Genomic DNA, 60991 nt, shown 5'->3' with positions numbered 1-60991 from the left:
TTTCCAGCTGTGAGCTGTAATGTCCTGGGGCTTGTAAGATTGTCAGGATATGGGAGCATTCTGAATGTGGCACTGTCTCACAGCCATCTTGATCATTGTGAGTGGCAGCCCTTAGAACAGGTCACTGTTCCAGTCTTTTCTTCTGCTCCTTAGAGCCTCCTGTGTCCACGGTTGCCATACCATTGGTCATCTCTTTTGGCATCGTGTCGATCCTTGCTGTTGTTCTTCTTGCTGAGAGCTTTTTTAATCATCCTTGTGTCACACTGTAGCATCATGTGTTGTTTGTGTTTGTGTTTGGAACTGCTCTGTCCTGTGGAGTAGAGTGGGGGGTAGGTGGAGTGGGGTATGGGCACCAGGGGACCCGTGAGCAGGATGAGTACCAGCAACTGAGATGAGCATTGATTCCAGCACAGAACTGGGTGCTACTGGAGTTGCTGTATCAGTGATGAAACTGTAAGCATTTTTTGGTGTGTTTTACAGGTGGTGTGCAGCATTCAAACTGCTGGTCCAATGTGACAGAGACCCTTGTGGAAAGAGGTCACAGTGGAACGGTTTCAGATGGAAACTCCCCCGGCAATGTGACGCTTTTGGACCCTGTGTGGGCACGTGCCTTTCTGTTTTGTTTTGTCCCTTCTCCCCCTGGGAAGGTTGGTCATTGCTTGGCTTTTCAGGGGTGGTATAAAGGGTGGCTGTGTTACAGGGTTGTTCTCTGTCCTTCTTTCTAGGAAGTGAAGCCAGATAGCAGCAGTCAAGGTCAAGTGAGCAAGGTGAGCAGTGACTGGTGGACAGAACCGGTTGTTATTGCTTGGGTGCCAAAATCTGGTGCAGCTCTAAGCATCCATTTGTGTGTTCCAGGTGTTCCACTTGTATTTTGCCTACCAGGGCTGAGCCCCCTTGCTGACCAGCTGACAGAGCTGGTTTGGCCCCCTCAAGCTGCTCTTGTGAGCCCTCTGGAAGTATTACAGGAATCTGTGATGAAGCTTTTGCCTTTTCCATTTGGAGGTGCTGTCTGGGTAGCCTTCAGCAATGGTTGAGGATTTGCAGCAAGTTGGGGAGGTGGGGAGGAGGAGCGAGGTCCCACTCAGGTTTCAGCAATGCCACGGAACCTTGTCTCCTCTTAACTCAGGTGCACCCTGCGACGACGGCGTCGGCCTCTGAGCGTGGCCGGAGCAGGCGGGCCGAGGACCCGGGCATTCTTAGGAGATGGTGAGTAGTGGAACTGTTGGGTTTTGGCTGATGTGCTGTTCAGCTCATGCACTGATGTTTGGTTTTCTTTACTGTAGCCAGCGAAGAGAGAACAGCTCACTGAGGGCAGGAACTTCCCAGGTGGAGAGGCGGCCGTCTTTGGCACCCGACGTGGATTCACATCCCCAGACATCCGAGGGATAAGTCGAGGGCTACACCCCACAGAGGGGATGAAAGCAGGGTGCTGGGTTGGGACTCATCAGGAGGGGTTTTTGAATAAGCTTTGGAGTCGGGGATGTCTGAGAAAGAGCCCCTTAGGCCACGTGAAGGGGAAGTCTCACTTTTGATCACAACGCTGAGGTGTGCAGGGCAGAGCAGTCCCGGTGTGTGTCGTGTCACTTGTCTATTGTGTGTTCTGTGTCTTTTGGGCATCCTGTGTTGCAGGTCTTTTGTCTTACCCCTTTGAGGGGATATTCCAAAATGCCAGGCATCATCCTTAGCATCTCCAACTCCGCATTCCTCGGCCCGGTGCCGATACCATCGAACCTTTGACTCGGGAGCTCGGCCACCCATCGGAATCGCATCTCTCTTTAGAAGCGTTGAGTCGGACGTCTTTTATGGTCTTGTTCTGAGCTGTATCAGCAGCTGTGCACCACAGGGATCCATTATAGCAGATTAGGACTTGTAAGGATGTGGAGATAGATAGAGGATGCTGATGGTACAGTTCTCAGGCATCCATCTTTGTGGTTTTGCCAGGTGGCTCCTGGAATGAGTCCTTCTGTTGGCATCTTCTTCTGCCAGGGTTCTTCGAGCCTCATTGGCTCACTGTCGGTCTTGCCTGGGTCATCTCATTCTGCCTTCTCTCGGTCCCTGTGGTCATTCTTCTTGCTGAGAGTTTTCTCTTCTTGTTGCATCCCCTCATTTGTCATCTCCTGCATAACAGGCCTCTGTGTGTGCTTGGCCTGGAGCTGCTCTGCCCTGCTGCATAGTCTGGGGTGTGGGTGTAATGGGACTAAGACTGTACTGTTCATTTCTCGATTGATGGTATTCCTAGATTGATGCAGGATGGCTGGAGCTGTTAAGTTACCATGCAGCACCTTGACTTGTGTAATAACTTTCTTTCAGAGGCAGATGGATTAAATCCTTGGCAGAATGCCCCATACCAGGTGAGGGGGTTCCCATGGGAAGGTCAGTTGCTGTTTGTCTTTGCAGGGGCAGTGTCAATGGTGACTATGTTACAGCCTTGTTCCATGTCTTTTTTTTTTTTTTTTTTTTTTAGGGAGTAATGCTGGATATTGGCAGTCAAGGTTGATGAAGCGAGGTGAGCTGTGACCAGTGGACAGAATGAGTTGTTATGGCCTCAGTCTCAATTTTTGGTGCAGCTCTAAGCATCCATTGTTGTGTGTGTTTTAGGTGGTCCACTTGCAGGATGTCCTGGCCCTGGATGCTGGAGGGTGCAAGCCTAAGGTATAGGTGTGGTGTACTTCAGTCGGAGCAGGGAGGCTGTGGTTTCACAGTCTCTCAGCATGTTTCGTGTGGTTTTGCTTTGCTTCTCTGCAGGTGCTGCTGCCGCCCTGGGCGTGCCAAGGGATAGAGGCGAGCAGGTGAGTTGGCATTTAGGTGGGGTGGCTGATAGGCCAGCGGTCTATGGCAGCGTGCTGAGCGTGTCCCTTTTCATTGTGCAGGTTTGTCCTGGCCACCTCCAGAGTCAGATCAGGATTTGAGGTGAGCCGGGGCAGTGGTGTGGAGTAGCCCAGGGATGCTCTTCTTGAGGGCAGCAGTCACGTTTTCTGTTTTGTTGTCTTAGGTCCCGTGAGCAGGTGTGGAGCTGAAGTTTGGAGAGAGCAGGTAAGCGCTGAGCCTCGGCAGTTTTGAGGGAGGGGGCCTTGCAGAAGGGGTCTCTTTTGGCGTGTGTTGTCAGAGGCTGAATTTTCTCCTTGTTCTCCATCTTTCACAGCTGCCAAAGCGGACCGTGGGGAACGTGTTGACATCTGTGGTGCTGATGCATTTTTTCTGTCAAGGATGGATTTTGCCTGCTTGTCTTCAGAGAGCTAAGTGTTGGGAGCTGTGGCTGGGAGAAGGGAAAAACCTTTGGAGTTCCAGGAGGCAATTGGAAGTTAGCTTAGAGGAGAGGGCTGTTGTGGGAGGGCCCCTTGGAAGCAAAGGGAGAGGGTTTCTCCTCAGCATCACCTGAGCCTTTGCTGGGCAGGGCAGTTCCAACCCATCTCTGTGTTGTCGTGAGCTTTGTGTCATTGGCCTTTGAGTCTCGCCGTCATCGTGGATCTTTTTGCCCGAGGAGCTCGCCTTCGGGTCTGGCACGATCGCCACGGTCTCCATTTTACCTCCTCGCTGCCGTAGCCGCCCGTGGGCATCTTGGCCACTTGCTGGTTGGTCACGTTTTGCAAAGTCACTTCAGCCTTTGGTGGCAGAGTCCTTCCCTAGGGATCCCTTTGTATCACCTGGCAGTCATTGCCTCCTTCTCTAGGCCTGCTGAGCTTCTCAAGCATCCTCTTAGCAGCTTTGGCACTGCCTTCTTGGAAGGAGTTACATTTCACTGTTGGGTGCTGCTGCCATCGAGCCTTCTTTCCTTCGGCATCACCAGCTTCTGGCTCATCTTGCTCTAGGAATCTTGTGCCCATTGCTGGGCACGTTCAGCTCGTGTCTGTGTTGTGTCATTTGTGTCTGTGTTCTGTAGTTTGTGTCCATCCTCTCCTGTGTCACAGGGCTTTGTTACGTCTCGGTCCTTTCTCGGCCTCGTTCTGGGCCGTAGCGGCAGCGGGGATCTCTGCTCGCGTCCTTTCCCGGATCGGGCTCATTCCGGCATCTTTACAGTTTTGCTTTTGGAGAGCAGAAGGAGTACACAAGATGTTCTCATCCATCTTCCTTCTCACTTTTGGTAGTATCTTCTTTTCCTGGGCCATGGGCTTCTCAATGAAGTGTATTAGGCCCTCCTCACTGTGGTAGTTCCATAGGTTCCATTGCCTCAAAGCATATCAGGCTCAAGAATTTATCTTCTGGAGAGTTATCTCAAGTCCTCGTGTCATCTTTGCTTCTCTTTGGTGTGCTTACACTTGGAGCTGCCCTGCCCTGGCACGTAGAGTCGTGGCTGGGTTGAACAGTTGTAAAACTTTGTGGTTCATCTCTTGTCTGTGGGGTTTTGTGTAGAAAACTTATGGGCCTGGTGTGTGGGGATAACTCCGAGCTGTCAGCTCCTTGTAGACTGCCTCATGTTGTCTTGCAGGTCCCCAAGGCCGATTCCCATCCCTGCAGTCACCGATGCTACCGCTTTTCCCAGAATCTGCCCTTCCACGTCATGGAGCAGCAGTTGGAAGATGTGTTGAAGTGTCTTTGTCAGTGGAGTGTTGTGAGTAAGGGCTGCAGTCAGTGTGTGAGCTGAAGAAGGGGTGTCTGTCTGTGAGAGTGTGTGTCTGTCTGTGTGTGCGTGTGTCAGTCTGTGAGAGCGTGTGTGTTGACTGGTTCTAATCTTGTGTGTGTGATTTTTGCCTTTCAGGTTTTTCAAGTAATTCTTAACTTTATAATAACACACCCACCTGTGAGCTTTTTTTTTTTTTTCCCCCCATCTGAGTTTTGTTTTTCCTTGGTCCCATCCTGTCTGCAGGGCAATGTTCATCACCAAGGCTTGGGTGCAGCCAAACAAAGAGCCTCCCTAACAGGGTGGAGAGTACACAGTGGAGGTTAGGAATACAGGGCAAAGGTGCACCAGCCCTTACACCACCCCTAACAGCACCATTTTCCCCCTAGCGTCAGCACAGTGCAGTGACCCTGGTGATGCCTTTTCCTGGTCTTAAAATCAAGAGTCAGCCACGGTTAGAAGGGGAAAAGGGATTTTACCTTGCTATTTATTGTAAGGATCCTTAGGTGCACACGTCCAGGTCATATGCATCGAGATGCACCCCTCCCAGTCTGTCTTTTTTCCCCCCAACATCGGGTATAACATTATAGGTTTTACTCATTAGCAGATCTATCAAAGATTCCCCAATGAGAGGCTCAAGTGAGCCCCCCCTCCCCACGGAACCTTCCCCTGGATGGTTCTATCTTGGTTTACAGAATGTGTTCTGGAGAGGACCTTGGGGTCTGGGGCACACTGATCCCTGGCTACCAAGCTTCTAAAATGTTGAGTCTCTCAGCTTGACAAACAAGTCCAAGAATGTAGGCAAAAAGCACTAGGAATACAGAAGTTGTAAAAAGGTATAACAGGGGTATAAAAGAAAAGGCAAAAATCTTCATGGCATCAATTCCCCCCTTTTAGAGACTAACAAAACTCTATCTTGTCTAGTCTCTACTCTATTCTTTACCCACAGAACCGGTTTACACAACCAGCTGCTCCACAGGAAATTACACAGATAATAACTACACTTACAGCTATTATGAATATTTCTTTTTACCCAGGCCCTGTTTGATAACCATGAGGTGAGGGTATCAAAAATATGATCAAATTTTAAGGTGTGATTTCTAGAAGCTACTTCATGTAGAATTTGAGTTCCCTTCCAAATCTCATCCCAATCTTTCTTAATTCTTCCACTTTGGTCCGCATAAGAACACCAAGAGGTATTGACAATAGCACCTACACCTCCTTGTGCAGCAAGTATGAAATTGAGAGCTATCCTGTTTTGCATCACTGCACAGGACAGACTGTCAGCTTCCTCCTGTAAGGCTGAAATTGCAGCTGCAGTGTGCTGCTCAATACATTCAATGGCAGCTGAGATGTTTACAATTGCTCTCTCCAGTTCAACTACTCCATAAGTGGGTACAAGGGCTCTGATTATGCTATGAAAAAGTGTGGGACGTTCAATGAGGGGTTTAAGAGATCTTTTTCTCTTCTCATTTGGTTTTTCAAGATGGTCAAATATTGTTATATTTGGGACCACAGCCCCATTAGCCCAAGCCTGGTCTTTGTTCACGGGCATAACTTTCCAGGCCTTATCACCCCATATCCAATACAACCCTGTCCCAGTGGCTGAGCCAGTCTCCACCCTGTCACTTTCATCTTTGCTGCAATTTTTGGGTCTATTAGTTCCCTGAAATGGGTCTAATGACAATATGAAGGAAGAACAGCTTTTCCTGTGGCATTTACAATTGCACAAGGAACCTTATAGTTTGCACGCTCCACCAGGCCCCTCACGGTCATGGGGGGCAGAAGGGTGCTATTAATTGGTTCCCACGTTTCAGTGCAGTTCTCTTCTATTAAAATGCCAATCAGTGGCCAGTGACCCCTCCCATCTAGGGGTGGTAACTGAGTACAGATCCAGCAATTGCTCTTACTAAGAATTTTGGACACATTTTGGACCACAGTCTTATGCAAATCATGGGGTGAACCTTGACCAATGGTTACCAGTTGGGCAAACAGCAAACATGTAAAAACCAGTTTAAACTGCGTCTTTCTGATTTGGATCAGTCTCTGTCTTCTTGGTGATTTTGGGAGCAGAAGCTCTCTTCACCCTGGAGTAGTGAATCCAGGGGCCCTTGCCAGCAACCTTGACCGCAGTAGAAGTGCTCAGCAGAACTTGGAAAGGTCCCTTCCACTTGGCTTGCAAGGGGTCGCTGTCCCAGCACTTGATGTAGACCCAGGCTCCAGGCTGGAATGGATGAGCAGCTGTGTCCAATCCTATTGGTTTGGAGAGCACCACGAATCTCTGGAGCTTCTGCAAAGTGGAACTCAGAGCCATTAAATATTTCTGCAAATCGTTTTTACCTCTCATACGAACTTCCCCAGGGATCTGTGGAACCTGGTATGGCCTGCCATATAATGTTTCATAGGGACTGATGTTGTCCCTTTGCCTTGGCTGTATGCAGACTCTCAGCAAGGCTACAGGCAGGCCTTGAACCCTTGTCATGGATGTCTCTTGACAAATCCTGCACATCTGGGTGTTGAGGGTCCCGTTCCTGCGTTCAACTTTGCCACTTGCCTGGGGCCTGTATGGTGTGTGCAGGTCCCAGGTAAGTCCCAAACTCCTGCTAACTTCCCCAACCACTGTTGCAACACAATGTGGTCCCCTATCTGATGACATTCCCAAAGGAACCCCAAATCTTGGTATTATATGGTCGAGCAAAGCTTTCACTCCTTTTGCTGTGTTGGTGCGACAGGGGAAAGCCTCAGGCCATCCACTGAAGGTGTCAACCAGTACCAGTCTATACCTGCATCCCTCTTTGTGTGGCATCTCAGCAAAATCTATTTGCCAATAATCTCCTGGGAGATCTCCTGTCTTTATCACTCCTAACACAACTCTCTTGCTTGTGTCAGGGTTGTTTTTACAGCAGGTTTCATACTTGTTTGTTACAGATTGTACAATATCAATCCTTCCTCTCCCTGTTACTACTTTCCTCAAATGTTTTAAAAGATTTTCTGTTTCCCAGTGGGTACTTTCATGCTCTCGTTGGGCTATTTCCCGAAGGATCAGGGGTGGAAATACGACTTGTCCTACTGGGGTAACAGCCCACCCACCTTCTTTGATTTCAGCCTTAAGGAACTTAATTAATTTGTGATCCCTCTGATTGTATTTTGGGCTAAATGATGACAAATCTATCTCTTTCTGTGGTACCACTGCAAACCCTCAGTGCAGCACAGCTCAGTAACCCTGGTGCTGGGATAACCCTGGAACCCTCAGAGGAGGCCAAGCCCCACACCAAAAAGGTGGGGATGACATCTGCAGGCTGGAGAGTGACAGGTATGGGTTGGGGGCTGGGGCGTGTAGAGCAGGAGTGAGGGGTTCCAGGCAGCAAGAGCAGTGAGGGGTATAAAGAGAGGGGGTTAAAGGTTAGGGGATAAAGGGACAAAAGTCAGGGCAAAGGTTGGGGAGTCAGGGGGTCAAAGGTCAAAGTGATCAAGGTCAAAGCACAGAGGTCACATGTAGAAGGTTGGGGCAAAGGTCATAGGGCTCAGGGGCTCAAAGGTCATGTGGTCAGGTGTCATGGGTCAAAATCAAGGGTCAAAGGCCAAAGGTTGGGGGTTAAAGGTCAGGGCTCAAGGTGTAAAGGCGGATAGTCAAGAGTCAGGGATCAAAGGTCAGGGATGAAAGGTCGGCTAGTCAAGGAATGGGTCAAGGGGTCAAAGGTCAAGGCTCGGGCTCAGGATTAGAGGTTCCAGCATGATTTTCCGTGGTGGTTCCCAGTGTGGGGACACGGGGTGTGGGGTCAGTGGCGCCGGGGGCGGGCAGGAGCCCCGTGGGCAGTGGCCGGCAGCGGCGGGGACGCCTCCGTACGGTCGCGCCCCTCCAGTGCCAGCAGAAGCCCCCCTGCGCCGTGCGGTGCCCGGCCCCACTCCTTGCCCTCCCCGCCGCTGCCTTCCCGCACTCCCACCGCACCCCCTGCTCCCCTCCAGCCCAGGGAAATGCAGGAAAACACAAAATCATCGAGGTGGAACAGTCACCGGAGCTGCCCGAGCCATCCCCCCGCCTGAAGGCGGCAGCTGCCCAGAGCCAGGGGCACCCAGCAGGATGCAGCTCCTCTTTCCCAGGAGCTGGAGGCAGGGTTTCCCAGGCAGGGGGAGCAGGGAGAATTTCAGCTCCCAGCAGCTCTCTGTGAGTGCTGGATGGACTCTGGGCTGAGCCAGCTGGGAGGTGTGGGTGGTGTTCATGACCCCAGGAGCTGCTCACATCCACCTTCAACTCCTGGAATGGTCTGTGCTGGCAAGAACCTTACAGACCATCCTGTTCAGCCCCTTGCCATGGTCAGGGACACCTTCCTGGGGTGTCTGTGCCAGAGTGGTGGAATGGGCAGGACTTTCTCCCCGAGCCCAGTCCCAGGCAAGATTGGGGTTCCCATGGGAAGAAGCCTGAGAGCTGCATTTCCGGAGCTGGGAGGCTCCATGCCTGGGAGTGTTTCCAGTACTGCTCTTTGGCTTTTGCCATAACTGGGCATGATGTTTCTCCCCAGAGCAAGGTGGTTTTCCCTGGATTGTTGGGGTTACACTGTTACAATCCGGTTTAGAGCCAGGAAAGCAAAGCAAGCTGAGTCTCTGAGCATAAAACTGGAAGGAACCTGGAAGGTTCAAAATATCCCCAGAAATGAGATTAAAACCAAACGAGGTCAGATGTTGTTGCTAAAAGCTGGATGTATTTTATTTGATAGTAAAAGAGGCAAAGAAAAGGGAAGAGAAAAGAAAGAGAGAAAGAAAAGTGTGCGTGGGGGGTGGGGGAGCAGGGAGAGGTGACGGGGGTAGGTGGAAGCCCATCACCCATCTGAGGGTGCCAGCGACGTCTCGTTGCTCCCCTCCATCCGCTCTGCTGCTGGTGAGGGTCCCCCGTGGGCGCCGTGGCCATCCCGCTCCATGCTGCCCCAGCCGAAGGGTGCAGAATTCCGTGGGTTAATGCACACTTTGGGCCAGCTGGGAACGCCCACGTGCCTCTCTTGCAGGGGCCGGCTTGACGCTGTCCCTTGCAACACTGAGGGTCTGTGGCATCATCTCTGGTGCTCTGCTGCAGGCTCTGGGGGCCCCTGTGCTGGGCCATGTCACCCCTTCTGTTGTGGATGAGCTTCCTCCCCCCGGTGAGCACCCCTCAGCCGGGCTCTGCACAGTGCAGGATGGGCGGTCACTGCACCTCTGACCAGAGGCTTTTCCAAGGTACCCAGAGCCTCTCCTCCCTCCACCCCTTGGTGCCAGGGTCTGTGTGAGCCTGGCACCTGATCGCCCTGGGGCTGTGGTCCCCACCTTGGAGGTGTTAAGCCCATGCTCAGTGAATGTCCCCAGCCCTGAGTTGTTACTTTATCTTATCTTCATCAGCGAGCGGTGTCAGGCCTCAGGGCCCCATTCAGGGTGTTGCAGTCTTCTCTTCAGCTTCTGTAATTCAGTTTTAAAAGTCCTTTAAGAAAATGTTTAAGAGAGAAAATATAATGTTTCAGTCTCTGACATACACACTGGCTGTTTGACAGCTCTTTGTCCTGAATGGAGGAGCGAGGAACGGGGGATGCTCCCGACTCTCACAGGGATGTGGAACAGCCCAGTTCCAGTGAGGAATGTGACGCCCCGCTCGTGGCGTGTGCCCTGAGATGGTCTTTGCTGTTGTTTTGTCCTTAGAGCCTGTTGGAGTGCTGGCCTGGATTTGGGAGGAGCCAAGTAGGCTGGAGCTGGGAGGTTTTTCCTGTCAGAAATCCATGCTGGGGATGTTTTCCCTGGCTGTCCCAAGGGGAAGGAACAGCTCTGGAGTTTTTGCAGCCACAGGCTGGGGATGCATCCCCTGAAAACCAGTTCAGGATCATTCATCTGACTCTGCCCCTGACCTGTGGCTTTCAGGGAGCCTTCTGGTTTCTTCCGGATATTCCTAGGAGAGGATATTCCAGCACCTGCTTTTTAAGCCAGGAATTCCAAGCCCAGTAAGTTGGTCACACTCTATGGGAGCTGCCCCAATGGTGGGATGCAGAGGCCTCACCCCGCGCTGCTGTTTGGGACATTCCCGACTGGAACGGGAGCCAGCTGGGCATTTTGGAGCACTGAGGCCACAAGGGCAGCCTTGAGTGGCATTCCCAGGCAATGCTGAGACATCCCATGCCTGTGGCACGAGGCAACACATGCCTGATGTGGAGCAGAGAGAGGAAGGGAGAAATTCTGAGTTGATGGGAGGAATGGAATTGGGCTTTCCAGAATGGAATTGGTACAGGTGCTGATGGTATCATGGAATCATGGGGTGGCTTGGAAGGGACACAAAGACCCTCTGGGCTCTGTTATCCCATCCCATGGCAAAGAACACTTCCAAAACTGCCTCCTCACCCTCATGGAATGGCAATGGGTGTTGGGAGCTCTGGCTGGAGCACCTGGAGACCAGGTAAGAATAGCAGTGGCATTGTTTTGGCTGCTGCTGGATGTGGTTTTCTCTTTTCAAGATGTTCCTCTGATTGATGTTTTCACAGTAGTTTTCTAGGCCTCATTTGAGGATAATTCCAAGAATTTGGAAGTAGTTAGAAAAGAGTGAGGAAAAAAGGTGACCCTGATCCATTTCTAGTAATTCTGAACTTCTCTTGCAACACCGTTCTGGGGGAAAGCTGGTGAAAGGATAAAGATGCAGAGGAGCAAGTGTTGTAAACCCCCCTGCCTCCCTGACAGAGCAAACCTTTCTGCAATCCCAGTAAATCTCTTGGAAAATCTGTGGGATCATAAGGTTTCCCAGGAAAGGAAAAGTAAGGACAGAGATGAGGAAAGAGGCTTCCAATTAATAATGATTTGATGGAGGTAGGAATGATTCTTGTATGTTTGATGCACCCTTTTTTATTCCTGGGATAATTTTAAATGATTTCTTTAAAAAATAATTTAGATTTGGGAATTCAAATTAGAGAGGAAACAATGCAAAATAAATGCAGGGAGAGATCACAGAATCATCCTGGAATGGCAGAATAGTTTGGGTGGGAAGGGACCTTAAGGATCACCTCATTCCATCCACAGGGTGCTCCAAGCTGTGACCAGCCTGGCCTTGAACACTTCCAGGGATGGGGCAGCCACGATTTCCCTGGGTTTACGGGCACAAGAGGAAATTTCCAGCAGGACTGAGGGGTTTCCCTTGCTCTGCCTGGCCCTAGCAGGGCTTTGGGAGGCAGAGGCTGTGGGAGCAGGAGCTTTGTCCACTGCCTTGGGGGAGTCTCTGATGTCCCAAAACCCAGCAGAGCAAGTGGTTGTGGTTTAACATCCCGTTCAAAGGAGATGCCAGGCCAGGAACGGGAATGGGCTGCAGAGCAGGGATGGTGCCCAGCAGAGGGGTGAGTGTCCAGGGGGTCCCAGCAGTCCATCCCTGCTGCCCAGGGTTGGGATGAGCAGGCTGGTGAGTGTCCCTGTGCTTGCTCTGCAGGATGAGGAAGCCAGGCCTGCTGAGGAGGAAGATGAGGAGGTGTGGGAGGATGGAGACAGCGGCCACCAAAGGCTGGGGAAGGCACAGATCCAGGTAGGAGACGTTGCCTTGCGAGGAGAGGGACTTGTCTGTCCCGTTGGAATTTGGGGCGTGAGGCCAGCGGAACAAAGGCTTTGATTCCATTTTCTTGCTCGGGTTTTCACGTGCCTTAAGAGAGCTTTGTGAAAATGTCATTATCCCTGATTGAGTCTCTGAAAAACAGGGATTGAAGCTTTCAGAAGGGGCCCAACCCTGCCTGCAGGTATCCAAGTGCAGCCCCCACTCCCTGTTTTTGTGTACAGCTGGGATGAGACCTCAGCTGCTGTTACTTGCCAGCTCACAAGTTGTGTAGCTCAGAGCCTCAGCCATGAAGGGCCAGGCTGTGTTTAAAACAGCCCAAGGTACCAGAGCTGGAGTAATTTCCTAGCAGGTAACTTGACTTGGAAGCTGCATTCTAAAATTTGTCCACGTTTATTTTATGTCCCACATGGAGACACCTAAAGAAGCAGAGGTGGGGTGTTCCTAAGAAAAGAACATCCAACTTCTTTGGTGGTAGAGGGCTTAAAATTAAAGTCTGAGTGGAGGTGCCTTTAGGACACTTCCATTCCAGTATCTGAATGGAATTTAAATGAAGTAGCCAAATCCTGACAAGCTTGTATGAACTCCAAAGCCTCTGCAAGTGGTTTACAGCCAGGGAGGGAAATAAGAGTCTGGAGTCTCTCCCCAAAACCTGGCTGCTGGTTTGTTTGGCCAGGCATAGGAATAATTGTGTATTCCCTGGGGCTCTCCTTATGGGGAGAGGTTTACTTATGGGCCCTGGGTTTATTCAGTGCATCTTCAAAGTGATGGAAACTGATTGCATTGAAATGCCAGGGGTGCCAAATGTTTTCCCCAGGCAGAGCTCGGAGCCAGCCCAGTGGGAAGGGGTTTAGTGGCCATTTTCCCGCTCCCTCGGGGCAGCAGCACTGGAGCACTCGCAGCCACCCGTGCCCGAGGTGCCGAGTACTGGCAGGAGGCAAAGCCAGGGACTGGGCAGGAGGAGCTTGCAGTGCTCCTGGAATTGCAGAGCTGGAGCTGTGGGTTAGAACTGCCAGGAGCTGCTGCCTCACTCAAACCTTGTTTAAAGCTCAGCATCCCTCCTGCTCCCTTGGAATGATTGTTGCTTCTGTTGTTGCTCTTTCCCGATCCATTATGATTATTATTGTAAATTCCCACTCCATTTCTTCCATAGCCCTTTGCTTCCCAGAGGTGGTGCTTTAGGCAAGCCCCTCCAGCCTGGGAAGGGGCTTTTGGCTCCAGACTCATTCCCAGTCCCCATGAGCAGCTGGAGCTGTGCTGTCCCCAGCAGGTGCCTTTCCTTCCTTCCCTGCTGCACTTTGGCTTTTTGAGGGCTCTCTAGGGGGCTGAGGGAGAAGTTCTTTGTCATTCCAGGGCAGCATAAGCCCTGATCCCACTAAAAGCAGCAGGAATCATTTCATCCTTGTTTTTGGATACACCTTTGGTGTTTTCTCTCTTTTGCTGACACTGTGTGGTGAAGCAGCAGCTCCCTGGAATAATTTTGATTTGTAAAACAATGAATTCCCTGCTGGAATCCCAGTCCCAGCCCCCCAGATCCATGTGCAGTTTAAGGCCTTACACCCTGACCAGGACAAGTTCCTGTCCTTAGACATGGAAACCAGGGGAAAACTCAGACTGGATTGGAGGCAGCATCCAGAATGGGGAGAGTGAGGCAGCGTGCTTGGCCCAGGCTGGGGCTGGTACAGGGGGTGTTCCCCATTGGATGACACCCGTGTGGAGCAGATCCTTCTCTTCCTTTGTCCAAAGTCCAATGGCAAAGGAGTGAAGAACCCACAAGTGGGGCCTGGAAGGAAAATGGTTCTGTTAAAATTAGGCAAAGAATGCACTAAGAAAAAATGGACATCCTTTTTATGTATGAAAGAAAGTAGGGGAAAAATGTTGAAAAAGAACTCTTTTATTTGGTGCCATCTCTCATTTGTTACGGAAAAAACCCTCTAGTGAGCAATCAGAACAGGAGTGGGAAAGCCAGGAGCCTTTGACTTCCACAGTGGACTTAATTTCCATGCTTAATTTCAACAATTTCTTCTCTCTCTCAGGACAGGAAAACCCACTTAACTCGTCCCATCTTTGCCAAAAGCTTTGGTGTTTGAGCAGTCAAACCCAATGGGCTCTGGCCCCACCAGCCTGTACTGGAGGGCCCCTGGTCCTGCCCATGGTGTGGGATGAATCCCCAATTGTCCCCAGAGGGGGCTGCCCTGGTCCCTGCAGTGCCCAGCACCTGAGACACAGAGAGAGCCCTGTCCAAAGGGGCTCCTTGTCAGGAATGTGGCAGCAGCCCCAGGAGCAGGCTGGAGGTGAGAACTGGGGCTGTGTTTGAGACTGACCAGCTCAGCTCAGTGTTTACCTGTGGGGGGAGTTTGGCCCCCCACGCTGAGTTGAAGCTGGATCAGGGTGACAGATGCTGCATTTTGGGCACCCTGAGAGTTTCTCTCCCCCCTGGAGTTTTCCTGCAGGGATGGGGCAGGGCAGGGAGCAGAATTAACCCTGCACCTCCCGTGGGCACTGCTGGCCTTTGTCTCTCTGCTGTGCCATCAGCCTGTGGGAATTTGCTGCTGCCGCTGCCACCCCACCTGGGGGCTGCGTGCTCCTGGCAGCCCTTCCCAGCCCCACACCCGAGCTCCAGCGCTGCCTCCAGGCTGTGTTGGGAGAGTTTGCTGGGAATGTGCCTCATCCCTGGGAGTATCCTTTCCTTCCAGAGTGGCTGGATGGAGCTTCTGGGCTTGTCAGCTTCAGAGTTTGCTTGCAAAAGTCACTGCAGGGAAGAATGACAAGGAGGTTTGTCAGAGTGCTGCTGTCAGACCCCACCTGCCACTCTGGGCTTTGGCTTGGAGGTTGTTGTGTATTGGCCCTGCAGGGAATGAATGTCCCCTTCCCACCTCAGCCCAGCAGATCCCAAGGGCTCTTCCTGGAGTACTTACTCTTTGCTTCCCTTTGGGATAACTTAATCTGCACCCTTCCATGAGCAATTCCTTGGCTTCTCCTGGAGAAAACCCCAGGGCAGAGGCAGTGTGCAAAGGAGCCCCGAGCTGTGCTTGGAGCAGAGAGTGCTGAGAGCTGCGTGTGCCTCTGCTGCCCCAGGCTGGCAATATCCCCATGGCACAGACTGGGCAAATGGCATTAGAGGGAGCACAGTCCCTTCCTGGAAGAGGTTTTCTCCTGTGCAGATCAGGCACAGGGCAGGAAGGGAACTTTGGAGATCAGCTGCTTTCCCCCAGAAAGCATCACTCACACCAGCATGGATGACATGACCTGTGCCCACTGCTCACCATGCACCCGGCCAGAATCAAGAGCAAAGGTTGGTTTGGGTGTGAGCACTTGAAATAACTTTGAAAGAGAAGCAATCACCTTTTGCTGCTTCTTTCTTTCTTGCAGATGCTGGGATTGCCTCCGTGTAGCGGGTTGGGTTTGAAACCGGGCAGAAACACCAATTTAGTGTAGTGGTTTGGCCCAAAATACTCATTACTGTTTATCTTCTCTGAGATAAGAATTAGGAGAAATGCAAAGCAGGCACCAAACTTGAAAGAATATAAAGAAGTTTATTAACTTTCCTAAAAGAGGAAAAAAAATTACACCACACCTTCAGAACTCTCCTCCTCCCCCCACCTTCCTCCCTTCTCCCACTGACAATGTAAAAAGACATCCCTTGAGATGTTCAGTCTGTTTGCCACTTCCATAATAACCTTGTTCAGTCCATTTAGAAAGAGAAGTCTCTTTTTGCTCATGCTATGGAAACATTATCACAACGAGACAGCTGCCCACTTCCAAATATTGTTCAGTCCATTTAGGAAGAGGAGTCTCTCTGCTCACATGTGAGTCCCTTCCCCCGACTTGCAGCTTTTCCCACAACTGCTTTTGAGGGTCCACTCTTGAAGGTTTTTGGGGTACAATTTTAAGGTTGAGCTGTTCAGAAACAAAAGTTCTCTTCACCCATCTCTGTGAGCATTTCATCTCTAAGAACAGAGACCCTTCTCCTTTCCTGGGAGCAAAGGGTCTTCCTCATCTTCATCGTTAGGACCATCTCTGGGAGCATGTCTAGGAACTGAGGTTTTCTCCTTTCCCATTTGGAGCCAAAGTCCTCATGTGGTTCATCTCTCCCTGTCCAAACTTCTCATGAAATTACAGCTGCGTCAGCATCTGCCTATCTCAGTGCAGGTGCTTTTGCTCACGAGTTGAACACTCCACCCCCCATATCTTCATGAAATTACAGCAGGATACTCTGCTATATCACAGCTTCACAACAGACTTTCAGCTTTAAGCATCTCCTCTCTTCCCTCTGGTTTTCAGCTCTTCACAGCAATACAAGGGCTAATTTCACCTCAGCCTTGCAGCTTTGCAGCTGGAATGTTGAGTGTTTCTTATCGAAGTGGAGAGGGGGGAGAGCCAAGCTGCTCTGGCTGCCCACGGCAAAGCAGTGGTGGGGGGGGAGGTTCCACGGATGGAACAGGGCCATCGCCTCCAGGATGGCTGAGGCCCACTGGCCCCACAAAAGGCCATATCCACCTGTCCCAGCACCAGAAACGAGAGAGAGAGAGCTGGGGGGAGCTTGTCTGTTCTTAAGTGTGGATCACAGGGGTGGTCGCAACTTTAAGTGGCTTAAAGAATTGTCCATATTCAAACTGGCCACCTGATAGGTTCTGTCAGGTCCCAGAGGAAGCTGCAAGCACCCCTTAGCAAGGACATCCCTTCCGGGACTGTGCTTGCTAACCTATGACAGGGTAGTACCAGAATGGCAAAGATCAGCAGAGCCTGGATTGTGGCTGAAGCTGCTGTGCAGAGTCGCTGTTCAGCTCCTCCTGAGGGTGGCCAGGTTCAGGATGGAGGTGCTGAAGGGCTTCCTTGGACATGGATGCTGGGCAACCAGAGGACGGCCCCGTTGTGCAGGACAGCAGCACAACCCCCTAATTTCTGTGCAATCCAATGGTCCAAGCTTCTGCTGACGTCAATTTCCATATTTCCAGCGGGTTTTGGTCACAGGCACAAGAGTTCAGTGGAGTTCACTTCTGAGCCTGCTCTTTACTCAGAATGATTTCATTCTGGAATGAAGGGATGTGACAAATTCCCACTCCCAGAGGAAGGGAATGTTGCTGTCCCTGCCCAGCTCTGCAGCCCTACCTGGTGTCTCTTCCCATCACCGGGAATGCAGGGCCGGCTCTGCCGGCCAGAAGGGGAAGGATGCTCCGTGCCATCCCGAGCCCTCTCCTGCCACCCAGAGGCACCAGCCCCGCAGAGATTTGGGGAATCACCGCTGCCCCGTGCTGGCTGTGTCCCCAGGGCTTAACCTGTCCCACCCTCTCCGGGAAAGAGATCCCTCAAAACACCATGAAACTCATCTGCTGAGCCAAAGGAAACGGAGTTTATTCCCTGGGGCGCAGAGGCAGTGAGGGTCATTCCATGGGGAATAGAGCCAGGGAACAGGACTGAGCCCGGCTGCACTGCTTGGAGCCACGTGGAGCTGGGAGGGAGGAGGAAATCCATGCTCCAGTGTGCTCCCTGCAGAGCATCCCTCCCACATTGCCCTTGGCACTGCCCCTGCTCGCTTCTTGCAGGAATCCAGCATGGGAGGGGGTGGTAATACAGTCGATATTTATAAATCAAATGGCTCAAGGAATCCCTCAGTCCCTGTCCTGGGGTCCTTCAGCAGCACAGGGGAAGGGATCAACAGTCTCAGACCCCCGTGTCCCTGCTGGTATCCTTGCTGCCGGCAATTTTGTCTTTCTGCTCCTCAAAGACCCTCTGTAGCGAGAGCCGGAGGGACCCCATGGAGCAGGGGCTCCAGCACCTCCCTGCCAAGAAGTAGATGAAGGGTTTGATGGTGCTGTGGATGCAGGTGAGCAGGAAAAAACCTGGGAGGACACAACTGTGTAACTGAGCTGCTGCAGGAAATTCCAGAGGCTGAGAAAGAGAGTGAAGAGCACAACAAGGAAGATAACGATGTCGCGCATCTTCGGTTGCTGCTGCTGGGAGCCGCACTTGGCTTTAACGATGTCGATTGTGTGGCTAATGACCATGGGTCCAGCAAAGAGGAGCAGGATGACGGCAAACACCGAGATGAAACCCCCCCGGCAGTGCTCCTGCTGGTGTGATGGGCACAGGAATGTCATTGTGGGAATGACAGTGAAGAGAGCGAAGAAGGCCCAGTATTGGACACTGTCAACCACCCACAGCAGGCGCAGGGGAAGGCTGCAGCCGCAGCAGAGCTGGCAGAGCTTTTCCATGTCCCATGTGACGGTGATGCCCGTCAGCCGGAACAGCCCCCAGTAGTAGGAGACCATGGACAGCTGGAAAAGGAAGCTCACATACACCTCAGGCATGATAGGAGAGCAGGACACGTCCTCCAGCAGGAAGAGCAGGGCGGAGGGGAGAGCGAAGAGGAGGAAGATGAAGTCAACAGCAGCCAGGTCGAAGATGCGGGTGTTGCGGGCTTTGAGCGTGAGGAGGCGGAGGACAGCCCCATTCCCAGCCAGCCCACAGAGGCAGATGAGCAGTGTCACACTGTGTATGGCCATGTTGGTGACATCTGTCTCACATGGATCATCTCCTTCGGTGGGTGAGGCAGAAGGTGGGGACACGGAGCTCACCTCCATGGATGGACGCTGGGCAGGCGCTGGGATGTGGCCCCGGCTGTGGTCAGAGTGGATGGGCAGTCAGTGCTTGGAGAATCCAGGGATGGACCAAGCGGCTCCTCAGCAGCTCCCTGCAGCGGGAAGGGTTCGGTGGAGAGAAGTGAGATGTGCAGGGGAGGAGGGCGGTGGGAATGGTGGGGTGGGAGAGGGAGGTGGGAAGGTTGGGCTGTTTTGGTGGGGATTGATAAAGAACACAGAGAATAAACATTTTCGGCTCCCCTGCAGTTGCTAAAAGCCTGACTGGGCAAAAAGATAAAAGTATGTGAAAGTGTGCACACAGGATGATAAACGTGGCTGGAGGCAGTGCAGGAACAGATCTGGAGGCCTGCAGTGGTTCTGGGGCAGTTCTGTAACAAGAAGCAACAGCGCATGGCAAAAGGGAAAGTTCAAGGGGAGGTCACCTTTAATATGGCAGCACTCAGTGAATATGAGCACCAGAGACCCCTCCTGATGAACCTCCAGGATCATGAAAGGACTCCCAGGAGGAGGTGGATGCATGGAGATGAGTCCTAGGAAAGTGATGTTTATGTATCAGACAATAAGTATGTTTGAATGACTGTGTGTGGTTATAATGGATAAAACCCCTGCCATAAAGTCTCCCCACATAGAGAAACAGGGAGAGATTCTCCTTTGTATCCTGCACAGGTAAAGAATTCCTGCTTCCTCCTGCTTCCCATTGTGTTAGAAAGTTTATTCCGGCCCCTTTTGGTATCAAGATGCAGAATTGAAGAGCAGGGCAGAGCAGGGAGGAGCTGGGGAGGGCACTGCGGTCACCGGGAGAGGGTGGCAGGCACAGAGCAGCTGCAGGAGGAGAGGAAGGTGGGGCAGGGAGGAAGGAGAACATTCCACTGACCTGTTCAGTGTGGGGCAGCAGCAGGCACAGGGGCTCTGTCCCGATCAGCGGCGCTTCCTGGCACCCCTTGCTCCTTTGGGATCCACACCCTAAAGCGGCTCCTCCCAGGTCAGGAACACGAAGGAGAAAGTGCCCAGATCACCAGGAGGTGCCCACTGCTGTGCCACCAGCTCCTCTCCGTGCCCCGTCCTCGTGTTGCTCCCCCAGGGTGGGTGGAGTCACAGGGGAGTTGGAAATTGTGACTTTGGGTACGTCAGAGCTCCACTTCCTTGGAGTTATTTATCTTGGGGTTTTTTGCTACAGATGAAGTGGGTTTTGTCAGACGCCCCACATGAACAATTTTGCAAATGGCTCCTGATTTCCCCCTGGTTAGAAACACTCCTTCCCTGCAGCATGTCCCATTCTCTGACTGCCTTCCCTCTCCTGACAGGCTCCTACCATTCCTCGTTTCTCTTCCCTGAGGGGTCATGGTCCCTCCAGCAGCAGAGGGATGCTGGTGGTGCTGGTGGCACTGGAATGCTGGCTGTGTTGGTGAGGCAGATCTGTAGGTGTCAGAAGCAACTCCGATTCTGGGAAGAGCTCCGTATCCTTGCAAAACCTCCCCCGGGCCCAAGGAAGCACAGCTGAGCTGCTCCCTGTCTTATCCCCATCCCATTCTCATCCATGCTCTCCATCCCCATCGCCACCCCACCCTCCAACTTTACCCCATCCCCATCCCCATCCCATCCCCATCCCCATCCCCATCCCCATCCCATCCCATCCCCATCCCATCCCCATCCCATCCCATCCCATCCCATCCCATCCCATCCCATCCCGCAGGTTTCCTGCCCGGCAGCCTCTCCCCACCTTGAAGCGCTGCCCGTCGGGCTCTGCTGCTCTCCAGCGCGGACATTTGGGATCGGCAGCATCCAGAGCCTTTCTGACCCCTCCTGACCCCTCGCACACGCCCAGAGCCCCCCGGGGCCGCCTTGCCCCCGACAGCCCCGCTCCTGCCCCGCTCCAGCCGGGACCAGGCACATCTTTGCCGTGGCACTCCCGGAGCAGCCGGGGCCGTGCTGAGCCCCTGGGCCATCCTGCCCGTGCCGCCTGTGCCGGTGCCAGCCCAGCTCCGGGCACTCGGGACCATGGGTGCTCCAGGCAGGTGAATGTGGCCTAGGAACAGCTCTCTGGTCAAGTGAGCAGCAGAGGAACTGAAGGATGCTCTTCCCCAGCAGAGCTGCTGCTTTGTGCTCTGGGCCAGCGCTGCCGCTGCTGGGCTTCCTCGGGGAAAACAGCTCCTTTAGGATGGGCTTTGCTGCAAAGCTTTCCCTGAGCTGGGTGTCTGCAGGAGGCAGAGTCGGGATACCAGTGTCAGGAGTTTTCCATGGTTTCCAGGCTCTTGTCCACAGCACGTTCCGGGCAATTTGCCAGCGTGAGGCAGAGCAAAATGGGTGCAATTGGACTCTGCAAATGCAGTTCAGGCAGACGTTGATCTTTTAACTTTTCCATGGCAGCTGCGAATTCTTGGGCATTTGGGAGTCTGCCTTGACTTGCAGGGATTGAAGGGTTTAGGTGTGGAATTGTTTGGCCAGCTTGCTCCAAGGCATGGTGTACTTCTGGAAGTGCCCCCCAGCTCCCAGGCCCGAGGGGCTGCTGGCTGGGTGCTGGTTCTGCTCTGCCCTGGGAACTGGGAGCCCCTGGGAGGGCTGGGGGTGACACCTGCACATGGGCTGGGGAAGCCTGGAATTGTATCGCAGCACTTTTCTATGCAGCTCTATGGGCCGGTGTGTGCTGAACGAAGCGGCTCTTCAGCACAATAAATTCAGCAGTTTGGAAAAACCACGGAATATTTCCGAGGTAATGATGGGAGAGGGTTGGGGCTGCTCCCTGATAACGTGCAGGGCTTGGGGTGGGAAACGAAGATGGGGAGAGGAGCGGGGGCTGCTCCTCGCTCTCGGGGCGCCGTGGGCGCTGTGCAGCCTTCCCCTTTGACTTCCCAATTCCTCATTTTGTGCCTCCTTTTCCCTTGGGGATGTGCCCGGGCCGCATTCCAGCGGCCGCCACGGCAACAGCGCCTGCGGGCGGGGGGTGGGCGGGGTTTGCCGCGTGATTGAAGGGGCCAATGGCCAATGGGGAGCGGGGCGGGCCGAGGTCTAGCCAATGGGGAGGCGGGGCGGGCCGAGGTCTGGCCAATGGGAAGGCGGGGCGGGGCTGCGCGCGGCCAGTTGGAACCGGCGGGAGCGGTTGGGGCGGGCGGGCACGGACGGGCCCGGGCGGTGAGCGAGGAGCGGGAGAGCGGGATGGGGAACGGGATGGGGAACGGGATGGGGAACGGGATGGGGAACGGGACGGGGAACGGGATGGGGAACGGGATGGGGAACGGGATGGGGAACGGGAACGGGATGGGGGAACGGGATGGGGAACGGGATGGGGGAGCGGGATAATGCCAGCGCCTTCTCCTGCTTTAAAACATCACCTGGAGCCCGAGCTCGGGGGGTGCAGGCAGCTGAATTCCAGGGAACTCTGTCAGGTGCCCCCAGGGACATTGGGGGGGCTGGGGGATGAGGGTTACAAACAGCAAATTCTATGGAATATAAACCTGTCCTTGTCCCGACTTTTCTGAGCTTCCCTGGAAGTTCTGCTGGTTCCTGGCACAGCTGGTGTTAAATAGGCAGCTCTGCATGGGAATATCCATGCTCCAGGAGGCGCTGGGAGGTCAGTGGGTTTGCTGCTCCTTTTCCCTTTGTTACCTGTGGCTGCCATTGCTGGTGTTTGTTTCCCTGTTACACACACACACGCCAGTGAAGGACTGTGATTCCTTCTCCCACAGCTTTGCCTGAAAGCCCCTTCATTTCAAAGTTATAATCATTCGGAGGGAAGGGGGTCATATTCCCCATTCCAAGGGAGATTCTCTCCTTGTCTTTCAAACCAAGACAGCTCCTTCTGCACTTGCCTTGGGAGATGCTCCCTGGCTGAGTTGTTCTTTCCTGGACAAGAGGTTGTACCTTGGAAAGTTTCTCCTTTCCAATGGACAGGAAAACGGGAGACAGGGAGAGAAAAACCCTCCCAGATGTGGGAGTTGCTCTGCTCTCTTCATTATTCACAACTCTGTTAATAAATGCTTTTTAGGATGTTCAGCCTCACGTGTGTCTCCAAAGCCTGACTCACCCCCCACGGCTTTCCCTCTCACTTCCCTTTCCAGAACCTGTGGAACGTTGGTTTCCCCTGGATTTGAGGCCGTGGGAAAAGGAGGGACAACTTCCCCCCGAGTAAGAGATGGGGCTGCTGCCCAGCTCTCTCCCAGGAGGGATGAGGAGCTCTTGGCACTGTCAGCATCATCCCAACCACGGCAGGCAGCAGCCTTAGGAAGGGCTCTGCTGTGAGACAGGTACCTGCCCTCCTCAGACAAGGCAGGGGCTTTAGAGTGGGACAAAAGAAGGAAATGAGGCATTCTGGACACTGTTCACCAGGGACAGGCTCTGCAGCACAGCCCAGATATTATTTAGTCACCACATTCTGGGGTCAGAGTTCCCACGTTGGAATGAAACAAAAGCAATAAATGCCAATTTCATGTAGGGGTGGTACCAAAATGGCAAAGATCAGCAGAGCCTGGATTGTGGCTGAAGCTGCTGTGCAGAGTCGCTGTTCAGCTCCTCCTGAGGGTGGCCAGGTTCAGGATGGAGGTGCTGAAGGGCTTCCTTGGACATGGATGCTGGGCAACCGGAGGACGGCCCCGTTGTGCAGGACAGCAGCACAACCCCCTAATTTCTGTGCAATCCAATGGTCCAAGCTCCTGCTGACGTCAATTTCCATATTTCCAGCGGGTTTTGGTCACAGGCACAAGAGTTCAGTGGAGTTCACCTCTGAGCCTGCTCTTTACTCAGAATGATTTAATTCTGGAATGAAGGGATGTGACAAATTGCCACTCCCAGAGGAAGGGAATGTTGCTGTCCCTGCCCAGCTCTGCAGCCCTACCTGGTGTCTCTTCCCATCACCGGGAATGCAGGGCCGGCTCTGCTGGCCAGAAGGGGAAGGATGCTCCGTGCCATCCCGAGCCCTCTCCTGCCACCCAGAGGCACCAGCCCCGCAGAGATTTGGGGAATCCCCGCTGCCCCGTGCTGGCTGTGTCCCCAGGGCTTAACCTGTCCCACCCTCTCCGGGGAAAGAGCTCCCTCAAAACGCCATGAAACTCATCTGCTGAGCCAAAGGAGAAGGAGTTTATTCCCTGGGGCCCAGAGGAAGTGAGGGTCATTCCATGAGGAATAGAGCCAGGGAACAGGACTGAGCCCGGCTGTGCTGCTTGGAGCCACGTGGAGCCGGGAGGGAGGAGGAAATCCATGCTCCAGTGTGCTCCCTGCAGAGCATCCCTCCCACATCGCCCTTGGCACTGCCCCTGCTCGCTTCTCCTGCAGGAATACAGGCCGGGGGAGGTTGATATTCTGGATATTTATAAATCCGATGGCTCAAGGAATCCCTCAGTCACTGTCTCAGGGTCCTTCAGCAGCACAGGGGAAGGGATCAACAGGCTCAGACCCCCCGTGTCCCTGTTGGTATCCTTGCTGCCGGCAGTTTTGTCTTTCTGTCTCCTCAAAGACCCTCTGGAGCGAGAGCTGGAGGGACCCCATGGAGCAGGGGCTCCAGCACCTCCCTGCCAAGAAGTAGATGAAGGGTTTGATGGTGCTGTGGATGCAGGTGAGCAGGAAAAAAACCTGGGAGGACACAACGATGTAACCGAGCTGCTGCAGGAAATTCAGGAGGCTCAGGAGGAGAGCCAAGAGCACAAGGAGGAAGACAACGACATCGAACCTCTCGGGTTTCTGCTGCTGGGAGCCACACTTGGCTTTAACGATGTTGATTGTGCTGGAAATGGCCACGGGTGCAGCAAAGAGGAGCAGGATGACAATGAACATGGAGGTGAGAACCACCTGGCAGTGCTCCTGCTGGTGTGATGGGCACAGGAATGTCACCGTGGGAATGGCAGTGAAGAGAGCGAAGAAGGCCAAGCATTGAGCGCCCCACAGCACCCACATCATGGGATCAGGAAGGTCACAGTGGCAGCAGAGCTTGCAGAGCTTTTCCATGTCCTTTTTGGTGCTCATGGCTGTCATCCAAAAGAGCACCCAGTAGCAGGAGATCACTGACACCAGGTAAAGGAAGCTCACGTACATCAGGGGCAGGATAGGAGAGCAGGACACGTCCTCCAGCAGGAAGAGCAGGGCGGAGGGGAGCACAAGGAGGAGGAAGATGAAGTCGGCGACAGCCAGGCCAAAGATGCTGGCAGTATGACCTTTCCGTCTGAGGAGGCAGAAGAGAGCCCCATTCCCAGCCAGCCCACAGAGGCAGATGAGCAGTGTCACACTGTGTATGGCCACGTCGGTGACATCCATCTCACATAGATCAGCTCCTTCGGTGGGTGAGGCAGAAGGTGGGAACACGGAGCTCACCTCCATGGATGGACGCTGGGCAGGCGCTGGGATGTGGCCCCGGCTGTGGTCAGAGTGGATGGGCAGTCAGTGCTTGGAGAATCCAGGGATGGACCAAGCGGCTCCTCAGCAGCTCCCTGTAGTGGGAAGGGTTCGGTGGAGAGAAGTGAGATGTGCAGGGGAGGAGGGTGGTGGGAATGGTGGGGTGGGAGATGGAGGTGGGAAGGTTGGGCTGTGCAGCAGTGGATTGATAAATAACATAGAGAATAAACATTTTCAGTTCCCTGATGTTGCTGAAAAGACCAACTGTGGAGGGTATCTTTTCAGCTTTATACCGGCTAGGCTAATAGTTTAATGCCTTAGAAAGCCTCGAGCAGCCCAGAGAGGTAGCACGGGCAATCTAGCACTTCAGTAGCTCTAAAATCGGTATCTTTATCAGCTGCAGAGCAAATACCATCAGCAGAAGCAAACAGGGAGAAATATAGATGTCTGCTCGCTCAATTTCCCGCCGTTAGAAGCTTTCAAATGAGACAGACGACAAGAGGTGTTCACAGGAAGGAAGCTGAGCCAAGAGAGGACGGGGCCTCTCTCGATTTTGTCTTTTATTCGGAGAAGGTGAGAGAGGAGGACTGGGGGCGGACCCGGGGTGACCGGCAAATCAGACACTGCTAAAGAGCTTGAGTTACATTTGGTTTTGCCCACGCTTAGAAGAAAGAACCTCGGAGCACATGGCAGAGGCAAGTGTCTTGGGGAGGGGAAGCTCAGAACAGGCAGTAACAACCAACTAGTCAAAAAGATGAAAGAATTTAAATGTGTGCACCCAGGGCTAGAAATGAGGCTGGAGCCGCTGCAGGAACAGATCAGGAGGCCTGCAGTGGTTCTGGGGCAGTTCTGTAACAAGAAGCAACAGTGCACACCCAGAAAAATAGCTCAAGGCAAGGTTACCTTTAATACTGAAGCATTCCGTGAGTATGACCAGCAGAGACCCCTCTTAATGAATCTGCAGGACCATCAAAAGACTTCCAGGAGGAGGTGAATGCATGGAAATTCGTTCTAGGAAAGTGATTGTTGTGTATTAGATAAGAAACAGATTTGAATGCCTCTGTGTGTTTATAATGGATAAAACCCTGCTGTAAAGTCTCCCCACACACAGAACAAGGAGAGATCCTCCTGTGTGTCCTGCACAGGTAAAGAATTCCTGCTTCCTCACATTTCCCATTGTGTTAGAAAATTTGTTCTGGCTCATTTGGGTATTAAGATACAGACAGGATGCACAGGAAAAGAGGGGGGATCTGGGGAGGGCACTGCGGTCACCGGGAGAGGGTGGCAGGAGCAGAGCAGCTGCAGGAGGAGAGGAAGGTGGGGCAGGGAGGAAGGAGAACATTCCACTGACCTGTTCAGTGTGGGGCAGCAGCAGGCACAGGGGCTCTGTCCCGATCAGCGGCGCTTCCTGGCACCCCTTGCTCCTTTGGGATCCGTATCCTAAAGTGGCTCCTCCCAGCTCAGGACCACGAAGGAGAAAGTGCCCAGATCACCAGGAGGTGCCCACTGCTGTCCCACCAGCTCCTCTCCGTGCCCTGTCCTCGTGTTGCTCCCCCAGGGAGGGTGGAGTCACGGGGGAGTTGGAAATTGTGACTTTAGGTGTGTCAGAGCTCCACTTGCCCAGAGTTATTTGTCTTGGGGGTTTTTTTGCTACAGATGGTTTTGCATGAACAATTTTGCATGAACAATTTGCATGAACAATTTTGCAAAGGTTCATGATTTCCCCCTGGTTAGAAACACTCCTTCCCTGCAGCATGTCCCATTCCCTGACTACACTCCCTCTCCCAACAGGCTCCTACCATTCCTCATTTCTCTTCCCTGAGGGGTCATGGTCCCTCCAGCAGCAGGGGGATGCTGGTGGCATTGGAATGCTGGCTATGCTGGCTGTGTTGGTGAGGCAGATCTGTACTTGTCAGAAGCAACTCCGATTCTGGGAAGAGCTCCGGGATCATTGCAAAACCTCCCCCGGCCCAAGGAAGCACAGCGGAGCTGCTCCTTGTCTTATCCCCATCCCATTCTCATTCCTGCTCTCCATCACCATCGCCACCCCATCGCCACCCCATCGCCACCCCATCCTCACCCCATCCCCATCCCATCCCCATCCTATCCCCATCCCATCCCCATCCCATCCCCATCCCATCCCCATCCCATCCCCATCCCATCCCCATCCCATCCCCATCCCATCCCCATCCCATCCCCATCCCATCCCCATCCCATCCCCATCCCATCCCCATCCCATCCCCATCCCATCCCCATCCCATCCCCATCCCATCCCATCCCATCCCATCCCATCCCATCCCATCCCATCCCATCCCATCCCATCCCATCCCATCCCATCCCATCCCGCAGGTTTCCCGCCCGGCAGCCTCTCCCCACCTTGAAGCGCTGCCCGTCGGGCTCTGCTGCTCTCCAGCGCGGACATTTGGGATCGGCAGCATCCAGAGCCTTCCTGACCCCTCCTGACCCCTCGCACACGCCCAGAGCCCCCCGGGGCCGCCTTGCCCCCGACAGCCCCGCTCCTGCCCCGCTCCAGCCGGGACCAGGCACATCTTTGCCGTGGCACTCCCGGAGCAGCCGGGGCCGTGCTGAGCCCCTGGGCCATCCTGCCCGTGCCGCCTGTGCCGGTGCCAGCCCAGCTCCGGGCACTCGGCATCACGGGGGCTCCAGGCAGGTGAATGTGGCCTAGGAACAGCTCTGTGGTCAAGTGAGCAGCAGAGGAACTGAAGGATGCTCTTCCCCGGCACAGCTGCTGCTTTGTGCTCTGGGGCAGCGCTGCCGCTGCTGGGCTTCCTCGGGGAAAACAGCTCCTTTAGGATGGGCTTTGCTGCAAAGCTTTCCCTGAGCTGGGTGTCTGCAGGAGGCAGAGTCGGGATACCAGTGTCAGGAGTTTTCCATGGTTTCCAGGCTCTTGTCCACAGCACGTTCCGGGCAATTTGCCAGCGTGAGGCAGAGCAAAATGGGTGCAATTGGACTCTGCAAATGCAGTTCAGGCAGACGTTGATCTTTTAACTTTTCCATGGCAGCTGCGAATTCTTGGGCATTTGGGAGTCTGCCTTGACTTGCAGGGATTGAAGGGTTTAGGTGTGGAATTGTTTGGCCAGCTTGCTCCAAGGCATGGTGTACTTCTGGAAGTGCCCCCCAGCTCCCAGGCCCGAGGGGCTGCTGGCTGGGTGCTGGTTCTGCTCTGCCCTGGGAACTGGGAGCCCCTGGGAGGGCTGGGGGTGACACCTGCACATGGGCTGGGGAAACCTGGAATTGTATCGCAGCACTTTTCTATGCAGCTCTATGGGCCGGTGTGTGCTGAACGAAGCGGCTCTTCAGCACAATAAATTCAGCAGTTTGGAAAAACCACGGAATATTTCCGAGGTAATGATGGGAGAGGGTTGGGGCTGCTCCCTGATAACGTGCAGGGCTTGGGGTGGGAAACGAAGACGGGGAGAGGAGTGGGGGCTGCTCCTCGCTCTCGGGGCGCCGCGGGCGCTGCGCAGCCTTCCCCTTTTACTTCCCAATTCCTCATTTTGTGCCTCCTTTTCCCTTGGGGATGTGCCCGGGCCGCATTCCAGCGGCCGCCACGGCAACAGCGCCTGCGGGCGGGGGGTGGGCGGGGTTTGCCGCGTGATTGACGGGGCCAAAGGCCAATGGGGAGCGGGGCGGGCCGAGGTCTGGCCAATGGAGAGGCGGGGCGGGGCTGCGCGCGGCCAGTTGGAACCGGCGGGAGCGGTTGGGGCGGGCGGGCACGGACAGGCCCGGGCGGTGAGCGAGGAGCGGGAGAGCGGGATGGGGAACGGGATGGGGAACGGGACGGGGAACGGGATGGGGAACGGGGGAACGGGATGGGGGAACGGGGGTACGGGATGGGGAACGGGATGGGGAACGGGGGAACGGGATGGGGAACGGGGGAACGGGATGGGGAACGGGATGGGGAACGGAGGAACGGGATGGGGAACGGGATGGGGAACGGGGGAACGGGATGGGGAACGGGATGGGGAACGGGGGAACGGGATGGGGAACGGGGGAACGGGATGGGGGAATGGGGGAACGGGATGGGGAACGGGGGAACGGGATGGGGGAGCGGGGGAACGGGATGGGGAGCTGGATAATGCCAGCGCCTTCTCCTGCTTTAAAACATCACCTGGAGCCCGAGCTCGGGGGGTGCAGGCAGCTGAATTCCAGGGAACTCTGTCAGGTGCCCCCAGGGGCATTGGGGGGGCTGGGGGATGAGGGTTACAAACAGCAAATTCTATGGAACATGAAGCTGTCCTTGTCCCGACTCTGCTGAGCTTCCCTGGAAGCTCTGCTGGTTCCTGGCACAGCTGGTGTTAAATAGGCAGCTCTGCATGGGAATATCCATGCTCCAGGAGGCACTGGGAGGTCAGTGGGTTTGCTGCTCCTTTTCCCTTTGTTACCTGTGGCTGCCATTGCTGGTGTTTGTTTCCCTGTTACACACACACATGCCAGTGAAGGACTGTGATTCCTTCTCCCACAGCTTTGCCTGAAAGCCCCTTCATTTCAAAGTTATAATCATTCGGAGGGAAGGGGGTCATATTCCCCATTCCAAGGAAGATTCTCTCCTTGTCTTTCAAACCAAGACAGCTCCTTCTGCACTTGCCTTGGGAGATGCTCCCTGGCTGAGTTGTTCTTTCCCGGACAAGAGGTTGTACCTTGGAAAGTTTCTCCTTTCCAATGCACAGGAAAACGGGAGACAGGGAGAGAAAAACCCTCCCAGATGTGGGAGTTGCTCTGCTCTCTTCATTATTAACAACTCTGTTAATAAATGCTTTTTAAGATGTTTCACCTCACGTGTGTCTCCAAAGCCTGACTCACCCCCCACGGCTTTCCCTCTCACTTCCCTTTCCAGAAGCAGTGGAACGTTGGTTTCCCCTGGATTTGAGGCCGTGGGAAAAGGAGGGACAACTTCCCCCCGAGTAAGAGATGGGGCTGCTGCCCAGCTCTCTCCCAGGAGGGATGAGGAGCTCTTGGCACTGTCAGCATCATCCCAACCACGGCAGGCAGCAGCCTTGGGAAGGGCTCTGCTGTGAGACAGGTACCTGCCCTCCTCAGACAAGGCAGGGGCTTTAGAGTGGGACAAAAGAAGGAAAGGAGCCATTTTGGACACTGTTCAGCAGGGACAGGCTCTGCAGCAAAGCCCAGATATTATTTAGTCACCACATTCTGGGGTCAGACTTCCCACGTTGGAATGAAACAAAAGCAATAAATGCCAATTTCATGTAGGGGTGGTACCAAAATGGCAAAGATCAGCAGAGCCTGGATTGTGGCTGAAGCTGCTGTGCAGAGTCGCTGTTCAGCTCCTCCTGAGGGTGGCCAGGTTCAGGATGGAGGTGCTGAAGGGCTTCCTTGGACATGGATGCTGGGCAACCAGAGGACGGCCCCGTTGTGCAGGACAGCAGCACAACCCCCTAATTTCTGTGCAATCCAATGGTCCAAGCTCCTGCTGACGTCAATTTCCATATTTCCAGCGGGTTTTGGTCACAGGCACAAGAGTTCAGTGGAGTTCACCTCTGAGCCTGCTCTTTACTCAGAATGATTTCATTCTGGAATGAAGGGATGTGACAATTCCCACTCCCAGAGGAAGGGAATGTTGCTGTCCCTGCCCAGCTCTGCAGCCCTACCTGGTGTCTCTTCCCATCACCGGGAATGCAGGGCCGGCTCTGCCGGCCAGAAGGGGAAGGATGCTCCGTGCCATCCCGAGCCCTCTCCTGCCACCCAGAGGCACCAGCCCCGCAGAGATTTGGGGAATCACCGCTGCCCCGTGCTGGCTGTGTCCCCAGGCATTAACCTGTCCCACCCTCTCCGGGAAAGAGCTCCCTCAAAACACCATGAAACTCATCTGCTGAGCCAAAGGAGAAGGAGTTTATTCCCTGGGGCCCAGAGGCAGTGAGGGTCATTCCATGGGGAATAGAGCCAGGGAGCAGGACTGAGCCCGGCTGCACTGCTTGGAGCCACGTGGAGCCGGGAGGGAGGAGGAAATCCATGCTCCAGTGTGCTCCCTGCAGAGCATCCCTCCCACATTGCCCTTGGCACTGCCCCTGCTCTTTTCTCCTGCGGGATTACACCACCCCAGGGAGGCTGATCCCGTGGATATTTATTGATCAGTTGGCTCAAGGAATCCCTCAGTCACTGTCCTGGGGTCCTTCAGCAGCACAGGGGAAGGGAGCAACAGGCTCAGATCACCGAGTCCTTGGCCACAGCATTGCTGCTGGGAGTGTTTTCTTCTGGATCCTCAAAGAACCTCCGGAGAGAATTCCTGAGGGATCTCACAGAGCAGGGCCTCTTGTACATCCCTGCCAAGAAGTAGATGAAGGGTTTGATGGTGCTGTGGATGCAGGCAAGCAGGAAAACAACCTGTCTTGACACACCGGTGTAACTGAGCTGCTGCAGGATATTCCAGAGGCTCTGGAGGAGAGTGAAGAGCACAACGAGGAAGATAACGATGTCACGCCTCTCGGGTCGCTGCTTCTTGGAGCCACTCTTGGCCTTGATGAAAATGATTGATGTGGAAATGACCATGGGTGCACCACAGATGAGCAGGATGACAGCGAACATGGAGATGAGAGCCAGCCGGCAGTGCTCCTGCTCGTGTGATGGGCACAGGAATGTCACCGTGGGAATGGCAGTGATGAGAGCGAAGAAGGCCCAGAATTGGACCCTGTACACCACCCACAGCAGGCGCAGGGGAAGGTCACAGCGGCAGCAGAGCAGGCAGAGGCTGTCCATGTCTGATACGGCGCTGACGTCTCTCAGCCGGAACAGCCCCCAGTAGTAGGAGACCATGGACAGCTGGAAAAGGAAGCTCACGTACATCAGGGGCAGGATAGGAGAGCAGGACACGTCCTCCAGCAGGAAGAGCAGGGAGGAGGGGAGCGCGAAGAGGAGGAAGAAGAAGTCAGCGACAGCCAGGTTAAAGATGAAGAGAGCACTGCCGGTCATGACCATGAGCCAGAGCACAGCCCCGTTCCCAGCCAGCCCACAGAGGCAGATGGGCAGTGTCACACTGTGTATGGCCATGTTGGTGACATCTGTCTCACATGGATCATCTCCTTCAGTGGGTGAGGCAGAAGGTGGGGACACGGAGCTCACCTCCATGGATGGACGCTGGGCAGGCGCTGGGATGTGGCCCCGGCTGTGGTCAGAGTGGATGGGCAGTCAGTGCTTGGAGAATCCAGGGATGGACCAAGCGGCTCCTCAGCAGCTCCCTGCAGTGGGAAGGGTTCGGTGGAGAGAAGTGAGATGTGCAGGGGAGGAGGGCGGTGGGAATGGTGGGGTGGGAGAGGGAGGTGGGAGGGTTGGGCTGTTTTGGTGGGGATTGATAAAGAACACAGAGAATAAACATTTTCAGTTCCCCGATGTTGCTGAAAGACCCACTAGTCAAAAAGAAAAAAGGATTTAAATGTGTGCACACAGGGCAAGAAATTAGGCTGGAGGCAGTGGGGAAACAGATCAGGAGGCCTGCAGTGGTTCTGGGGCAGTTCTGTAACAAAAAGAAACAGCGCATGGCAAAAGGGAAAGTTCAAGGTGATGTCACCTTTAATATGGCAGCACTCAGTGAATACGAGCACCAGAGACCCCTCCTGACGAACCTCCAGGATCATGAAAGGACTCCCAGGAGGAGGTGGATGCATGGAGATGAGTCCTAGGAATGTGATGTTTATGTATCAGACAAAAACAAAGCCTTAATGCCTCTGTGTGTTTCTAATGGATAAAACCCCTGCTGTAAAGTCTCCCCCCACACACGGAACAAGGAGAGATCCTCCTGTGTGTCCTGCACAGGTAAAGAATTCCTGCTTCCTCACGCTTCCCATTGTGTTAGAAAGTTTATTCTGGCTCATTTTGGTATTAAGATACAGACAGGATGCACAGGAAAAGAGGGGGTATCTGGGGAGGGCACTGCGGTCACTGGGAGAGGGTGGCAGGCACAGAGCAGCTGCAGGAGGAGAGGAAGGTGGGGCAGGGAGGAAGGAGAACATTCCACTGACCTGTTCAGTGTGGGGCAGCAGCAGGCACAGGGGCTCTGTCCCGATCAGCGGCGCTTCCTGGCACCCCTTGCTCCTTTGGGATCTGTATCCTAAAGCGGCTCCTCCCAGCTCAGGAACACGAAGGAGAAAGTGCCCAGATCACCAGGAGGTGCCCACTGCTGTCCCACCAGCTCCTCTCTGTGCCCTGTCCTCGTGTTGCTCCCCAAGACTCAGTGGGGTCACAGGGCAGTCGAAACCGGTTTTACAACTTTGGCTTTGTCAGAGCTCCACTTCCTTGAAGTTATCTATCTTGAATTTTTTTTTTCTTTATCACAAAGGAATTGACTTTTGTCAAAAAGGTCCACATGAAGAGTTTTGCAAATGGCTCCTCCTTTCCTCCTGATTAGAAACACTCCTTCCCTGCAGAATGTCCCATTCCCCAACTGCCTTCCCTCTCCCAACAGGCTTCTACCATTCCTCATTTCTCTTCCCTGAGGGGTCACGGTCCATCCAGCAGCAGAGGGATCCTGGTGGTGCTGGTGGCATTGGAATGCTGGCAGTGCTGGCTGTGCTGGTGGGGCAGCTGGCTGCTTGTCAGAAGGAACCATGCCAGGGGGATTTTTGGGATCACAGTCATGAGGGCACAATCCCTTTGGGGGAACAGTGTTCTAGAAACCAGAAGGGAGGAGGAAATCCATGCTCCAGTGTGCTCCCTGCAGAGCTTCCCTCCCACATCGTCCTTGGTACTGCCCCTGCTCCCTTCTCCTGCTGGAATACAGTGCGGGAGGGTGATCCCATGGATATTTATTGATCTGGTGGCTCAAGGAAACCTTCAGCCACTGCCCCATGGTCCTCCATCGGTGCAGTTGAAGGGTTCAACGGGCTCAGGGGCCCCATGTCCATGGTGTCATCACTGCTGCAGGCCGTGTTTTCTTCTGACTCCTCAAAGACCTTCTGGAGGGATTTCCTGAGGGACTTCATGGAGCGCTGCCTCCAGCTCTTTGTTACAGAGAAGTAGATGAAGGGGTTGATGGTGCTGTGGATGCAGGCAAACAGGAAAATGACCTGGGAGGACACAGTGGTGTAGCTGAGCTGCTGCAGGAAATTCCAGACACTAATGGGGAGAGTGGGGAGCACAATGAGGAAGACAATGATGTCGAGCCTCTGGAGTTGCTGCTGCTGGCAGCTACCCTTGAAATGGATGAAGAGGATTGCACTGGAAATGGCCACGGATGGAGCAAAGATGAGGAAGCTGAGGATGTACAGGGAGATGAGAGCCCCCCGGCAGTGCTCGTGTTCCTGTGACTGGCACAGGGAAGTCACTGCAGAAATGGCAGCGATGACAGCGATGGACAGGGCCCAGAGCAGGGCACTCACCACCACCCATGACAGGTCCTGGGGAAGGTGGCAGAAGTACCCACGTGGGCAGAGGATGGACCTGCACCTCTCAATGCTGATGGCCGTCAGCCGGAACAGCCCTACGCTGTAGAACAACACAAACAGGAGGAAAAGGAAGCTAATGTATGCTGGGGGCATGATGGCAGAGCAGGACAAATCCTCCAGCAGGAAAAGCAGGGAAGAGGGGACCATGAAGATGAGGAAGAGGAAGTCGATAATGGCCAGGTCAAGGATGTAGGCAGTGATGGGTTTCATGGTGTCCCTCTTGATGTGGAAGCCGAGGAACCAGAAGACAGCCGCGTTCCCGGCCACCCCACAGAGGCTGATGAGCAGCGTGAAACCGTGTATGGCCATGTCGGTGACACCTATCTCACATAGATCGGCTTCTCCCCTGGGTGAGACAGAAGGTGGGAACACGGAGCTCACCTCCATGGATGGACGCTGGGCAGGCGCTGGGATGTGGCCCCGGCTGTGGTCAGAGTGGATGGGCAGTCAGTGCTTGGAGAATCCAGGGATGGACCAAGCGGCTCCTCAGCAGCTCCCTGCAGCGGGAAGGATTCGGTGGAGAGAAGTGAGATGTGCACAGGAGGAGGGCGGTGGGAATGGTGGGGTGGGAGAGGGAGGTGGGAGGGTTGGGCTGTTTGGCAGGAGACTGATAAATAGGAAATAAAAATATTCAGCTCCCCTGCAGTTGCTGAAAAGACCAACCAGCCAAAAAGATAAAAGTATGTAAAAGTGTGCACACAGGATGCTAAACGTGGCTGGAGGCAGTGCAGGAACAGATCAGGAGGCCTGCAGTGGTTCTGAGGCAGTTTTGTAACAAGAAGCAACAGCACATGGCCAAAGGAAAAGTTCAAGGTGAGGTCACCTTTAATATGGCAGCACTCAGTGAATATGAGCACCAGAGACCCCTCCTGATGAACCTCCAGGATCATGAAAGGACTCCCAGGAGGAGGTGGATGCATGGAGATGAGTCCTAGGAAAGGGATGTTTACGTATCAGACAAGTACAAAGCCTTAATGCCTCTGTGTGTTTCTAATGGCTAAAAACCCCTATTGTAAAGTCTCCCCCCACACACAGAACAAGGAGAGATCCTCCTGTGTGTCCTGCACAGGTAAAGAATTCCTGCTTGCTCACACTTCCCATTCTGTTAGAAAGTTTATTCTGGTTCATTTGGGTATTAAGATACAGACAGGATGTACAGGAAAAGAGGGGGGTATCTGGGGAGGGCACTGCGGTCACCGGGAGAGGGTGGCAGGCACAGAGCAGCTGCAGGAGGAGAGGAAGGTGGGGCAGGGAGGAAGGAGAACATTCCACTGACCTGTTCAGTGTGGGGCAGCAGCAGGCACAGGGGCTCTGTCCCCATCAGCGGCGCTTCCTGGCACCCCTTGCTCCTTTGGGATCTGTATCCTAAAGCGGCTCCTTCCAGGTCAGGAACACGAAGGAGAAAGTGCCCAGATCACCAGGAGGTGCCCACTGCTGTCCCACCAGCTCCTCTCCGTGCCCTGTCCTCGTGTTGTTCCCCAAGGCTCCATGGGATCACAGTGTCATACATGGAATCCCTATTTGTGCTTGGTCTTTGCATATTAAGTGCTTTAAATAATTAATTTTGAGTTAATTATTTTTAAATTGAATGTTACAATTAACCCATCAGCCCAGGTACAAAAATCCAGTTCCATTACCAGTGTTTCCATTTTTTAAAGTTTATTAATAGAGTTGCACCCTTCCCAGTTAAAATTTTCCCAGTTAAAAATCACAAACTTGCCCCTTTTCAAGCTACAAACCACTGGTACACCATAAGAGTTACCTTTCCTGTGTTTACTGTATACTTTTACAAGTGTTTTGAGGTGTGTTGGATGTATTTTAATAATTTTTGTAGGTGTTTCACTTGCATTTTGATTCCAAGTCCAAACCCCCCACCCAGTCTTAATAGCCAGCAGCTGTTTTTAGCTACAGAGCCATTACTCTGCAGGCAAGTTCCATGGCAACCTGAATACCTGAATTTTAATGAAGGTATTGTATTCCCTTATCTCTAACTGATACCACCCCCCTTGACAACGATGAGCCATTGGTGGACGGAGATGATCCATCAAAGGGAAAGCACCAATCGCCTTGGACCGAAGGGGCGGGCTGTGGGCAGACTGGGGGGCGGAGCAAAAACTATAAAAAGGACGAAGCCGAGAGGCGGGCTCTCTTCTCTCTTCTCTCTTCCCCTCTTGCTCTCTCCAGACTAGCTGTGGGAGACATCGGTGCTGGGCATTAAAAGCCTTACCCCTTTTAAGGGGCTTTTAGTAATTTTTTAAGTCAAGCCAGCACTGCAAGTTTTTTCTCTACCTGAGGTCTAGTGCTGTCTCAGCCAGAAGATCTCAGATCCCTGCGCTCCTGGGGCATACCATCTACCGAGCCATAGGATCCCAAATTTTTATATTTTTTTAATTTCTGTAATTTTTCATTTTTTCTGTTTTCAATAAATTAATCTTTTTAAGAGTTGTCTCATTTCTCACAACAGGGCAGTCGAAACCGGTTTTACAACTTTGGCTTTGTCAGAGCTCCACTTCCTTGAAGTTATCTATCTTGATTTTTTTTTTTCTTTATCACAAAGGAATTGACTTTTGTCAAAAAGGTCCACATGAAGAGTTTTGCAAATGGCTCCTCCTTTCCTCCTGATTAGAAACACTCCTTCCCTGCAGAATGTCCCATTCCCCAACTGCCTTCCCTCTCCCAACAGGCTTCTACCATTCCTCATTTCTCTTCCCTGAGGGGTCACGGTCCATCCAGCAGCAGAGGGATCCTGGTGGTGCTGGTGGCATTGGAATGCTGGCAGTGCTGGCTGTGCTGGTGGGGCAGCTGGCTGCTTGTCAGAAGGAACATGCCAGGGGGATTTTTGGGATCACAGTCATGAGGGCACAATCCCTTTGGGGGAACAGTGTTCTAGAAACCAGAAGGGAGGAGGAAATCCATGCTCCAGTGTGCTCCCTGCAGAGCTTCCCTCCCACATCGTCCTTGGTACTGCCCCTGCTCCCTTCTCCTGCTGGAATACAGTGCGGGAGGGTGATCCCATGGATATTTATTGATCTGGTGGCTCAAGGAATCCCTCAGCCACTGCCCCATGGTCCTCCATCGGTGCAGCTGAAGGGTTCAATGGCCTCAGGGCCCCCATGTCCATGGTGTCATCACTGCTGCAGGCTGTGTTTTCTTCTGACTCCTCAAAGACCTTCTGGAGGGATTTCCTGAGGGACTTCATGGAGCGCTGCCTCCAGCTCTTTGTTACAGAGAAGTAGATGAAGGGGTTGATGGTGCTGTGGATGCAGGCAAACAGGAAAATGACCTGGGAGGACACAGTGGTGTAGCTGAGCTGCTGCAGGAAATTCCAGACACTAATGGGGAGAGTGGGGAGCACAATGAGGAAGACAATGATGTCGAGCCTCTGGAGTTGCTGCTGCTGGCAGCTACCCTTGAAATGGATGAAGAGGATTGCACTGGAAATGACCACGGATGGAGCAAAGATGAGGAAGCTGAGGATGTACAGGGAGATGAGAGCCCCCCGGCAGTGCTCGTGTTCCTGTGACTGGCACAGGGAAGTCACTGCAGAAATGGCAGCGATGACAGCGATGGACAGGGCCCAGAGCAGGGCACTCACCACCACCCATGACAGGTCCTGGGGAAGGTGGCAGAAGTACCCACGTGGGCAGAGGATGGACCTGCACCTCTCAATGCTGATGGCCGTCAGCCGGAACAGCCCTACGCTGTAGAACAACACAAACAGGAGGAAAAGGAAGCTAATGTATGCTGGGGGCATGATGGCAGAGCAGGACAAATCCTCCAGCAGGAAAAGCAGGGAAGAGGGGACCATGAAGATGAGGAAGAGGAAGTCGATAATGGCCAGGTCAAGGATGTAGGCAGTGATGGGTTTCATGGTGTCCCTCTTGATGTGGAAGCCGAGGAACCAGAAGACAGCCGCGTTCCCGGCCACCCCACAGAGGCTGATGAGCAGCGTGAAACCGTGTATGGCCATGTCGGTGACACCTATCTCACATAGATCGGCTTCTCCCCTGGGTGAGACAGAAGGTGGGAACACGGAGCTCACCTCCATGGATGGACGCTGGGCAGGCGCTGGGATGTGGCCCCGGCTGTGGTCAGAGTGGATGGGCAGTCAGTGCTTGGAGAATCCAGGGATGGACCAAGCGGCTCCTCAGCAGCTCCCTGCAGCAGGAAGTGATCGGTGGAGAGAAGTGAGATGTGCACAGGAGGAGGGCGGTGGGAATGGTGGGGTGGGAGAGGGAGGTGGGAGGGTTGGGCTGTTTGGCAGGAGACTGATAAATAGGAAATAAAAATATTCAGCTCCCCTGCAGTTGCTGAAAGACCAACCAGCCAAAAAGATAAAAGTATGTAAAAGTGTGCACACAGGATGCTAAACGTGGCTGGAGGCAGTGGGGAAACAGATCAGGAGGCCTGCAGTGGTTCTGGGGCAGTTCTGTCACAAGAAGCAGCAGTGCATGGCCAAAGGAAAAGTTCAAGGCGAGGTCACCTTTAATATGGCAGCACTCAGTGAATACGAGCACCAGAGACCCCTCCTGATGAACCTCCAGGATCATGAAAGGACTCCCAGGAGGAGGTGGATGCATGGAGATGAGTCCTAGGAATGTGATGTTTATGTATCAGACAAGAACCTCCCCTTAATGCCTCTGTGTGTTTCTAATGGATAAAACCCCTGCTGTAAAGTCTCCCCACACACACAGAACAAGGAGAAATCCTTGCTCACACTTCCCATTGTCTTAGAAAGTTTATTCTGGTTCATTTTGGTATTAAGATACAGACAGGATGCACAGGAAAAGAGGGGGGATCTGGGGAGGGCACTGCGGTCACTGGGAGAGGGTGGCAGGCACAGAGCAGCTGCAGGAGGAGAGGAAGGTGGGGCAGGGAGGAAGGAGAACATTCCACTGACCTGTTCAGTGTGGGGCAGCAGCAGGCACAGGGGCTCTGTCCCGATCAGCGGCGCTTCCTGGCACCCCTTGCTCCTTTGGGATCCACACCCTAAAGCGGCTCCTCCCAGGTCAGGAACACGAAGGAGAAAGTGCCCAGATCACCAGGAGGTGCCCACTGCTGTCCCACCAGCTCCTCTCTGTGCCCTGTCCTCGTGTTGCTCCCCAAGACTCAGTGGGGTCACAGGGCAGTCGAAACCGGTTTTACAACTTTGGCTTTGTCAGAGCTCCACTTCCTTGAAGTTATCTATCTTGAATTTTTTTTTTCTTTACCACAAAGGAATTGACTTTTGTCAAAAAGGTCCACATGAAGAGTTTTGCAAATGGCTCCTCCTTTCCTCCTGATTAGAAACACTCCTTCCCTGCAGAATGTCCCATTCCCCAACTGCCTTCCCTCTCCCAACAGGCTTCTACCATTCCTCATTTCTCTTCCCTGAGGGGTCACGGTCCATCCAGCAGCAGAGGGATCCTGGTGGTGCTGGTGGCATTGGAATGCTGGCAGTGCTGGCTGTGCTGGTGGGGCAGCTGGCTGCTTGTCAGAAGGAACCATGCCAGGGGGATTTTTGGGATCACAGTCATGAGGGCACAATCCCTTTGGGGGAACAGTGTTCTAGAAACCAGAAGGGAGGAGGAAATCCATGCTCCAGTGTGCTCCCTGCAGAGCTTCCCTCCCACATCGTCCTTGGTACTGCCCCTGCTCCCTTCTCCTGCTGGAATACAGTGCGGGAGGGTGATCCCGTGGATATTTATTGATCTGGTGGCTCAAGGAATCCCTCAGCCACTGCCCCATGGTCCTCCATCGGTGCAGTTGAAGGGTTCAACGGGCTCAGGGGCCCCATGTCCATGGTGTCATCACTGCTGCAGGCCGTGTTTTCTTCTGACTCCTCGAAGACCTTCTGGAGGGATTTCCTGAGGGACTTCATGGAGCGCTGCCTCCAGCTCTTTGTTACAGAGAAGTAGATGAAGGGGTTGATGGTGCTGTGGATGCAGGCAAACAGGAAAATGACCTGGGAGGACACAGTGGTGTAGCTGAGCTGCTGCAGGAAATTCCAGACACTAATGGGGAGAGTGGGGAGCACAATGAGGAAGACAATGATGTCGAGCCTCTGGAGTTGCTGCTGCTGGCAGCTACCCTTGAAGTGGATGAAGAGGATTGCACTGGAAATGACCACGGATGGAGCAAAGATGAGGAAGCTGAGGATGTACAGGGAGATGAGAGCCCCCCGGCAGTGCTCGTGTTCCTGTGACTGGCACAGGGAAGTCACTGCAGAAATGGCAGCGATGACAGCGATGGACAGGGCCCAGAGCAGGGCACTCACCACCACCCATGACAGGTCCTGGGGAAGGTGGCAGAAGTACCCATGTGGGCAGAGGATGGACCTGCACCTCTCAATGCTGATGGCCGTCAGCCGGAACAGCCCTACGCTGTAGAACAACACAAACAGGAGGAAAAGGAAGCTAATGTATGCTGGGGGCATGATGGCAGAGCAGGACAAATCCTCCAGCAGGAAAAGCAGGGAAGAGGGGACCATGAAGATGAGGAAGAGGAAGTCGATAATGGCCAGGTCAAGGATGTAGGCAGTGATGGGTTTCATGGTGTCCCTCTTGATGTGGAAGCCGAGGAACCAGAAGACAGCCGCGTTCCCGGCCACCCCACAGAGGCTGATGAGCAGCGTGAAACCGTGTATGGCCATGTCGGTGACACCTATCTCACATAGATCGGCTTCTCCCCTGGGTGAGACAGAAGGTGGGGACACGGAGCTCACCTCCATGGATGGACGCTGGGCAGGCGCTGGGATGTGGCCCCGGCTGTGGTCAGAGTGGATGGGCAGTCAGTGCTTGGAGAATCCAGGGATGGACCAAGCGGCTCCTCAGCAGCTCCCTGCAGTGGGAAGGATTCGGTGGAGAGAAGTGAGATGTGCAGGGGAGGAGGGCGGTGGGAATGGTGGGGTGGGAGAGGGAGGTGGGAGGGTTGGGCTGTTTGGCAGGAGACTGATAAATAGGAAATAAAAATATTCAGCTCCCCTGCAAGTTGCTGAAAGACCAACCAGCCAAAAAGATAAAAGTATGTAAAAGTGTGCACACAGGATGCTAAACGTGGCTGGAGGCAGTGCAGGAACAGATCAGGAGGCCTGCAGTGGTTCTGAGGCAGTTTTGTAACAAGAAGCAACAGCACATGGCCAAAGGAAAAGTTCAAGGTGAGGTCACCTTTAATATGGCAGCACTCAGTGAATATGAGCACCAGAGACCCCTCCTGATGAACCTCCAGGATCATGAAAGGACTCCCAGGAGGAGGTGGATGCATGGAACTGAGTCCTAGGAAAGGGATGTTTATGTATCAGACAAAAACAAAGCCTTAATGCCTCTGTGTGTTTCTAATGGCTAAAAACCCCTATTGTAAAGTCTCCCCCCACACACAGAACAAGGAGAGATCCTCCTGTGTGTCCTGCACAGGTAAAGAGTTCCTGCTTGCTCACACTTCCCATTCTGTTAGAAAGTTTATTCTGGCTCATTTTGGTATTAAGATACAGACAGGATGCACAGGAAAAGAGGGGGTATCTGGGGAGGGCACTGCGGTCACCGGAGAGGGTGGCAGGCACAGAGCAGCTGCAGGAGGAGAGGAAGGTGGGGCAGGGAGGAAGGAGAACATTCCACTGACCTGTTCAGTGTGGGGCAGCAGCAGGCACAGGGGCTCTGTCCCGACCAGCGGCGCTTCCTGGCACCCCTTGCTCCTTTGGGATCTGTATCCTAAAGCGGCTCCTTCCAGGTCAGGAACACGAAGGAGAAAGTGCCCAGATCACCAGGAGGTGCCCACTGCTGTCCCACCAGCTCCTCTCCGTGCCCTGTCCTCGTGTTGCTTCCCCAGGCTCTGTGTAGTCACCGGAGAGTCAGAAATTGTGACTTTGGCTACGTCAGAGGCCAACTTCGTAAGAGTTACTTGGCTCAGGGTACTTTTGCTACAGAGGAAGTTGCTTTTGCCGGAAACCCCACATGAAGAGTTTTGCAAAGGCTCCTCCTTTCCTCCTGATTAGAAACACTCCTTCCCTGCAGAATGTCCCATTCTCCGACTGCTTTCCCTCTCCTGACAGGCTCCTACCATTCCTCGTTTCTCTTCCCTGAGGGGCCATGGTCCCTCCAGCAGCAGAGGGATGCTGGTGGTGCTGGTGGCACTGGAATGCTGGCAGTGCTGGCTGTGCTGGCTGTGCTGGTGAGGCAGCTGGCTGCTTCTCAGAAGCAATTCCCATTCCAGGAAGAGCTCCAGGATCATTGCAAAACCTTCCCCGGGCCCAAGGAAGCACAGCGGAGCTGCTCCCCATCCTATCCCCATCTCATTCTCATACTTGCTCTTCATCGCCAACCCCACCCCGCCCTCCATCCTCATCCCATCCCATCCCCATCCCCATCCCATCCCCATCCCATCCCATCCCATCCCATCCCATCCCCATCCCCATCCCCATCCCATCCCATCCCATCCCATCCCATCCCATCCCATCCCATCCCGCATGTTTCCTGCCCGGCAGCCTCTCCCCACCTTGAAGCGCTGCCCGTCGGGCTCTGCTGCTCTCCAGTGCGGACATTTGGGATCGGCAGCATCCAGAGCCTTCCTGACCCCTCCTGACCCCTCGCACACGCCCAGAGCCCCCCGGGGCCGCCTTGCCCCCGACAGCCCCGCTCCTGCCCCGCTCCAGCCGGGACCAGGCACATCTTTGCCGTGGCACTCCCGGAGCAGCCGGGGCCGTGCTGAGCCCCTGGGCCATCCTGCCCGTGCCGCCTGTGCCGGTGCCAGCCCAGCTCCGGGCACTCGGGACCATGGGTGCTCCAGGCAGGTGAATGTGGCCTAGGAACAGCTCTGTGGTCAAGTGAGCAGCAGAGGAACTGAAGGATGCTCTTCCCCGGCACAGCTGCTGCTTTGTGCTCTGGGCCAGCGCTGCCGCTGCTGGGCTTCCTCGGGGAAAACAGCTCCTTTAGGATGGGCTTTGCTGCAAAGCTTTCCCTGAGCTGGGTGTCTGCAGGAGGCAGAGTCGGGATACCAGTGTCAGGAGTTTTCCATGGTTTCCAGGCTGTTGTACACAGCACATTCCGGGCAATTTGCCAGCGTGAGGCAGAGCAAAATGGGTGCAATTGGACTCTGCAAATGCAGTTCAGGCAGACGTTGATCTTTTAACTTTTCCATGGCAGCTGCGAATTCTTGGGCATTTGGGAGTCTGCCTTGACTTGCAGGGATTGAAGGGTTTAGGTGTGGAATTGTTTGGCCAGCTTGCTCCAAGGCATGGTGTACTTCTGGAAGTGCCCCCCAGCTCCCAGGCCCGAGGGGCTGCTGGCTGGGTGCTGGTTCTGCTCTGCCCTGGGAACTGGGAGCCCCTGGGAGGGCTGGGGGTGACACCTGCACATGGGCTGGGGAAACCTGGAATTGTATCGCAGCACTTTTCTATGCAGCTCTATGGGCCGGTGTGTCAATTTCCATATTTCCAGCGGGTTTTGGTCACAGGCACAAGAGTTCAGTGGAGTTCACCTCTGAGCCTGCTCTTTACTCAGAATGATTTCATTCTGGAATGAAGGAATGTGACAAATTGCCACTCCAAGAGGAAGGGAATGTTGCTGTCCCTGCCCAGCTCTGCAGCCCTACCTGGTGTCTCTTCCCATCACCGGGAATGCAGGGCCGGCTCTGCCGGCCAGAAGGGGAAGGATGCTCCGTGCCATCCCGAGCCCTCTCCTGCCATCCAGAGGCACCAGCCTTTTTTCCACAGAGTGTGTTTGTTTTGATATAAACAGTAATGAGGGAGCCCAGGCCTAAGCAGAACAGGCTGGGGCAGAGCAGCTGCTGCAGAGCCCTGTGAGCCCAGGTGACAGAGCTGCCTCCAGCTGCTCCTTGGCCCCAGTGTCCCACGCGGGATGCTTGAGTTATCCACTGAGAGCCCCCTTGAGACTGGAGCACAGTAAATCTGCCTGTCTGAAGGGCAGGATTGTGTCCTAAGTCCCTCCTCATTCCTTCCTTTCCTCAGGCCCCACCATTGTGGCTTGGGTGGCAGTGGCACATTGGAAAGGCCTGGGGGTGCCAGCTGGGGTGAGAGCTCGGGGTGCCAGCCCAGGCTCCACCAGCACTTGGCCCACACTAGGGCACAGATTGAGAGATGAACTCTTGGAAGCTTGTCCTGAGGAGGATGAGTGGTACCTGCTGGCGAAATTCGGTGCTTTTGCAGAGCTGTGATAAACCCCAAAGTCTTAGACTGCCAACCTACAGCCTCTGCACCGTCACATTCCCCAGTTGCATTTTGTATTGGAATTTTACCTGCTCCCACCTGCGTCCTCCTGCTGGCAGTGCCAGCAGCCCACGTGCTGCCTCTCCTGAGAGCAAGTTCCTGCCTGTTTCCTCTCCCAGCCCCAGCTCTTGCTTCCCTCTGGCAGAGGCAGCTTTAGGTGCAATATCCTGATGTTTCTGCAAGTGGGTTTTGGAATAAACCTACACACGGGATGTCCATGGGTTGCTGCTATGGATTCTGTGAAAGGTGATCAGGAAAAGCAAGTTCAGAGTTACTCAGGGGATTCTCTGATTCCTGCCCATCTCATGGAGCTGCTCAGGGTGAAACTACTACTCCCATGCTTTTTATTTTGCTCCTCTTAGTGCTGGTTTTTCCCCAGGTAAGTCAGTGCTGGAGCAGCCCTTGTGGGTTTATCTGTGATGAGCAGTGGTTGTGTCTGCACACAGAGATAGCAGATTCCAGCTGTAGTGTGCAAACGTCGGTGCTTTGTGCCTTAGTGCACAGCCACATTTGTCAGCTGACAGGGCTGATGCGATGAGAAAACCTCGCACTCTCCAATAACCTGAGCACAGGCACTTCCTGCGTTGTTACATTTAACCAAAGCTCTGATAAAAAATACTACATTAATTTTTCTAATGGAGACCAGATTCCGCATTATCATCATTTACGTTTTTGGATAGTCTTTGATTGACTCTGGTGGGAAGGGAGGTGAATCAGTATCTTGTACTTTAGGGAAAGATCTAGGGGAGAATTGAATTGTACTTCCTTGGAATTCACATCACCCCCCCTTAGTTGGAGATGTTGATCTTGAGAACAACAAGCAGAGAACAGCCCAGGAAGGGCTGAACGTGACAAAACAGTGCAGAGCATAAAGAAATCCTCTTTGCTGTGTTCATCATTCTGTCTTCATCTTGGATTGTTTCCACCCTTCTCCTCCACCTGGAAGTCACAAGCATCCTGCAGTGGCAGGTACTCGGGGTTCTTCAGCCAGGAGTAGTCTAAGAACAGCTTTTGCTGGGAGCAGCTCTGACCTTGCTGAAATCACTGCTGAAACCTCCCCTGACTCTTGCAGTGCCAGAATTTCACGGTGCCAGTGGTGAGGCAGGGACTGAGCCTGGTTCATTGTCCCCAGAGCTCGGGTAGTACAGGACAGTCAGGCCAGTAAAGCCCCTGCTCAGGGCTGGGAACGAGATCCTGGCCAGCTTTCCCTCTCTGCCCCTCTCTGCGGTCCTGCTGGGCTATGTCATGCCCTGGGGCCACTCTGCCGTTGCTCAAATGGCCAAAATCCACTCATCCAGGAGTGGGAAAGGGAGGGAGGGCACAGGAATTCATCTTAGGTGGTGAGGCCTGGAAATTTTCAAGGCAACAAATTGATCTTTGGATTATTCCAGCAGAGCAGAGAACACGGTGCCATGGGCTCTGGCAGGGCTGTGCTCAGCTCTTTGTTCTCTCCCGGGTCCAAAAGTGTGACCAGTTCCAGCAGCAGCAGCAGCGACAGCTCAGCCAGCGACTCCTCTGACAGCCAGGACTCCTCTACCTCCTCCGAGGACAGTGACAGTGAGGACAGCTCCTCCTCCTCCTCCTCCTCCCCCTCCCCCTCCTCCAGCAGCTCTTCCTCCTCCTCCGACTTCGACTCGGATCCGAGCTCCTCCAGCAGCAGCAGCAGCAGCAGCAGCAGCAGCTCTGAGGATGAGCCCCCGAAGAAGAAGAAGAAGAAATAGCTGGGGAGCTGCAGGACTGGTGTGGAGTGGGGGACAAGCCCCTCCCAGGGGCTGGAGCACACGGCTGCCAAACATTCAATGGTCAACATTTCTACTGCTCACACTTTCCAAGTGTTTTGCCTAGTTGTTCCTAGGACATGGAAGGTATTAAATGGCTTCCTGAGACGTACTGAGAGAGTATTTTTGTGCTTTATCATTTTATGGAAGATTTTACTTTTTTAGTTCCAAGAAAAATTTTTTAAAAATCTATCATCAGATTCGTTGATATGACCTAAAGTCCAGTAACCTGGATGCTTACATGCTGGAAAGCAAAAGCTTTTTATTGCAGGTTATGTTGTGCATCGTGTGCTGTTCCTCTGTTAATGACAGCTTCACTTCCATTGAGAAAATCCTCTCCAGCTGTTAAAAGCAGAAGTTTTTCAGCGCTGCTGTGGAGCTGTGGCATTGTTGAAGCTGAATGCACAACGTGTCCCACACAGAGCCTCCCATCTCATCAGCTGGTGCCAAATGGATTCTGTGCTGCTGAGCTTGTGTTCCAGTGGCTTTTCCTGACGCTTCCAGGTCCAGTCTTAAGTGCACCATCCAGCTGAGCTGTGTTGGTTTGTTACTGATCAATGGAGTGCTTGTCCTGCCCGCAGGCTCTGGGCTTTTCACTCCCCTGTGGCCTTGGCTCGTGCGTTGGAAGTGTTTGCTGAGACACAGAGTGTTGGTGGTGGGAAGCAGCAGCTCAGTGACTTGGGGCTGCTGCTGCTTTAGGAGTTTCATCTTTGTGCCTTTTTTTTGTCAATTCGGTGTGCCCCAGTGAGACAAGGGCTGCAGTGGGTGTTCTGCAGAGCTCCAGCTCAATATTGCCACGCAGCAAAAGCAGAGAAATAATAACAGCCACAACTGGGCACTGTTCTCACTGGATGCTCAGTAAAAAAGAGACTCCTTGAAATAAAGGGCTCAAAGGAAAGTGTTTCCCTTTGCATGTGTGAAATGCAGGATTGCCGAGTGACAGTCTGCAGAAATTCAGTCATTCTTTCTTTGTGGGAACTGCCCTGGAGAAGGAAGTGAGTGCAAAAGCCCCACAAGCCCTACAAAAGCAGATGCAGACAGGCTGCAGAGCAGGGATTGCTGGATGCAGAGTGGGAGTTCTTTGTTCTTCTGGGGGATTGAAGCAGTTGCCATTAGGATTTTATTTGGTGATGCAGTCTCCTGAATTTCTTCTTGTCGGAGTGCCCTTTGTGGGGAGGGGGCATCACTTGTGCAAGAATTCTCAAGTATCTTGGTTTAGGTAAAATACAGTAACTAAAGTATTTTTTATAATTTTTATGGAAAAAGTAGTGCATAGACTTCCTTTGGAATAAACTGTGCTTATTTAAATGTTTGCAAATCCCTATGTTGTGTGCGTGTCTGTGAGCACTCCTGTGTTTTACAGAACACGCTGCAGACTGTAAATAAAACTACCAGAAAGGTGTTGAAGTCTTGTGGACTGAATGTACCATTGAATGGGAAAGTGAATAAATTATTAAGCAGCAGTTGCTAAGTGGTGGCTTCCTGCAAATATCTGAAATCTTTGTGGTGTTTGTGTGCAGGTTTCAGCTGGAGTTGCCCTGGCATTGCCTCCCAGAGGGGCAGGATTGCTCCCCAGGAAGTTCTCCAGCCAGAAGTCCCTCTGGATCCGGATTATTTTTTAAAAAAAGTTTAGTTTGTCTTGGCTTTTTCTTTTTTTCCTGCCCTTTCTGGTTTGTCTCTCCCTGTTCTTCTATTACAGAGGAACCCCTCCCCAGCCTGGCCAGAGCCGCAGCCTCCTTCATGTGCCGCTGCCTCACTCGCTGCTGCTGGTGCTGGCTCAGGAATGTGCTCAAAGCCCGGCTAAGCAGGAATTGTTCCGGGCCTGCTCTGTTGAATCGCTGCCGCCGCGAGCAAAGCTGCCCCTGCTCCTTGAGGGGAGCGCTCGCTGCAGCCCGGCAGGAAAAGAGCCCAGGAAAAGCCGCGCCCTTTGCAGGAGAAGCGCTGGGAGCAGAGGGGAGAGCGGGAAAAGGCAGCGAGAGCAGCTGGGCGGGCGGGGCGGCATCAGCGCTGATCCCTCCGCGGGCAGGAGCGCATCACAAATAGTCCCTCCGGCGGATCCCTCCGCGGGCAGGACCGCAGCGCCGCGGGTGCCTCCGGCGGATCCCTCTGTTATAAATGGGATTGTGATGTTGGCTTTTCGCATGTTCCATCGTTGTTATGAATGGGAGGTAAAGAAATTCAGGCAAATTAAATTTAATAAAGAAATAGATTTTATTCCGCGGCCGAAAGATCGGTCACACAGAAAGCCACGATGCAGAAAAGCAGCCCCGAGCCCGGGGTCGGAGCTGGGTGAACACGCACAGATCTGACCTCTATCGCACCAGAGCTCCCAAGTTCACGGGTGCTGCTTCGGCTGGTTCCTTCTTATACAGTTTTTGGGCAGAGTCCGAATTAATTCTATTTGTCTCGCAATTTAGCATATTCATGATGTTTTCTTGTCCCGGAGTTGGGCTGCACAAAGCCTTTCCTGGGTCAGATGAATTGTCCATCCTAGATGATGAATGGGCCATCTCTGAAGATGGATGGGCCATCTCTGGTTCCTGGAACAGTTATTTTTCGTTTCTGGAATGTCCGATTCCTTATCAGATGAGATGTAGATATCAGAAGGTGGTGATCAAGTCGTCATGGAGCAAATGTCCCGGTGATAAGATCCAACCCCACCTAGGTGGAATCCTCACTTATTGTGAGACAACTTCTTTTAGTGTTGTGAAATCTTTCTCTCAGAAAGGCAGGTGGAGGGATTTTGAAACTGTCTCTACATGGTCTGATTACATTCTAGTTTTATACATAATAGCACGAATTACATACTTTTTTCATAACAAAACCATCCCAAAAAACCTACTTGACAATGATTATCACCATCACAGTGTGGAAGGCGATGAAGTAAAGCTTGGCAGGCTGAGCTGTCACGTTGGCAAATCCATTGGCAAAGAGTGGAGCGGGAGTTAAGGGAAAAGAGGGAAGGAGGAGCTGAGGGAGGAACCGGGAACCCAACAAAGCCCTCTGAGGGCCCATCTCTGCCCCCTGTCCATGTGCCGTGCCCGGGGAAGAGCAGAGTCTGGGATCAAAGAACCACCCAGTCCCGCACAGCAAGGAAAGCCCGGCACCCCGGTGTTTCAGGGGCACACCAAGGGCTGTGCAGGGCAGGGAAGGAGCAGCAGGACCTTTCTCCTCCTCAGCCCCTGCCCCAAGGCGCAGCAGCCCCAGGTGTGAGCGGCCAGGATGAGGAGGGGGCGGCTCCTGCCAGAGGCCGCTCTCCGAGGGTTCCCCGGGCACAGCTGTGCAGGGAGCTGCTGGTCCAGAGGGGCAATGGGGGCATCCCGAGTGTCCCTCCAGGGACAATGGTCGGAGCATCCGGCAGCAGCTGGGGAGCAGCCGGAGGCACCTGGGCACAGAGCACTGCTCCCAGAAAATGCCCAGGGAAAACCCCTCGTGCCAAGGGGCAGCACCTGAGCAGGCAGGGCAGCATGTGGGGTCCCAGGGAAACATTCCACTTTCCCCTTTCATCTTGGCAGCCCTTCCCCAGTGCCCCCCCCCCAAAAAGGGGGGTTATGAGGAGAAAAGGGATTTAAACGGAGGGAAAAAAACTTCCTTTTCCATAATTGTCTGTGTTTAAATTGAGGGGGAATCCCCTTCCTCTGCAATTTTAAGGGTATCACTTGAAGGAAACCCTGCCTTTTCCATGCTCTTAGGGGTATCACTTGACAGGGAATCCCCATTTTCCAGTTTAAATAGAAAGGAAAAACCTTGACAATGCTATATTATGGGTTGGAATTGAACATAACTCCCCCATTTTCATCATCCCATGGTTTAAATTGAGGGAAAAGCCCTGCTGTCCCTCCTTTTTAAGGGTTTGAACTGAGGGGAAAAAACCCCCTTTTTCCATCACTGGAGACACCTGAAATAAGGAAAACCCCTCTTTTTCCTGTATTTTAGGGGATTCAGAGAAGAGAACCCATTTATTGCCATGGCATCTATTTAAGTAGAGACAAACACTCCCTAGTCCCTCATTTTAAGGGGTTCAATTGAAGGAAGCTCCCCCTTTTTCAGCATTTTAAGAATTTAAATCTGTACTTCAGGGCACTTCTAGCTGGGTACTGGCACCCAATCTCTCACAAGGGAGCGACCCCAGCACACACAAAACCCTCCTGCTGCCAGAGAGCCCATTCTTTTTTTAGTTTCATTTATAGTGAATACAGTCCTAATTAGAGGCCCCAACAGGAGTTACACCATGTAAATTATTACTATTCTTCTCCACCCTACACAGTCCTGTATGGAGTACTACTCAATAGTTCCTAATGACCAATTACAGAACTTAACAAGGAATCATGCAACTCATCTGTCTACGCTGCCAAAACAAGAAGCTTTTTTACCCTTTCAGTGGATGCAGCTGTAGGAAAACAGAAGGCATCTACGGAGCCCTTTGCTCACCTGGAATTTAAGGCAGAGCAGCCAAACAGCTGCAGCTCCTCCCAGGGCTTCGATCCCTTATGGTAAAATTGCCTCCTCCCTTTTCCCGGGCGTGGTGGGAGCGAGAGGCGGGCCCGGCCAGGGGTCAATTAACCCCAGCCCTGGGGCCCAGGAGCTCTTTGTGTTTGTGGGCTGGGGTGGGGGAAGAGTTCTTCTGTTCTTTTATTGAAGGAGCTCTTTCAGGTTGTGTCGGCTGTTTTTTAGGAGGTGGTTTTGGCATCTAAAGCAGCAGAGGCTTTGGAGACCCCATGAAGAAGATGGCTTTGAGTGCATGGAGTATTTAAGCTCATGGTTTTGGGGTGAGTGTTCAGGGGTGGTAAGGTGCTTCTGTAATTTCGTGTTTGGTTTTTCTGTTGTTTTTTTTTCCTTAGGAGCATTGCAACTTCTTGAGATTCCAGCTTGTGTCAAGTATGACACTTCAAAATTTTCAGCAGCTTCATTGTGCCACGAGAGGAACCTGCCCTGTGTTAGAGATGATGTCTGAGCTGGAGGCTTCTGATAGGTAAGTTGAGGATTGCAACTGTGAGAGGGAGCATGAGCAGGGTAGCAAGTTAGGAAGTGCCAGGAGAGGTTTTGAAAGTAGTGTGGTGGGAAATGGTGTCTATTCAGGGGCCTTGTCAGGCTTTCCTGCAAGCACAGCAGATGCATTTATGTGTTTTAAGGCACACAGATGCACCCACTGTGTTCACAGAAACACCACATAACTCTTGCTAACCCAGATGTCCATTATAATGATGGCCACAACCTTTGTCTTGGGATGAAGAGGGATGCTCAAGGACATGGGTGCCCTTAGGACAGATGGTCAGTAACTGACTTGTTGGGGTTTGGCTACTAAACTCAGGCATTGATTTTGGCTTTCTTTACTGCAGCTGATGGAGAGGCTAACCCAGCCATCACGGGGCCTTCTGAGACAGCTGAGGTGGACTCCTTTTGTGTCCAGTGTGGATTCATGTCACCGGTCATCCAAAAGCTAAGTTGGGGGCTGGGATCCAGAGATGTGAGGATAGCAGGTTGGAAATTCCCAGGAGAGATTTAAAACTTAGCATAGGGGTAAGGGATGTCCTCTAAGGGGCCTCTTAAGCCAGCTGAAAGGAGTGGCTCTACTTGTGATCAGACCATAGGGTGTGCAGGACAGAGCAGTTCCAGCCTGTGTTGTGTTGTCCAGCGTGTCTTCTGTGTCTTTGTTATCTCTTGGATCAGATCTCGGAGGCCTTTTCCCCTCAGGGGGCTTATTGCAAGTGTCAGCCATCATCTCCAGGTGCTCAAACATTCACTCTTCTTGGCACGATGCCGATCTCATTTGTTCTTTTATGGTGGGCTTGGCTGTGTCTTGGCATCACAGATCAGAAGTACCGAGTCAGATGTCTTTTGAGGCCTTGTTCCCAGCTGTGCTGCCATCCATCCTTTCCAGCTGTGAGCTGTAATGTCCTGGGGCTTGTAAGATTGTCAGGATATGGGAGCATTCTGAATGTGGCACTGTCTCACAGCCATCTTGATCATTGTGACTGACAGCTCTTAGAACAGGTCACTGTTCCAGTCTTTTCTTCTGCTCCTTAGAGCCTCCTGTGTCCATGGTTGCCATACCATTGGTCATCTCTTTTGGCATCGTGTCGATCCTTGCTGTTGTTCTTCTTGCTAAGAGCTTTTTTAATCATCCTTGTGTCACACTGTAGCATCATGTGTTGTTTGTGTTTGTGTTTGGAACTGCTCTGTCCTGTGGAGTAGAGTGGGGGGTAGGTGGAGTGGGGTATGGGCACCAGGGGACCCGTGAGCAGGATGAGTACCAGCAACTGAGATGAGCATTGATTCCAGCACAGAACTGGGTGCTACTGGAGTTGCTGTATCAGTGATGAAACTGTAAGCATTTTTTGGTGTGTTTTACAGGTGGTGTGCAGCATTCAAACTGCTGGTCCAATGTGACAGAGACCCTTGTGGAAAGAGGTCACAGTGGAACGGTTTCAGATGGAAACTCCCCCGGCAATGTGACGCTTTTGGACCCTGTGTGGGCACGTGCCTTTCTGTTTTGTTTTGTCCCTTCTCCCCCTGGGAAGGTTGGTCATTGCTTGGCTTTTCAGGGGTGGTATAAAGGGTGGCTGTGTTACAGGGTTGTTCTCTGTCCTTCTTTCTAGGAAGTGAAGCCAGATAGCAGCAGTCAAGGTCAAGTGAGCAAGGTGAGCAGTGACTGGTGGACAGAACCGGTTGTTATTGCTTGGGTGCCAAAATCTGGTGCAGCTCTAAGCATCCATTTGTGTGTTCCAGGTGTTCCACTTGTATTTTGCCTACCAGGGCTGAGCCCCCTTGCTGACCAGCTGACAGAGCTGGTTTGGCCCCCTCAAGCTGCTCTTGTGAGCCCTCTGGAAGTATTACAGGAATCTGTGATGAAGCTTTTGCCTTTTCCATTTGGAGGTGCTGTCTGGGTAGCCTTCAGCAATGGTTGAGGATTTGCAGCAAGTTGGGGAGGTGGGGAGGAGGAGCGAGGTCCCACTCAGGTTTCAGCAATGCCACGGAACCTTGTCTCCTCTTAACTCAGGTGCACCCTGCGACGACGGCGTCGGCCTCTGAGCGTGGCCGGAGCAGGCGGGCCGAGGACCCGGGCATTCTTAGGAGATGGTGAGTAGTGGAATTGTTGGGTTTTGGCTGATGTGCTGTTCAGCTCATGCACTGATGTTTGGTTTTCTTTACTGCAGCCAACTAAGAGAGTATGGCCCACTGAGGGCAGGAACTTCCCAGGTGGAGAGGCGGCCGTCTTTGGCACCCGACGTGGATTCACATCCCCAGACATCCGAGGGATAAGTCGAGGGCTACACCCCACAGAGGGGATGAAAGCAGGGTGCTGGGTTGGGACTCATCAGGAGGGGTTTTTGAATAAGCTTTGGAGTCGGGGATGTCTGAGAAAGAGCCCCTTAGGCCACGTTAAGGGAAAGTCTCACTTTTGATCACAACACTGAGGTGTGCAGGGCAGGGCAGTCCCGGTGTGTGTCATGTCACTTGTCTATCGTGTGTTCTGTGTCTTTTGGGCATCCTGTGTTGCAGGTCTTTTGTCTTACCCCTTTGAGGGGATTATCCAAAATGCCAGGCATCATCCTTAGCATCTCCAACTCCGCATTCCTCGGCCTGGTGCCGATACCATCGAACCTTTGACTCGGGAGCTCAGCCGCCCATTGGAATCGCATCTCTCTTTAGAAGTGTTGAGTCGGACGTCTTTTATGGTCTTGTTCTGAGCTGTATCAGCAGCTGTGCACCACAGGGATCCATTATAGCAGATTAGGACTTGTAAGGATGTGAAGATAGATAGAGGATGCTGATGGTGCAGTTCTCAGGCATCCATCTTTGTGGTTTTGCCAGGTGGCTCCTGGAATGAGTCCTTCTGTTGGCATCTTCTTCTGCCAGGGTTCTTCGAGCCTCATTGGCTCACTGTCGGTCTTGCCTGGGTCATCTCATTCTGCCTTCTCTCAGTCCCTGTGGTCATTCTTCTTGCTGAGAGTCTTCTCTTCTTGTTGCATCTCCTCATTTGTCATCTCCTGCATCACAGGCCTCTGTGTGTGCTTGGCCTGGAGCTGCTCTGCCCTGCTGCATAGTCTGGGGTGTGGGTGTAATGGGACTAAGACTGTACTGTTCATTTCTCGATTGATGGTATTCCTAGATTGATGTAGGATGGCTGGAGCTGTTAAGTTACCATGCAGCACCTTGACTTGTGTAATAACTTTCTTTCAGAGGCAGATGGATTAAATCCGTGGCAGAGTGCCCCATACCAGGTGAGGGTGTTCCCATGGGAAGGTCAGTTGCTGTTTGTCTTTGCAGGGGCAGTGTCAATGGTGACTATGTTACAGCCTTGTTCCATGTCTTTTTTTTTTTTTTTTTTTTTTTAGGGAGTAATGCTGGATATTGGCAGTCAAGGTTGATGAAGCGAGGTGAGCTGTGACCAGTGGACAGAATGAGTTGTTATGGCCTCAGTCTCAATTTTTGGTGCAGCTCTAAGCATCCATTGTTGTGTGTGTTTTAGGTGGTCCACTTGCAGGATGTCCTGGCCCTGGATGCTGGAGGGTGCAAGCCTAAGGTATAGGTGTGGTGTACTTCAGTCGGAGCAGGGAGGCTGTGGTTTCACAGTCTCTCAGCATGTTTTGTGTGTTTTTGCTTTGCTTCTCTGCAGGTGCTGCTGCTGCCCTGGGCGTGCCAAGGGCCAGAGGCGAGCAGGTGAGTTGGCATTTAGGTGGGGTGGCTGATAGGCCAGCGGTCTATGGCAGCGTGCTGAGCGTGTCCCTTTTCATTGTGCAGGTTTGTCCTGGCCACCTCCAGAGTCAGATCAGGATTTGAGGTGAGCCGGGGCAGTGGTGTGGAGTAGCCCAGGGATGCTCTTCTGGAGGGCAACAGTGACGTTTTCTGTTTTGTTGTCTTAGGTCCCGTGAGCAGGTGTGGAGCTGAAGTTTGGAGAGAGCAGGTAAGCGCTGAGCCTCGGCAGTTTCGAGGGAGGGGGCCTTGCAGAAGGGGTCTCTTTTGGCGTGTGTTGTCAGAGCCTGAATTTTCTCCTTGTTCTCCATCTTTCACAGCTGCCAAAGCGGACCGTGGGGAACGTGTTGACATCTGTGGTGCTGATGCATTTTTTCTGTCAAGGATGGATTTTGCCTGCTTGTCTTCAGAGAGCTAAGTGTTGGGAGCTGTGGCTGGGAGAAGGGAAAAACCTTTGGAGTTCCAGGAGGCAATTGGAAGTTAGCTTAGAGGAGAGGGCTGTTGTGAGAGGGCCCCTTGGAAGCAAAGGGAGAGGGTTTCTCCTCAGCATCACCTGAGCCTTTGCTGGGCAGGGCAGTTCCAACCCATCTCTGTGTTGTCGTGAGCTTTGTGTCATTGGCCTTTGAGTCTCGCCGTCATCGTGGATCTTTTTGCCCGAGGAGCTCGCCTTCGGGTCTGGCACGATCGCCACGGTCTCCATTTTACCTCCTCGCTGCCGTAGCCGCCCGTGGGCATCTTGGCCACTTGCTGGTTGGTCACGTTTTGCAAAGTCACTTCAGCCTTTGGTGGCAGAGTCCTTCCCTAGGGATCCCTTTGTATCACCTGGCAGTCATTGCCTCCTTCTCTAGGCCTGCCGAGCTTCTCAAGCATCCTCTTAGCAGCTTTGGCACTGCCTTCTTGGAAGGAGTTACGTTTCACTGTTGGGTGCTGCTGCCATCGAGCCTTCTTTCCTTCGGCATCGCCAGCCTCTGGCTCATCTTGCTCTAGGAATCTTGGGCCCATTGCTGGGCAGGTTCAGCTCGTGTCTGTGTTGTGTCATTTGTGTCTGTGTTCTGTAGTTTGTGTCCATCCTCTCCTGTGTCACAGGGCTTTGTTACGTCTCGGTGCTTTCTCGGCCTCGTTCTGGGCCGTAGCGGCAGCGGGGATCTCTGCTCGCGTCCTTTCCCGGATCGGGCTCATTCCGGCATCTTTACAGTTTTGCTTTTGGAGAGCAGAAGGAGTACAAAGATGTTCTCATCCATCTTCCTTCTCACTTTTGGTAGTATCTTCTTTTCCTGGGCCATGGGCTTCTCAATGAAGTGTATTAGGCCCTCCTCACTGTGGTAGTTCCATAGGTTCCATTGCCTCAAAGCATGTCAGGCTCAAGAATTTATCTTCTGGAGAGTTATCTCAAGTCCTCGTGTCATCTTTGCTTCTCTTTGGTGTGCTTACACTTGGAGCTGCCCTGCCCTGGCACGTAGAGTCGTGGCTGGGTTGAACAGTTGTAAAACTTTGTGGTTCATCTCTTGTCTGTGGGGTTTTGTGTAGAAAACTTACGGGCCTGGTGTATGGGGATAACTCGGAGCTGTCAGCTCCTTGTAGACTGCCTCATGTTGTCTTGCAGGTCCCCAAGGCCGATTCCCATCCCTGCAGTCACTGATGCTACCGCTTTTCCCAGAATCTGCCCTTCCACGTCATGGAGCAGCAGTTGGAAGATGTGTTGAAGTGTCTTTGTCAGTGGAGTGTTGTGAGTAAGGGCTGCAGTCAGTGTGTGAGCTGAAGAAGGGGTGTCTGTCTGTGAGAGTGTGTGTCTGTCTGTGTGTGCGTGTGTCAGTCTGTGAGAGCGTGTGTGTTGACTGGTTCTAACCTTGTGTGTGTGATTTTTGCCTTTCAGGTTTTTCAACTCATTTTTAACTTTATAATAAGAAAACACCCAGCTGTGAGCTTCTTTTTTTTCCCCCATCTGAGTTTTGTTTTTCCTTGGTCCTGTCCTGTCTGCAGGGCAATGTTCATCACCAAGGTTTGGGTGCAGCCAAACAAAGAGCCTCCCTAACAGGGTGGAGAGTACACAGTGGAGGTTAGGAATACAGGGAAAAGGTGCACCAGCCCTTACACCACCCCTAACAGCACCATTTTCCCCCCACCAGCAGCACAATGCAGTGACCCTGGTGATGCCTTTTCCTGGTCTTAAAATCAAGAGTCAGACATGGTTAGAAGGGGAAAAGGGATTTTACCTTGGTATTTATTGTAAGGATCCTTAGGTGCACACGTCCAGGTCATATGCATCGAGATGCACCCCTCCCAGTCTGTCTTTTTTCCCCCCAACATTGGGTATAACATTATAGGTTATACTAATTAGCAGATCTATCAAAGATTCCCCCATGAGAGGCTCAAGTGAGCCCCCCTCCCCAAGGAACCTTCCCCTGGATGGTTCTATCTTGGTTTATAGAATGTGTTCTGGAGAGGACCTTGGGGTCTGGGGCACACTGATCCCTGGCTACCAAGCTTCTAAAATGTTGAGTCTCTCAGCTTGACAAACAAGTCCAAGAATGTAGGCAAAAAGCACTAGGAATACAGAAGTTGTAAAAAGGTATAATAGGGGTATAAAAGAAAAGGCAAAAATCTTCATGGCATCATTTCTGCCCTTTTAGGGACTAACAAAACTCTATCTTGTCTAGTCTCTACTCTGTTCTTTACCCACAGAACTGGTTTACACCACCGGCTGCTCCACAGGAAATTACACAGATAATAACTACAATGACAGCTATTATGAATATTTCTTTTACCCAGGCCCATTTTGGTAACCATGAGGTGAGGGTATCAAAAACATGATCACATTTTAAGGTGTGATTTCTAGAAGCTACTTCATGTAGAATTTGAGTTCCCTTCCAAATCTCATCCCAATCTTTCTTAATTCTTCCACTTTGCTCCACATAAGAACACCAAGAGGTATTGACAATAGCACCTACACCTCCTTGTGCAGCAAGTATGAAATTGAGAGCTGTCCTGTTTTGCATCACTGCACAGGACAGACTGTCAGCTTCCTCCTGTAAGGCTGAAATTGCAGCTGCAGTGTGCTGCTCAATACATTCAATGGCAGCTGAGATGTTTACAATTGCTCTCTCCAGTTCAACTACTCCATAAGTGGGTACAAGGGCTCTGATTATGCTATGAAAAAGTGTGGGACGTTCAATGAGGGGTTTAAGAGATCTTTTTCTCTTCTCATTTGGTTTTTCAAGATGGTCAAATATTGTTATATTTGGGACCACAGCCCCATTAGCCCAAGCCTGGTCTTTGTTCACGGGCATAACTTTCCAGGCCTTATCACCCCATATCCAATACAACCCTGTCCCAGTGGCTGAGCCAGTCTCCACCCTGTCACTTTCATCTTTGCTGCAATTTTTGGGTCTATTAGTTCCCTGAAATGGGTCTAATGACAATATGAAGGAAGAACAGCTTTTCCTGTGGCATTTACAATTGCACAAGGAACCTTATAGTTTGCACGCTCCACCAGGCCCCTCACGGTCATGGGGGGCAGAAGGGTGCTATTAATTGGTTCCCACGTTTCAGTGCAGTTCTCTTCTATTAAAATGCCAATCAGTGGCCAGTGACCCCTCCCATCTAGGGGTGGTAACTGAGTACAGATCCAGCAATTGCTCTTACTAAGAATTTTGGACACATTTTGGACCACAGTCTTATGCAAATCATGGGGTGAACCTTGACCAATGGTTACCAGTTGGGCAAACAGCAAACATGTAAAAACCAGTTTAAACTGCGTCTTTCTGATTTGGATCAGTCTCTGTCTTCTTGGTGATTTTGGGAGCAGAAGCTCTCTTCACCCTGGAGTAGTGAATCCAGGGGCCCTTGCCAGCAACCTTGACCGCAGTAAAAGTGGTCAGCAAAACTTGGAAAGGTCCCTTCCACTTGGCTTGCAAGGGGTCGCTGTCCCAGCACTTGATGTAGACCCAGGCTCCAGGCTGGAATGGATGAGCAGCTGTGTCCAATCCTATTGGTTTGGAGAGCACCACGAATCTCTGGAGCTTCTGCAAAGTGGAACTCAGAGCCATTAAATATTTCTGCAAATCGTTTTTACCTCTCATACGAACTTCCCCAGGGATCTGTGGAACCTGGTATGGCCTGCCATATAATATTTCATAGGGACTGATGTTGTCCCTTTGCCTTGGCTGTATGCAGACTCTCAGCAAGGCTACAGGCAGGCCTTGAACCCTTGTCATGGATGTCTCTTGACAAATCCTGCACATCTGGGTGTTGAGGGTCCCGTTCCTGCGTTCAACTTTGCCACTTGCCTGGGGCCTGTATGGTGTGTGCAGGTCCCAGGTAAGTCCCAAACTCCTGCTAACTTCCCCAACCACTGTTGCAACACAATGTGGTCCCCTATCTGATGACATTCCCAAAGGAACCCCAAATCTTGGTATTATATGGTCGAGCAAAGCTTTCACTCCTTTTGCTGTGTTGGTATGACGGGGGGAAAGCCTCAGGCCATCCACTGAAGGTGTCAACCAGTACCAGTCTATACCTGCATCCCTCTTTGTGTGGCATCTCAGCAAAATCTATTTGCCAATAATCTCCTGGGAGATCTCCTGTCTTTATCACTCCTAACACAACTCTCTTGCTTGTGTCAGGGTTGTTTTTACAGCAGGTTTCATACTTGTTTGTTACAGATTGTACAATATCAATCCTTCCTCTCCCTGTTACTACTTTCCTCAAATGTTTTAAAAGATTTTCTGTTTCCCAGTGGGTACTTTCATGCTCTCGTTGGGCTATTTCCCGAAGGATCAGGGGTGGAAATACGACTTGTCCTACTGGGGTAACAGCCCACCCACCTTCTTTGATTTCAGCCTTAAGGAACTTAATTAATTTGTGATCCCTCTGATTGTATTTTGGGCTAAATGATGACAAATCTATCTCTTTCTGTGGTACCACTGCAAACCCTCAGTGCAGCACAGCTCAGTAACCCTGGTGCTGGGATAACCCTGGAACCCTCAGAGGAGGCCAAGCCCCACACCAAAAAGGCAGGGATGACATCTGCAGGCTGGAGAGTGACAGGTATGGGTTGGGGGCTGGGGCGTGTAGAGCAGGAGTGAGGGGTTCCAGGCAGCAATAGCAGTGAGGGGCATAAAGTAGAGGGGGTTAAAGGTTAGGGGATAAAGGGACAAAAGTCAGGGCAAAGGTTGGGGAGTCAGGGGGTCAAAGGTCAAAGTGATCAAGGTCAAAGCACAGAGGTCACATGTAGAAGGTTGGGGCAAAGGTCATAGGGCTCAGGGGCTCAAAGGTCATGTGGTCAGGTGTCATGGGTCAAAATCAAGGGTCAAAGGCCAAAGGTTGGGGGTTAAAGGTCAGGGCTCAAGGTGTAAAGGCGGATAGTCAAGAGTCAGGGATCAAAGGTCAGGGATGAAAGGTCGGCTAGTCAAGGAATGGGTCAGGGGGTCAAAGGTCAAGGCTCGGGCTCAGGATTAGAGGTTCCAGCATGATTTTCCGTGGTGGTTCCCAGTGTGGGGACACGGGGTGTGGGGTCAGTGGCGCCGGGGGCGGGCAGGAGCCCCGTGGGCAGTGGCCGGCAGCGGCGGGGACGCCTCCGTACGGTCGCGCCCCTCCAGTGCCAGCAGAAGCCCCCCTGCGCCGTGCGGTGCCCGGCCCCACTCCTTGCCCTCCCCGCCGCTGCCTTCCCGCACTCCCACCGCACCCCCTGCTCCCCTCAAGCCCAGGGAAATGCAGGAAAACACAAAATCATCGAGGTGGAACAGTCACCGGAGCTGCCCGAGCCATCCCCCCGCTTGAAGGCGGCAGCTGCCCAGAGCCAGGGGCACCCAGCAGGATGCAGCTCCTCTTTCCCAGGAGCTGGAGGCAGGGTTTCCCAGGCAGGGGGAGCAGGGAGAATTTCAGCTCC

The 60991-nt window shown here is 53.0% G+C and overlaps 3 protein-coding genes across 3 annotated transcripts; all 3 read right to left on the bottom strand.

Moving 5' to 3' along the window:
* Positions 1 to 24037: 24037 nt before the first annotated feature.
* On the bottom strand, positions 24038 to 32119 carry LOC309574586 (mas-related G-protein coupled receptor member X1-like; the record flags this gene model as incomplete). Its single annotated transcript, XM_082284369.1, has 2 exons — positions 24038 to 24490; positions 31208 to 32119. The coding sequence occupies 2 exons, from the start codon at positions 32117 to 32119 to the stop codon at positions 24038 to 24040; spliced, it is 1365 nt and encodes a 454-aa protein (XP_082140495.1).
* Positions 32120 to 37453: 5334 nt separating this feature from the next.
* On the bottom strand, positions 37454 to 38479 carry LOC309574585 (mas-related G-protein coupled receptor member H-like; the record flags this gene model as incomplete). The annotated part of the gene is made up of 1 exon (XM_082284368.1): positions 37454 to 38479. One exon carries the CDS (start codon positions 38477 to 38479, stop codon positions 37454 to 37456), a length of 1026 nt encoding a protein of 341 aa, XP_082140494.1.
* Positions 38480 to 40114: 1635 nt separating this feature from the next.
* LOC309574584 (mas-related G-protein coupled receptor member H-like) lies at positions 40115 to 41140 on the bottom strand (the record flags this gene model as incomplete). The annotated part of the gene is made up of 1 exon (XM_082284367.1): positions 40115 to 41140. The coding sequence occupies one exon, from the start codon at positions 41138 to 41140 to the stop codon at positions 40115 to 40117; it is 1026 nt and encodes a 341-aa protein (XP_082140493.1).
* Between the last annotated feature and the right edge of the window lie 19851 nt (positions 41141 to 60991).

Source organism: Coloeus monedula (assembly GCF_965178545.1).
Source record: "Coloeus monedula genome assembly, chromosome: 6".
Classification (NCBI taxonomy): Eukaryota; Metazoa; Chordata; class Aves; order Passeriformes; family Corvidae; genus Coloeus; species Coloeus monedula.
This window is presented reverse-complemented; position numbering and strand designations above follow the sequence as displayed.